The sequence below is a fragment of the Manduca sexta genome, chromosome 12 (genome assembly GCF_014839805.1).
Source record: "Manduca sexta isolate Smith_Timp_Sample1 chromosome 12, JHU_Msex_v1.0, whole genome shotgun sequence".
Classification (NCBI taxonomy): Eukaryota; Metazoa; Arthropoda; class Insecta; order Lepidoptera; family Sphingidae; genus Manduca; species Manduca sexta.
The window spans coordinates 4,889,304-4,961,392 of NC_051126.1; the positions used below are offsets into that span (position 1 = coordinate 4,889,304).

General features: G+C 34.2%; 4 protein-coding genes and 1 long non-coding RNA gene across 7 annotated transcripts in view; 1 reads left to right on the forward strand and 4 right to left on the reverse strand.

The window, feature by feature from the left end:
• Positions 1-3,237: 3,237 nt before the first annotated feature.
• On the reverse strand, positions 3,238-30,930 carry LOC115443601. 3 transcript variants are annotated; one of them, XM_030169066.2, is made up of 4 exons: positions 30,703-30,930; positions 29,848-30,038; positions 29,313-29,482; positions 3,238-3,711 (listed from the first exon to the last, which is right to left on the reverse strand). In XM_030169066.2, exons 1-4 carry the CDS (start codon positions 30,860-30,862, stop codon positions 3,516-3,518), a joined length of 717 nt encoding a protein of 238 aa, XP_030024926.2. In that variant the 5' UTR covers positions 30,863-30,930; the 3' UTR covers positions 3,238-3,515. The 3 variants fall into 3 exon arrangements, with proteins under 3 accessions (XP_030024926.2, XP_030024924.2, XP_030024925.1); XM_030169064.2 differs by lacking the exons at positions 29,313-29,482; positions 29,848-30,038; positions 30,703-30,930 and adding exons at positions 3,992-4,161; positions 4,493-4,683; positions 5,770-6,003; XM_030169065.2 differs by lacking the exon at positions 3,238-3,711 and adding an exon at positions 28,047-28,673.
• On the reverse strand, positions 15,212-17,052 carry LOC115443600. The gene is made up of 4 exons (XM_030169063.2): positions 16,829-17,052; positions 16,285-16,469; positions 15,722-15,891; positions 15,212-15,450 (listed from the first exon to the last, which is right to left on the reverse strand). The coding sequence occupies exons 1-4, from the start codon at positions 16,986-16,988 to the stop codon at positions 15,255-15,257; spliced, it is 711 nt and encodes a 236-aa protein (XP_030024923.2). The 5' UTR covers positions 16,989-17,052; the 3' UTR covers positions 15,212-15,254.
• Positions 23,246-26,287, reverse strand: LOC115443604. The gene is made up of 4 exons (XM_030169067.2): positions 26,035-26,287; positions 24,739-24,920; positions 24,191-24,360; positions 23,246-23,874 (listed from the first exon to the last, which is right to left on the reverse strand). Exons 1-4 carry the CDS (start codon positions 26,192-26,194, stop codon positions 23,679-23,681), a joined length of 708 nt encoding a protein of 235 aa, XP_030024927.1. The 5' UTR covers positions 26,195-26,287; the 3' UTR covers positions 23,246-23,678.
• Positions 30,931-43,725: 12,795 nt separating the features above from the next.
• On the reverse strand, positions 43,726-47,856 carry LOC115443599. The gene is made up of 4 exons (XM_030169062.2): positions 47,452-47,856; positions 45,230-45,417; positions 44,667-44,836; positions 43,726-44,348 (listed from the first exon to the last, which is right to left on the reverse strand). The coding sequence occupies exons 1-4, from the start codon at positions 47,651-47,653 to the stop codon at positions 44,153-44,155; spliced, it is 756 nt and encodes a 251-aa protein (XP_030024922.1). The 5' UTR covers positions 47,654-47,856; the 3' UTR covers positions 43,726-44,152.
• Positions 47,857-71,212: 23,356 nt separating this feature from the next.
• LOC119189084 overlaps positions 71,213-72,089 on the forward strand; it is an 86,556-nt gene continuing 85,679 nt past the window's right edge. Inside the window, exon 1 of the long non-coding RNA XR_005112233.1 lies at positions 71,213-71,366. This is a non-coding gene — a long non-coding RNA (uncharacterized LOC119189084). The remainder of the gene's footprint in view (positions 71,367-72,089) is intronic.

Genomic DNA, 72,089 nt, shown 5'->3' on the forward strand with positions numbered 1-72,089 from the left:
TACCGAAAGTATAATATTCCGTCCTATACATTTCGCACACCTAGATCAAAAGAGAGCTAATTAAAAATCTCCATTTTTGACTTATGCATACCATCGAATTCCATAACTCACTACCTAGCGACTAATAAAACAAATTCAATAATAGCTCTACTATTCATCAATATATGACGCCAGAAGCCTCTTGTTCCACGATCGAGCCCCGCTTTCTCTCACCATAGCAGGAATATTACTATTAGCAATCAATATTACGTAGGGAATGTACATACATACCCGCCGTAAACAAATTAGAGTTATTTTGGGTTTATTCCGTGTTTTTGAGTTCAACCCGGAATTTGTTGAACATTATTTCGAGTTGTCGCTGTTTTTGTGATTTGTGCTAAATATATTTAACTTACAATTTTGAGTTGAGCCAGTGTTGATAGTAAGGTAAGTAAAGGTTTTGTTTTTATTTAGAATTGTTACTGTGTTCTTGATTTTTTTTAATTTGTAGTTAAATCTGTTTTGCTGAGACATTTTTCAAACTCTTATATTTAACAAACAATTAAACATTAACATTAACAAACAAATTAAATTGAATTTTTCTGTTAGTGGCGATTGGAGCCTTTTCATCTTCATTTATTTTATTTTCATGCTAGTAACTAAACAGCTTGTTGTGATTTTTATGAACAGTTTTTGAGTTAGATCTGTTTTGGTCGCTTCCGGCACGCTACATCAAAGTTTACTACATCGAAGCTCATGAGATCAAACACATCGAGGCTGATTTAACTCGAGTTAGTTACTGACTCATAATCAACTTACAGTATGTCATTATCGGATCAGTACTGACTTGCCTCGTATTTGGAGTCAGTAACTGACTCAATATAAATAAGCCTGCATCGATGTCTTATAAAATCGATGTGGCATACTGCACCCGATGGCTAGATAAATTTCCATATTTTATTTTGGATACAGAATGAAAATATACTTAGCCACTGTAACTACTGGATATAATAAGACATAACAACTCATGTCTCAGGATGGCGAGCGCAGTGGAATACCAAACAATACTTTATAATTCACGGTGTTGTATGGTGTTTCTACTGCTTATGGGCAGTCGTATCGCTTACCATCAGGCGACCGGCAAGTATCCATGGCTATGAATAAATTGGACGTAAGGTATTTAATTTAAATTAGACGAGGTTCAAATCACATGTTAATATTTTTTAATTCTAATTTGTGTTTTTCAATTTGAAATAAAGCGTATTATTGAATTTTAGAATATTTTATGTTACTTAGTACATAATATACACATCCCAGATAAAATTATGTCGACATCAATTTGTGAAAGCGCCTAACTATGTGTTTTCGGAAATGTTCCTGTTACTATAAGCCGTTGTTTGACTACTCCAACATCAATTCTTTTTATAAATGTCTACGAGTTTATAAAAATAATTAAATATTTTGTTATACATAACGTTATTGTGGTCTTCCGAATCGTGGTCAATACGCGCACCAGACCGGAAAAAATTGATGCTTTTGAAATTGAATGTTGGCGGAAAATGTTACACATACCCTGGACAGCAAGATGCACCAAGTCTATCCTTGCCCAACGGAAGATCAAGATTAGGCTATCCACAATATGCTACCAACGAATCCTAAGTTAGTTTAGCCATATTGCTTGAAGACAACCAGAAAACTTTGACAAACTGCTGGTTGTAGGTAGAATAGACGGTAAAAGACCAAGCCGAGCACCTATCCGTTGGTCTGATCAAATAAAAAGTATAACAGGACTTCCTATTACTATTGCCCTGAAGAAAGCTGAAGACAGGAAGGGTTGGAAACAGCTTGTTATCGACAACGTACGTAATGTAGAATACGACCAGGAAGAAGAAAAAGAACGATATTTTAAAAAATAAGATTTGTATTGTATTGTATTGTATTGTATCAGTCTATAATATTCCAATGATGGGTAAAGGCATCCCCAAGATCCATTATTCGTCAGGCATACGACAGACGTTACCAACCCAGTTCCGTTTGAGATTAGTGGCTTCCTGAGCTACATCGGCTATTTGAGTTTTGGAGCGCAATTAGGTGTTACGAACGCGATCTGTTAATTTAACACCTTAAAAATACTTTCGACTTTTTATTAACTTTTGATATTTTTTATTTACCTACTAAAAAGTAAATAAAAAAAAAAGTTTTGAAAAATCAAAACCAATTTAACTATTTAATATTTTGGGTACATACACCATGCTAAGCATTTCTCTTCTAGAACTCAGAGACCGCATTTTTAAATAAGTAAATTTATCGTTATAAGCAATAAGCATGTATATTCTTAGGAACGATTTTTCGATAAGGTAGGTGCTACGTTAAACTAAAGTAATTTTTTTTGACACTTTCTATTTTATTGAAATGTGTCATAACTTGACGACCACATACCGCAGTAGTATTCTAGTTTACTTCTTACATAGTAGTTATACAGTAACATTGTGGTAGAGCCATTTTTAAATTGTTTTGTACTTCGAACAACAAACCCTAGAGACTTATCAGCTGCATTTAGTATATAAGGGTGTATAATGAATATGCGTAGTAAATTCTAATGTTAAGTCTTCGTATAAAGCCAAGTCACAAATACACGGAACTTCCTTCAAGATGCTACCTGACACAATATAGTTGGTGCGAGTATACGGCGTTTCAAAGTAAATTTTATCTTGTATCATTTTGAAGTATCAAAATACATATGTTTTTCTCGACAGTATTTTTCAAGTACATTTAAATCTTGTTGAAATAGGAATTATTATAATTTTTTATAACACGCATTAATTTAACATCGTCCGCAAATAGAGATCAACTGATAACGTCATTAATTTATATGTCAAAATAACTGGAACCTTGGGGTACCCTAGACGTAGCTATAAAGGGCTTAGAAGTGCATTCATCAATAACGAAACTTGAAGGTTTGCTTTTTAAGTATGAATTACACCAGTAAAGTTAAGAGGACCTTTAATACCTAATGCATGTCGTTTTCTAATTATAATTGTACGATTTACTTTGTCAAAATCTTTTGTAAAATCTGTTTAACTATATATTATAGCATCTTCTTCATGTTCACTACCAACGTCTGAAGCTTCTTCATCTATATAACAGTTATAATGTAATTTGATAGGTTAGATTGTTTGTAATAGGTCACTTATTATTGCACTTTGCTAAAAGGAGTCTTATCCTGATCATGATTTATTAGGTGGAAATAAAATACAATTGGATTATATTAATTTTTAATAGCACGATAATAATTACAAAAACCTTTAACCACTATGTGTCCATTTCTTCATTGACACTGTGACAGTAACTATCAATTGTAGTTCTTTTTTCTAAATAATTATGGGGTTTGTTTTGTGGCTACTTTTACATCTCATTTTGAAACTAGTAGGTTCATTATAGTTTTAAACGAGCATTATTTGCGTTGTAGTTATTTTTATGGTCGTTACTTAAGATGTTTCTTTTACTTTTATAATTCATTTAGAAAATTAAACCATTTATTCATTCCTAGCAATCATATACATAAAAGTAGGTGGTACATTTTCAAATTTAACTCCGACTTCCTTCCCAATATCTTCGGTATTCAACTCGTATGCGGTTTCCCAATTGTCACGGGCGGCTGCCTTCTGTGTTCCAAATGACGTCATCCATGCTCCAGTCATTGGGATATTATGTTCTTTGCACACCAGTCGTCTGGAATCAATTGTGCAGTTCTAATGAGACTTAAAAAAATATGAACTAATAGTGTTTTATTCAAACACAAATAATCAATATACAAATATCATAATACTGCTTTGAACTTTGTGAGATTACCCATGAGGGTCAATATTTTCCCTAATCCATAAACTAGTTCGTTTGCTGATCTTTGTTATAAAAAAGAATTTTTAGCTTTTGATTTCGTAAAATTTTTCCGTTAGAATTCTATTTGATTTGTAGATTATAAAAATGAAAAACAAGAGAACTATCGTGTTACCTCACTCTAAGGAACTCTTGAGCGATACCAAGACCTCTACATTTTGGATGAACCACAACTCCTCCCCCATAGTAGTATTTATCGATATCGTGTTTTTCAAAAATATTATATTTCATTGACAGATATTTGTATATTTTGATAGATTCCTTGAGTAATTCAGTGACCGGGTTCTGTAAAAAGTAGAGGATTTTATTAAGAGTTTACCCTCAAAATGTATATTTCGATTATATTAAATTAAAATAATATTTAAGATTTCACATAAATTTTGGTGGTTTGCAATCGTAATCTATTAATGAAGGGAGTCCTGGAAATAATTGAATTTAAACTTATTTGAAGAGATAGTGGTAATTGGTAAGTAATTACCCGGGTTTCCGATCTATTTTGGTCTAAGAATCAATTACTAACACAACCTGGATTTCAGTCGTCCTACAATACGTGTCTTAGTTTAATTTCAACATAAATAACAGCTTTTTTTGTAAATGAATTAAAATAGAATCTTACGTAATGTATTATTTCTTTAGATTTTCCTTCTCTCGTTTCTAAAATTATCAGCGATGCGCCAAATAATTCACTTCTGGTTTCAGTTTCATCTTCCGAGACACAAATGGTTAAATTGTGATTTGGTTTTTCACTCCAAAGATCCTTATAAATTTCTAGTACTTCTGCCATTGCTTCCGGATTCTTGGGTATACCTTAAAAACACATTATTTATTTATATTCTGTACATGCAGAGAAGTACATAGGCCGACTGATACCAAAAGCTTTTTTTACCAGTCGCAGTTAGGTAATACAGGCATGAGCATGATAGGTACATCTACAAATTTATACCATAAATCACAAAAATATTGATTGACTGGTTGACAAATGTATTCATTTCCCTTGTTCAATTACTACATATTTCCCTGGAGATATGGAGTAAACAATTGTAGATTTTATAATTATATCTAATATTTATATAATAAATTAAACTATTTTTTTATGTAAATATTTCATTACACACGTAGATACTTTATCAATTGACTGTTAACTGATAAGCGGCTGCAAACAGACCTTTGAGAGCGACTTTAATAGGCATGAAATAAAGTCTATTTTTGGTATTTTCTTTTTGTTTTTGATGGCCTGATATGCAGGATGAAATATCATTTAAATTACTAGTTAGTTGAACTTAATAAACTTTCCTACTAGTTAACACATCATGATCCATCCGATTGTCAATGCCGATACTAATAATAGGAATAATATATCCAATATATTAGTCAGCATAATTTTTAACTGCCCTGTGTTTGGTATCGTATCCCCAATATATGTAAGATGTCATTATAGTATGATAGTTAACTACTTATTTTAATACATATTTCGAATATGTTTGTCATCTTAAATATAGCGGAAAAAGAATTTTAAAAAATCCACAGTTTAATAAATAAGTTATAAAGCTTTGAAATTAAGTGGAAGGGGTGGCTGTCGAATATAATAAATAAATGGCATCTGTGACGTCACCATGCGCAACAGTCTGGGCGTGAGGAAGACATAATATAATAACCACGGACCCCCCCCCCCCCTTATTTTTTGACCATTTTTAATACTGTTTTCACAGAAGTATTTCTTTATAGTAATATTTTCAGTTACATAATATGAAATAAAGTACAAAATAAAAAATAGGAAAGAATAAGTAATTAGTAACGATAAGCAACAAAGTCATGGGTATGACAAGCGAGTAATATTAGATGCAGACGGCAACAAAATATGACCTTAGCATCAAACCGTAATATAGTACTTACCTAGACATCTGTGCATTGACTCTTCGGGTACATAATGGGTCATTAACAAATTCATCAAATCCTCTTTTCTGTCCTCCGTCATGGCTTGTATGCGAAATTTCAACACCGTTCCATCCTTGGCTTTTGCGGAAAAACGAGACCACACTTTAGGTTCGGACATGTTTACCCGAAGGAATTGCAAACAACGCGAGAAATGAGACATTGGACACCGGGGCAGTGTGTTTTTATCGTTATATGTGTACTCATACACTTCTTATCTCTTAGTCATAGATGATGAGTTTCCAAAGATAAATACGAGGAATTTGGAAATTAATTAATATTAACTCGGTATCGCTGTCCAAATAGCGATTATTTTATCTTATTTATTTTAATTTTTTTATTTGTTCAATAGTTACACCATCGGTTTACCACTATAACCTTACAACTAATACAATGAATTTTCTTATACTAGGAGATAAACCTTTACAGGTGTATACAACATTATTTGTAAAACTTTACAATCGAGATCTGACAACAAGTGAATTTGAAAACTAATTTAAAGATAGACTAACAATAAGAGAATAATTTATAACTAGCATGCGAAAATAATTTAAAGGATAAACTATGTTTTTACAATGTTACACACTAACCTACGCATTGTGGAGTGTAAAGTTTGAAGTTTACATAATTGTTATTTATTGGTTTGGTTAACGTACAAAGAACTACACTTTTTACGAAATTGGTGGACACCGTCAAATTTGTACGAAATTATTTGTACGAAGGAGTAGAAAAATAGTTTGCGTTAAAGATTAGCTACAAATTTAGGAATGTCGACATAACAGCTATTAACTACGTGAAAGAAACGTCCTCTAAAAAACATTTGAGAAATATCTTGTGAATGCTGCAACGCCGGTGTATATTTGACCTTAGGAGCTATATTAGGTCCGAAGCCACCTTTGGAATGTAGGTTATATGTAAGTATATATACAGTGTCAAAGGTTAGTTGAGGGACCTGTTTCAGGAGTTTATGCAGTTTTCCATTCTCGTCGCAAATTTATATCACACATATGACCATAATATTTGACGGGAATTTCCATTAAAAAATATATTTTGAGACGCTGTGTGCGCTTGAAAACAATAGAGCAATCCCGCGCACCCCGCAGTCAGTGCGAAAACGTCGTTACTTCCGCATGTAAAAATTATTACCGTCGCGCCAGCGCTTATAGGATTCGTATTTACTATCCTGCGAGTGACATGTACTGTGTCAATATTAGAATATGATGTTTTACCAATATTCAAACGAAGAATACTGGCATATGGTTCGTGCCTACGCGTGATCCAAAGACCATGTGAAACGAGCGACTAGGCTGTATCGGGAGATATTTCCAAACCGCCAAATTCCTTTCTACAACCTTATGTTAGGTGTGAACTAACGCCTGAGGATGTTTGGTCAATTCATCGTGCCGTTGCATGCTCAAGGATGTGGGAGGGAGCCCTAAGCACCAGTGGCAAAGGGTGAAATTTTTCAAAAGGTAAACCGAGGGAAAAAAATTACCTTAGGTAACATATTGAGGCCAATTTAACAGAAAAAAAAGACGAACATTAATAGACTTAAAGGGGAAGCCGGTAAGAATCGAGTTGTATAGATGCTTCGCCACTGATTAGGGTACCCAGACGTTTGGAGACCTTTTAGGAAAAAAAATTGAGGTTTACTCTGCCATTTTTCATTATTTTTTATTGCGAATATCTTTATTAGTTACAGGCAAGCATGAACTGCCGTGTGTTGAAATAGGCCTCTCGACTAAAAATACACACTGTATACCCAGAAATCTTGTGAGTTAGATATGATGTTGCTTTCCTGCAATTTTAAGTATTAAGGCCTCTCTGTGCTGGGAAAATAATTCATAATCTTCCTTTGATTTGCATCGCTTCCAGTTCGCATGCAATGTAAGTATGTATAAGTTTCAATTCACGTATTAATTTAGCACTAAACCAAACCCGATAAAGTCTACTGTAGTACCCTTTACTTCGTTTCTTGAGAATACAAGCATTGAAAACATCATTCGATACAAAATAATTAGTAGCAATGCACACATCATTAATTATACACAGGTCAACAAAAAAAATATTTTTTAAACAAAGTTACCTATACATTTTATTGATGCTAAAACCGTATTTTATAGCAAATTTTTTATCACCCACCATTCTTTCACAATATGATATGAATTTAATACTAGCGCACACCAACCCTCGATGCGGCCCGCGCGCCTCCGAAAATACTTAAAAAAATCAGTGAAAATTTGATCTATAAAAATGAAAGACGTCACAGTTTTTTTTAATTTGGTTACACATTCGCTTAAAATCATATTTAATTACTTAAATTCTCATATTAAATGCTAATTTATTTATATTTCCTCTCCCTTTTCTCCGTAAAATTTACTGCGTAGCTTTTTCGCCTATGTATTGCGCTTTATTGTTCTCTGTAGTGACCCACAGTAATCACCTATTATTTTGATATTCTACCGTTTCTGGTATTATTTCTCCATCTCTTTTATGTCCTGATGAAACCGTTCCACTTGCATTTCACTTCAGTTCACTCATAGTTGTGCAAAAAGAGGACTTAAACATTAGCCCAAAAACCTTCAACAGCAAGTAATTTTACATCGTTAACTTTTCGATATCTGTGTTATTTATTTGATTTTACTATACTCTGAAATAACACTATACTTTATTTTTAAATACATATCAGTTCTTGTTTCTAAATATCGTTATGTATAACAAAATATTTAATTATCTTTAAAAACGCCTATTCAAACAACGGCTTATAGCAACAGGAACATTTGCCGCAACATGCAGTCGGGCGCTTTCACCAACTAATGTCAACATCATAATATTATTATCTAGGATGTGTATATTTTAAACAATATAATTAGTTATAGACCGAAAATCAGACCTAATCTGCGTTATATTTATTTCATAAATTGGTTTCATTTTATTAGGTATTTCTTCTTAATATAACACGTTTATATTTGTGATTACTTTAAGAAAATCTTAGAAATATTCAAATTAATGTGTAATACATGTACATGTCATTGTAAAATATCATCAATTTTAAATGATTGATATCTAAAATATTTGTCATATCTATAAGATTAATGTCAATGGTAAACCCTTGATACAAACTAGTATCATCCACCGTGTGAAAGATAAAGATGGATAATAAGTATTTTGTTGTTTTTCACGGTACTGTGAGTAACCATCGCACGTACGCAAAATTAATGTATGATAATCTTTACAAAGTCCACTCTGTACAATCTTAGAATTCCTTTTGTATTACGTAACATAAAATGTTTTAAAATACTATGTACATTTTATTATAAATTGAAAATCTAATATTAAATCTATACTATTATATAAAGCTGAAGAGTTTGTTTGTTTGTTTGAACGCGCTAATCTCAGGAACTACCGATCCAAACTGAAAAATTCTTTTTGCGTTGGATAGCCCTATGTTCGTGGAGTGCTATAGGCTATATATCATCACGCTATACCCAATAGGAGCGGAGCAGTAATGCCTAATCTCAGGAACTACCGGTCCGAACTGAAAAATTCTTTTTGCGTTGGATAGTCCTATGTTCGTGGAGTGCTATAGGCTATATATCATCACGCTATACCCAATAGGAGCGGAGCAGTAATACCTAATCTCAGGAACTACCGGTCCGAACTGAAAAATTCTTTTTGCGTTGGATAGCCCTTTGTTCGTGGAGTGCTATAGGCTATATATCATCACGCTATACCCAATAGGAGCGGAGCAGTAATGCCTAATCTCAGGAACTACCGGTCCGAACTGAAAAATTATTTTTGCGTTGGATAGCCCTTTGTTCGTGGAGTGCTATAGGCTATATATCATCACGCTATACCCAATACGAGCGGAGCAGTAATGGCTAATTTCAGGAACTACCGGTCCGAACTGAAAAATTCTTTTTGCGTTGGATAGCCCTTTGTTCGTGGAGTGCTATAGGCTATATATCATCACGCTATACCCAATAGGAGCAGAGCAGTAATGGCTAATCTCAGGAACTACCGGTTCGAACTAAAAAAATAATTTTGTATTGGATAGCCCTTTATTCGTGAAGTGCTATAGGCTATATATCATCACGCTATGACCAATAGGAGCAGAGCAGTAATGGCTAATCTCAGAAACTAGGAGTTTGAACTGAATAATTCTTTTTGTGTTGGGTAGCCCTTTGTTCCTGGAATGCTATAGGCTATATATATCATCACGCTATGCCCAAAAGGAGCGGAGCAGTAATCGCTAATCTCAGGAACTACCGGTTCGAACTGAAAAAATATTTTTGTGTTGGATAGCCCTTTGTTCCTGGAGTGCTATAGGTTATATATCGTCACGCTATGACCAATAGGAGTGGAGCAGTAATGAAACATGATGCCAAAACGGGGACAATTTATTAGTTTTGAGAGCTTCTGTTGCGTGCGCTGCGTAAACGGTTAAAGTTATGCAACAATAATGTATGACGGGATTATTCCTCTTAAAAAGTTCTACAAAAATATATCATAAAACAAAATCCCCCGCTGCATCGGTCTGCCCGAACGTGTTAAACTCAAAAACTACCCAACGTATTAGGATAAAATTTGGTATGGAGACAGTTTGAGACCCTGGGAAGAACATAGGCTCCCGGGAAAATATATAGCGTGACTTTTATAACGGAAAACTTTAGCCCGAAAAACTTTGTAACGCGGGCGGAGCCGCGGGCAAAAGCTAGTTTTATTATAAATTGAAAATCTAATATTAGTATTAATAAATTTTAACATGTGATTTGAAACTCGTCTTATTTAGAACAACTACAAAATAAAAAAAAATTGGTAAGGTTAGTGGGCCCTTTTCCATCTATAGGGGTGAATCCGTCTATTTGCAATTATGGGCGTTCTTTTCGAAGGATAGCTTCGATAGCCGTATAGATAAAAGAGTCAAAAATTCTCTATTTACCGATACGGCTATCAAAACTGTCCTTCGATTAGACGAAATAGACGGAGTAGGGACTCCTAATCTGAACTACATCGATATATTATATGTACTACGGTAACTATGCATATTCTGTTACTAGATTACGGTTACTTATAGTAATATTCGGTGTTGCGATACATCTGAAAAATTGGATTTTGGGTGTGGGTGTTTATATTATAACATTATGTAATTATTTTATCACAACATTTAATATTCTGGATCCTGTAGTCATTAAACAGCGTTATATGTTAGATTTGGTAATGCTGGCCGCCATCTTGAACAGTAAGTATTATTTTATACTCAATTAGTTTCAAAGTCGATACCTGGACAAGTTTTGGACCACAAAATTAGAGTCTGGTTAACACTAGAGCCGATTTTATGATCTCGTAGTAGTATGTTGCGCAAGTACTTCCAGACGCGTTTATCCTAGAGGAAATATTTTAATAAGATTATACAAATGCGACGTGCCGCAAGCTCTGTAAACTCCAAAATTTGCAGATGATGATTTGCATTGCATAGTGTGCTTGCCACGACTGTTTACACAGTAAAATTAACTTGCGGTAGATAACTTCTGAACAATAAAAGACACATCTCTGCGATGATGATGCCAAAGTTGTCGAAATAATTTCCAAACATCTCGTGGTGTAGTTTGTTCAAACTGATTGTAATAAACTCAGTATGGTAGATAGAGAACAGCTGTTTGATACGTCCAATGCGTTACAGTTGTACTGTTTGTAACGAATATATTTATAAAAGACACGGAACCCAGCACTGGAAATTATATCAACTTTACTCTGTTGTGTTAGTGTTATAAATCAGTAGTGTATAATCAGTGGGTGGTACGTGAAGAATTTGAGTAATCAGATTAACATTATCAAAATAATGAGTCACACTGCGTAGACGCTATTAGCCAAGAAACACTGCCTAATTAGTTTCAGCAACTGACATTTTAATAGCAGAATCGTGTTATATATATACTAACATGACATTTCCGTCAGAGAAAGCCCGCGGCCGTCTCTAATGCGCCGAAGAGGGCCACCGCGGAGTTTTAGTTGGTATGTCGTGCGTTGTTAGGTTAGAGACTCGGCCCGGCGGTCGCCCGAAGGTCAACATCAAATCCGGGCGACGCAACGCCGGATCGTAAGGCACGGTGACCCCAACATAACCAGCTCAGCCCCCCACGAAGTCTAGGCGGTAGGCAAAAGGTACTTTCTCCGCGAAAACAAAAAAAATAAATAAGTGTGGTGTTTCCTGTGGGCTGTCATTTTGGTATTAATGGTAGTTTAGAACTTTTTAGGTCGGTTTATATCCAATGGATGTTCCCAAAAGAGTAAGATAAAATGGGTATAGCAAAAGTGTTAATAGCTTTAATTAAATTTCTAGAGTTTAATCGGGATCGGAAGTTTGTGTTTAATCTACGTTTATATAAGTTCTGTTTTCGTTACTTTCTGATTTATTTCAAGTGCCTGTTGAAAGCCTATAGAATTGTCTTTTATTGTTAATAAACTGTTTATTTTGCTGCTTTCTAAGAGTGCGTGTAATACATTGCCCAAATCTGCTAGAGGCTGCATTAAGTTTTTGTTTTAATGTATCTAAATACTGTTCGTTTGTTAGGTTGGTTTCTTCATATCGGGAGTGAGTTTTGTATTTATTCTTGACTCTTTCAATATGTCCAATTAATTTTGAATTTCTATTTCCGTTTATGTATTGTGTTAATCTAGCTATTGCTTTCCGAAAAGACTGTATTATATTATGTCAAAGGCATTTTTGCCATGGTGGTATGTAATTTTGTTGACAATACTATCTGCTGTACCCTTTTTCTCTAATTTTACATTCGTTACATATAATTGGTGTATATGCAGCTGTGTAAATGATTGTTTGAGTTGTGGTGAAGTCCAGCCCCGATGTCAAATATTTTGTGAGAATGTTGTTATTAATATGATCGACAGTACTTGCTAATTTACGGGAAGATTTTTACTTAGGAATATATGGTCTAAGAGTCGGGTCAGTGTCTGAATTTCCTTAAAGCGTATTCAAATTCTTTGACTATTTTGTCTTCTTCAAGTGTAAATGAATGTATGGGCTGTGTGTTATTGTTTGTTCTATTAAGTTATCTGTATATTCGTGGCATGTAGTGTTTAGTGGGTGATAGGTGTTTGACTGAGATGAATGATCTATAGTTGATGTGGTTGTATTATAGTTGAGCCGTATTATTGAGGGTTCTTGAGAGTTTGCATTATTTGATTGCGTTATCTGGGTATTTTGCGCCCAAGAGTTTTGATTCTGGTTTTCAGTGTTGTCTCTAATTTGTTTGAGTGTATCATTTCTAATTAATTTGTTTTTAATTATCGATCTCCTCTGATCCGCAACCTTTTGTTCTGTTAGGTGACTTAGATGAGGGCACGTTTCAATAAACTTAGTGTGTAGTTTTTGTCTGTATGCTATTGTGTTCTTTTCATTTTCTGTTACATCGTAATAACATCTAATCAGAATTTCATTCAAATCGTCTGACCATTGCATTCTGCTTGAATTTGAGTGTTATGTGTACATGTATCTATTGAATCTTGTGATAACTGCTCTAGATAAATCCTTACTTCCTGTTCTATTTCTTTTTGTGTGTTTATGGGGAAGAGATTGTTTTTGACTATGGCTCTACATTGGTCTCCTAAACTTTGTACTGGCATTTCAATGTTGCTGAACTTTTCATAAAACCTGTCGTGTAGTAAATTAAGGTAGCCTCTCTTCTGAGTTTCTAGTATGGGGATCATTAGATAGTTGCGCCAGATGTGAGTACTCATTTCTAACGTCCATCTGATTCTCGCGCGTTTGTTGCCGGCAGTGGGTACAGGTTTGTTGGCGCTTGCCTCCTGTACAACATCTACTGGCGTATTTAACGGCACCGTTGAGGGAGATATAGGTTGTTAAAACCATTATGAGGATGATGGAGGAGTTTGAAATAGGCTACGTGTTGAGGATGAAGATGAAGATAATGTTCTACAGCGATGCTTATCTATTGTTTCATCTATAAATGTGGGAGGCACATGCCCTCCCTGGTCTTCGGCTGTAGTATTCTTGTCGACGGGAGCCCGGCTGTTCAGCTCCACGTCGCCGATGATTCGCATGCTGTGGCACCTAGCACCGGCTTCAGGTGCGCCCCGGCGATCGCCCCCGGGCAGCGACTCTAATCGTTTTCTCATCGAACGTGTCTCCATATTTTATGGGTTGACAGAGCCATGTTAGCCATGCCAGTAAAATAAAAAAATCACGTGTCCGCCCTCTACGTGGCTGGACTTTAGCGGGCTTATTATTATAATTATGTTAATAAAAATGGATCTAAATTGGAACTTTGGGGTACTCCAGATGTAGTTATAAAGGGTTTAGAAGGGCATCCATCAATAACGAAAGTTGAAGGTCTGTTTTAAATATAAATGACACCAGTAAAGTTAAGAGGACCGTTAATACCAAATGCGTGTAGTTTTCTAATTGTAATTTTATGATTAACTGTGTCAAAAGCTTTTGTAAAATCTATATATATGGCATCTACAAAAAGTGGCGATAGCCTAGTTGAGTGTGGAACAGACTGCCAAGACGAATGTCCGCAGGTTCAAATCCCAAGGGCTAACACCTCTGACTTTTCTAAAATCAAGTGTGTATTCTTTGTGAATTTATCGTTCGCTTTAAACGGTGAAGGAAAACATCGTGAGGAAACCTGCACATCTGAGAAGTTCTCTATAGGAATTTCGAAGGTGTGTGAAGTCTACCCATCCGCACTAGGCCAGCGTGGTGGACTAAAGCCTAATCCCTCTCAGTAGTAGAGGAGGCCCGTGCTCAGCAGTGGGCAAGTATTTAATACAGGGCTGATATTATTATGGCATCTACTGTATGTTCGCTATCAACAGCTGAGGCTATGTCGTCTATGTAATCTAACAGGTTAGATTGTTTGCACTTAGTCACAATCTAATCAAGTCATAGTGCAATAATCACTTATTATTGCACTATGCTCACTGGTTTTTATGTTAATGGAGTGTAATTTCAGAGATTTTAATATAAATTAGAAATTGTCTTTTCTAATTCTTTTTCAGCGTTAAATAGGACTTTTTGCGCAATCATAAAATTATTTGATTTTAAAGTCAGGAGACACGTCTATAGCACACAGTTATTGGTTAATTAAAAGACAAAAGAAAAATACCTACATGATGAAAGCAAATAGAAGGTGTCATATCATGATAATAATTACAAAAACCTGTTTCCATTAAGGGCTAATTTCATAATTGACAGTAAGGATCGGTTTCAGTAACTTTTTTTCTAAATAAGCACGATTTTTAAATGCGCATGAATGTATAAACAGCTTACTTGGGTGTATTCGTAATTGTTACTCGTAATTCATAGTCATATATTCGTGAACGAATTATTCGATGATAGCCTCAGGTGAGGAATTATAGATTTTACTTTAGTTGTTTCTTTCTTTAGAAGAAACTAAAACCATTTATTCGACTTTAGCAATCATAAACATAAAAGTCGGTGGTACATTTTCAAATTTAACTCCTACTTCCTTCGCAAAATCTTCGGTATTCAATTCGAATACGGTTTCCCAGTTGTCACGGATGGCTGCTTTCTGTGTTCCAAATGAAGTCATCCATGCTCCAGTCATCGGGACATTATGTTCTTTGCAAACCAGTCGTCTGGAATCAATGGCACAGTTTCAAATTACATACGCTTTACTACGGTGTTTTATTCACATACAAACAATAAATATATAGTGATAATACTGCTTTGAATTTTGTAAAATTTCCCTAGAAGGTCAACCCATTCCCTGGTCCATAACCATCTAATTTGCTAGTCTATGTTATAAAAAACAAATTTTCAGCTTTTGATTACGTAAATCTCTTCCGTTAGTATTCCATTTGATTTGTAGATCATTAAAATGAAAAACAAAATGGCTGGTCGTGTTACCTCACTTTGAGGAACTCTTGAGCGATACCAAGACCTCTACATTTTGGATGAACCACAACTCCCCTCCCATCGTAAAATTCATTCAAATCATGTTTTTCAAAAACATTGTATTTCATTGACAGACATGACGCTATTTTGATAGATTCCTTGATTACTTCACTGATCGGTTCCTGTAAGAAATAGACAATTTTATTAACAGTTTACCCTCAAAATGTATATATCACTTTATTAAATTAAAATAATATTTACGACTTCACATACATTTTGGTGGTTTGGAACCGTAATCTATTTATGAAGGGAGTGTTGGAAATAATTGAATTAAAACTTATTAGAAAAGAGAGTGGTAGTTGGTAAGCATTTACATAGGTTTTTGGTTTATTTTGGTCTAACATCTGATAATTACCTTGTCCTAGAATAGACAATCTAATTAAGGCAATCGTCTATTCCTAGCACAACCTTACTTTTAGTCATCCAACAATTAGTGTCTAAGTTAAATTTGAACATAAATTACAGCTTCTTTTGAAAATTGAAAATGAAAATTAAGTAAAATATTATAATCATACGTAATGTAGTTTTTCTTTTTCTTCCCTCTTGTCCAAAATTATCAGCGATGCGCCAAATAATTCACTTCTGGTTTCAGTTTCATCGTCCGAGACACAAATGGTTAAATTTTGATTTGGTTTTACACTCCAAAGTTCTTTATAAATTTCTAGTAGTTCTGCCATTGCTTCAGGATTTTTGGGTATACCTTAAAACAATTTATGTATTTATACACTTTACATGCAGTTATATAGGCAGACTTAGTACCGAAGGGATTTTTTATCAGTCGAAGTTAGGTGATGCACACATGAGCATAACATGTACATCTACAAATTTATACCATATTTCAAATATTGTTATGAGCAAAAAATTCACGTTAGAATTATTTTCTTTATAGTATTATTTTCAGTTATATAATATGAAATTAAATACAAATAAAATATAGGAAAGTAAAAGTAATTACTCACGATTAGCAACATAGTCATCGGTAAGACAAGCGAGTAATATCAAAGGCAGACGATAACTAAATATTATGATCTTAGCATCAAATCGTAATATAGTACTAACCTAAACCTTTGTGCATCGACTCTTCGGGTACAAAATAAGTCATTAACAAATTCATCAAATCCTCTTTTCTATCCTCCGTCATGGCTTGTATGCGAAATTTCAACACTGTTCCATCCTTGGCTTTTGCGGAAAAACGAGACCACACTTTAGGCTCGGACATGTTTAGGCCGAAGGAATTGCAAACAACACGAGAAATGAAGCAGTGGATACTGGGGCAGTGTGTTTTTATCGTTATATACATGTATGGACACTTCTTATCTCTTAGTCATAGGTGATGACTACAAAGTTAAATACAACGAATTTGCAAATTAATTAATCATAGCTCGCTATCGCTGTCAAAATATCGATTATTTGTACGAGGGAGGACAGCAAAATAGATTACGTTAAAGATTAGTATATATTTAGGTATTTCGACATAACAGCTATTTATTACATGAAATAAACGTCGTTTAAAAATACTTGAGAAATATTTTGCGAATGCTGCAACGCCAGAGTATTTTTGAACTTGAAATGCTATATAAGGTTAAAAGCCATATTTGGAACGTAGGTATATATATATATATATATATATATATATATATATATATATATATATATATATATATATATGTGTGTGTGTGTGTGTCGGATATGCATTATTCCCGTTGACATCGTCATTAGTGGTTGCAGACTTAGTGGGCGTCATCAGGGTAAAATGCGAGCACAAAACACAATGATCACAGATATTTTTTTTATTTGAATTTAAATTAAACTATATTTGTGTTGAAAAGTGAAAAGTGGACAATTGAGACCAAGCAGTAGGTTCAGGAAACCGATCTTACTTTAAAGAACATATAATCTCCGTTGAGAAATCGTTAACCAACTCGATCAGTCACTATCATGAATCCTCCAACGTATATCCAAAGCAATCATGGCCTACCTGAATAGTAAAGATGGCGCCTCGACCCCGCTCGAGGTACGTGCCTTGGTCTAATTGGTCGTTTCGTAAATAATAATTTTTAAGTAAACTTTTATTACATTAAAGATTACCTGATTAAAGCCTGACAAGTTCTACATGTCTAATTCCTACTAGTTTTATACGTAATAAAATGTTTAAAAAAAGTTCCTACGCAATAAATCGACGAAAAATCTTTGTTTTATCCATGGTCGAAATTAATTTTATAGCAATTTATTTATAGCGTCCAAATTCCTCCTACAGTCCCCCGTAATAACCTGTATTAGGAGTTTGAATTAGTTTAAAGTAATAAAAAGCTCGGCGACTTGGAAAAAGTCGTCAAGCAGACACCGTGAGTTATCATCGTGGTGGTCTCTTATCCTCTCAGTTCATTATAATCGCAGGTAAAAGAGTTACACCCACATTTACAACCTTTAAACCACGAGAACGAATCATGCAAAATTAATTGAACCTAAACACAAGAATATGCCAAATGTTTAACTTATAGCTTTCGTGCAGTCATTTTCGGTTAGTTTACAAACTAATTAATCTTAGGAGTGATGAGAAGTCAAAAAAAAATAATTGTAATCTAATGGCAAATTTTAAGAATTTTCCACCTTGCCGACTTTTAAGACTGATTTTAGCCAAAATAGCCCCTATGAAGACTATGTTTTTCAATGAATATGTAAGTTGAGAGTCTGGAGAAGTTTTTGACCTACCTCAGAACACGAAGTCACCTGTTTAGGATTTTAAATTTAAAGAATAAAATTTAAGTCATAATTCATAGAACATAAGATTTTCACTTTACACCAACATTTTTATAATTTTTATATAAGTTACGAAGCTGATTGTTTTTAGCAAAAAAGTACAACTAATGTTAATTTAGATGCAATAAAAAAAATCTCGAATAAGTTTTCTACTTTTTTAAAAAGAAAACATTTAATCGTTCCAATCGATAATTCTCAAAATTCTGAATAATATTCATAACTCGAAAACTATGAAAAATCGCGGAACATATATGGGGATGATTCGGATACCCCAATGGGTACTCTATCTCTGGGCCTCCGCTTGACACTACTTTCTGGGACACCCTGTATATTACATTACTCTGTTATTAAAATGACAGTTGCTGATACTAATAAAGCAGTGCTCTTCGGCAACAATCTAATAGCGTCTACTCAGCGTGACTCATTATTTTGATAATGTTAATCTGAATACAAATTCTTCACGTACTACCCACTGATTATACACTACTGATTCATAGCATTAACGCAACAGAGTAAAGTTGATCATTCCAGTGCCGGGTTCCGTCTCTTTTATAAATATACTAGCTTTTGCCCGCGGCTCCGCCCGCGTTATAAAGTTTTTCGGGCTAAAGTTTTCCGTTATAAAAGTCACGCTATATATTTTCCCGGGAGCCTATGTTCTTCCCAAGGTCTCAAACTGTCTCCATACCAAATATTATCCTAATACATTGGGTAGTTTTTGAGTTTAACACGTTCGGGCAGACCGATGCAGCGGGGGACTTTGTTTTATGATATATTTTTGTAGAACTTTTTAAGAGGAACAATCCCGTCATACATTATTGTTGCATAACTTTAACCGTTTACGCAGCGCACGCAACAGAATCTCTCAAAACTAATAAATTGTCCCCGTTTTTGCAGCATGTTTCATTACTGCTCCGCTCCTATTGGTCATAGCGTGACGATATATAACCTATAGCACTCCAGGAACAAAGGGCTATCCAACACAAAAATATTTTTTCAGTTCGAACCGGTAGTTCCTAAGATTAGCGATTACTGCTCCGCTCCTATTGGGCATAGCGTGATGATATATATAGCCTATAGCATTCCAGGAACAAAGGGCTATCCAACACAAAAAGAATTATTCAGTTTAAACTCCTAGTTTCTGAGATTAGGCATTACTGCTCTGCTCCTATTGGTCATAGCGTGATGATATATAGCCTATAGCACTTCACGAACAAAAGGCTATCCAATACAAAATGAATTTTTAGTTCGAACCGGTAGTTCCTGAGATTAGCCATTACTGCTCTGCTCCTATTGGGTATAGCGTGATGATATATAGCCTATAGCACTCCACGAACAAAAGGCTATCCAACGCAAAAATAATTTTTCAGTTCGGACCGGTAGTTCCTGAGATTAGCCATTACTGCTCCGCTCCTATTGAATATAGCGTGATGATATATAGCCTATAGCACTCCACGCACAAAAGGCTATCCAACGCAAAAATAATTTTTCAGTTTGGACCAGTAGTTCCTGAGATTAGCGCGTTCAAACAAACAAACAAACAAACAAACTCTTCAGCTTTATATAATAGTATAGATTCGTTACAAACAGTACAACCCAACGCATTGGGCGTATCAAATAGCTGTTCTCTATCTACCACAATTAGTTTGAACAAACTACACCACGAGATATTATATCTTTGGAAATTATTTCGAAAACTTTGGCATCATTATCGCGGAGATGTATCTTTTATGGTTCAGAAGTTATCCAACGCAAGTTACTTTTACTGTGTAAACAGTCATGGCAAGCCGACTTCTGCAAATTTAAGAGCTTGCAAAGATTGCGGCAAGTCGCATTTATATACACTTATTAAAATATTTCTACTAGGATAAACGCGTCTGGAAGTTCTTGCGGAATATACTATAGCGAGAACTTGTTAGTCTCAAATTGGCTCCAGTGTTAATTAGACTCTTGTATTGTAGTCCAAAACTTGTCTAAGCCGATCTACTTAGAAACTAATTGAGCCTAAGATAATAATATTAAAGATGGCGGCCAGCATTTTCAAATCTAACATATTACTCTGGCTAGTGACTACTGATGCATAATATTAAATTTTTATAAAGTCAGGGAGCCCTATTCCGTCTACGGAACATATCCGTCTACGGGGGCATATCCGTCTTTTTATAATTATGGGCGACTTAAGCGACAATTATTTGCAAAATTGACTTTTATTCATATTTGAAATCAATTTATTTTTCATTTTTTGAACCTAATCTCAATTTTTCGACAAAATGTCGCTTAAGTCAGTTAGTCTGCCAATCGATCGTCGAAATGTTCTACATTATTAAACATCTGTCATTTCCAAAATGCGACACTGAATTCTAGTTATATTACGTGGAGATTTATCCTTAAGAACATCGCCATAACTTCTATTTCGTCATAAGAGCCATTCCATCTTAATATGATATGAAAGTCGATCAAAATTTAATGACAACTATTTTTCTTTCCTCCGTCAGTTATTTTAATTAAACTCAATTTGGGTTTTTCTACTCAGTATCAGCCCAGAATTTGGAATTTGTGCCCGATATGGCGATAAGATCGCTCCCTATTACGTCACAGGATGAGACACACTTGGTAAAAGTGGGTGCCCTAGTTGCGCCTCTGCATACCCCATCGGGAATATTCGTAGTATCTAACTTTGTTAAGTTATCACCTCTGATTAGATGATAAGAACTCTATAAGCCAATACATATAATATGACGATAATAACACACTGCCCCAGTGTCCACTGCCTCATTGTTCGCGTTGTTTGCAATTCATTCGGTTAAACATGTCCGGGCCTAAAGTGTGGTCTCGTTTTTCTGGAAAAGCCAAGGAAGGAACAGTGTTGAAATTACGTATAGAAACTATGACGAAGGACAGAAAAGAGGATTTGATGAATTTGTTAATAAACTATTTTATACCCGAAGAGTCGCTGCATAAAAGTTTAGGTAATTACTATATTGGGATTTGATGCTCAGGTCATATTTCGTTGCCGTCTGCATCTGATATTAATTGCTTTTCTTAACGGTGACTGTTGCTAATGGTGATTTATCACTTATACTTTCCTATTTTTTTTTTACTTTATTTTATTCTTCTGTAAAATTAGCAACAAAATTGGTTGAAATATAAAGATTTTATTCATATTTTGTTGTGGCGGGGTTACGACGCTTTGCCTTCTTCACGCAGATACTGTTACGGCCGACTTTATTTGATGCCTATTAAATTCGCTCTGAAAGGGCTGTATGCATCCGCATATCAGTTGAAGCTTATTATCTATCCAAGGTATTTTAGGAGAGTGTGGTTGGACTGTCTTATACCAAATGTCTTATACCTCCTCAAAATAACAATGAGAGGGGATCTACTGCAGTACTATGGATTTAAATTGATGTTTCAAATCCTGAACTAGTTCAAGGATGGAGTAGGCAATCGGTGTGCCTCGGATAGCCGAGGTACAATTGAGCCAGGTATTGTAAAGCGCATTTGGAGTCAGTAAAAATAACGAAATCTCGTTTATTGTCCAAAGATTTTGTATAATACAAAGCCTCACAAATCGCAATATGTTACTTTCGTTTTGCTTCAGGCTTTCTCTTTTTTTCTCTACTTCTTTCTTGTAGTAGATGTTTCTTCTACTCTTGTGTGTATTGTACTTTTACTCTGTGCTAATAAACTTTCTTTACGTGTGGACTTCATTTATATTACTTCAACCCACTACATTCGAGTCTGACAATACCTACATTCAAAATCGCAGCTCAGAAATTTCCATCAATTTAAATTGATTTGCAAGTTTAGAAAACATCAAATTTCTGAGAGTGGTTAGTTCGACTGAGATGTCTAACGCTGGATGGTATGCATCAGGTTGTACAATTCCCTCTGTCACTTAAAACGAGGAAGCAATTATATTATGTTCAATTTCACAGACAAGAATCACATCTACCACTCCTCCATACGAATTTAGTACATCATTCTTCTCACCCAAATTATAAAATGAACAATAATACTTTTTAATATTTTCGCACGCACTACGTATGTTTAGGTCACCCAAAATAATTCTTGACTTTTAGACATTGCAAAAAACCATCGATCTGGCAAAACCAGTGCATGTAAAAATCATCACTGGCAATAGGTCTAATATAAATGACGCAAACATAAAGAATGCGTTCACTGAGCATTAGGCTAACCCAGAGGTCTTCTCCCTGCGCTGTCCCAAATTATTTGCAGCGCTTTAGAGTGATTGGAAAGCGCGCGGAAAGTAGTACTCTACCGCACGGCGTATTTCTATCCCTACGTAGTATAATCTACTCCTATTGGATCACACGTGTCTTGGAGAGCGCTACGTCGCTGATTGCGCCAGTGGATCTCTTGTTATTTTTGTTGACGTTAAAGCAATCGGTTGTGAATTACCCTCTACAGCAAATTTTAGCAAGTATATTGTTTGCACTTGGTCACTTATTATTGCACTTTGCTCACTGATTTTACACTCCATCTCAGATATTTAAATTGTCTTTTCTAATTCTTGTTTAGCATTAAGTACGGCTTTTTGACCCATTATAAAATTATTTGGAATAAGAGTCCAAAGACCCGTCTATACACAGAGAGGAACCCCCTGTCATATTTATATTATTATATTATTGGTTAGTTAAAAGACAAAAGAAAAATACACACATTCCATGACGGAACCAAATAAAAGTTCTCATATCCTGCCCATGATTTATTTAATGCAAATAAAATATAATTTAATTAAATTTTATTTTTGATAGCATGATAATAATTACAAAAATCTTTTACCATTAAGGGCTAATTTCATCTTTGACAGTAACGATTATAATCTTTTTTTATAAATAATTATGAGGTTTGGTTTCTGGATTTTTTTTCTTTTACATCTGATAAAGATACTTGTCGAGTACAGTCGAATATACACGAGCACGAATGTCTAAACAGCTTAGTTGGGTATATTCATTACTCATAATTCATAGTCATATATTCGTGAACTGAACGAATTATTCGACGATAGTCTCAATGAGGCGTTTATAGCATTAACTATTCGTCATTTGTGTTGTAGTTACTTTTAAGACATTATTTACTTAAGTTGTTTCTTTTACTTTACAATTTATGAAGAAACTAAAACTATTCATTCGCATCTACCGATCATATACAGAAAAGTCGGTGGTACATTTTCAAATTTAACTCCTACTTCCTTCCCGAAATCTTCGGTATTTATCTCGAATACGGTTTCCCAGTTATCTCGGATGGCTGCCTTCTGTGTTCCAAATGATGTCATCCATGCTCCAGTCATTGGGATACTATGTTCTTTGCACACTAGTCGTCTGGAATAAATGGCATATTTTCAAATAGCATACGCTTTATTAGTTAGACTTTAAAAAAATTAGAAATGTTAACATAACGAACTAATGGTGTTTTATTCACATACAAATAATCAATATGTAATGATAATACTGCTTTGAACTTTGTGAGATTATCCGTAAGGATTCATCCTTTCCGTGATCCATAAATTAGCTCGTTTGCTGGTCTATGTTTGAAAAAAGAATTTTCAGCTCTTGATTACGTAAAACTTGATCGTTGGAATTACATTTGATTTGTAGTTTAAATAATGAAAAACAAGAAAATTGTAAGCCTTGTTACCTCACTCTAAGGAACTCTTGAGCGATACCAAGACCTCTACATTTTGGATGAACCACAACTCCTCTCCCATTATAAAATTCATCCAAATCGTGTTTTTCAAAAACATTGTATTTCGTTGCCAGACATGTGTATACTTTGATAGATTTTTTGATGACTTCGGTGATCGGGTTCTGTAAGAATTAGACGGTTTTGTTAAGAGTTTACCATCAAAAGGTATATTCTTATTATATTAAATTAAAATAATATTTACGACTTCACATACATTTTGGTGGTTTGCAACCGTAATCTATTTATGAAGGGAGTGTTGGAAATAATTGAATTAAAACTTATTAGAAGAGAGAGTGGTAGTTGGTAAGCATTTACATAGGTTTTTGGTTTATTTTGGTCCAACAACTGATAATTATCTTGTCCTAGAATCGATAATCTAATTAAGGCAATCATCCACTACTAACACTACCTGACTTTTAGTGGTCCAACAATACGTGTCTTAGTTTAATTTGAACATAAATTACAGCTTCTTTTGTAAATTAAGTAAAATATAATCATACGTAATGTGTTTTTTCTTCTTCTCTCGTTTCCAAAGCTATCAACGATGCGCCAAGTAATTCACTTCTAGATTCAGTTTCATCGTCGGACACACAAATAGTTAAATTTTGATTTGATTTTACACTCCAAAGATCCTTATAAACTTCTAGTATTTCTGCCATTGCTTCGGGACTTTTGGGTATACCTAAAAATCATTTTTTTTAATTATACAATATACATGCAGATAAGTAAAAAATCCTTTGGTACTAATTCCACCTATAGACTTAGTACCAAAGGATTTTTTACCAGTCAAAATTAAGGGATATAGACATGAGCATGTACATCTACAAATGTATTCCATATATCACAAAAATACTGATTGGCTGCTAACAAGTGAATTCATTTCCCCTGTTCAATTTCTGCATAATATTTCTCCCGAGATATGGAGTAAAAAATTGTACATTTTATAATTATATCTATTATTTATATAGGTAATAAAGATAACTTATTTATTAATGTAAATGATTACTGATTATAATTACAAACGTACTTTATCAATTGACTGTTAACTGATAATTGATAAGCGGCTGCAAACAAACCTTTGAGAGCGACTTTAATGGGCATGAAATAAAGTCTATTTTTGTCTTTTTTTTTTTTTTGATCGCCCGATATTCATGATGGAATGTCATTTAAATTATTAGTGACTTGAACTTAATAAACTTTTCTACTAGTTAACACGTCATGATCCATTAGATTGTTAATGCCGATATACATAATGTTATGATGAATAATATATCCAATACGTTAGTCAGCATTATTTTAAACTGCATTGTGTTTAGTATCGTATCCCTATATAAGATGTAATTATAGTATGATAGTTATCTATTTTTTAAATACATATTTCAAAAATGTTTGAGAAAGGAATTTTAAAAATCCACAGTTTAATAAATAAGTCATAAGCTTAAAAATTTAGTGGAAGGGGTAGCTCTCAGATAACATAAATGGAAACTGTGACGTCACCGTGTGTAACCGGGCGTAACAATGTGTGCGTGAGGAAGACATAGTGTAATAACTCCACCACACCTCCACTTTATTATTCAACCAATTTGCATGCTGTTTTCACAGAAGTATTTCTTTAGAGTATTTTAGTTATAGGTATAATAATAAGAAACAAACTAAAAATACAAAACAAAATAAAAAATAGATAAGTAATAAGTCAATAAGCAACAAAGTCATCGGTAAGACAAGGGAGTGATATCAGATACAGACTGCAACTAAATACGATCTTAGCAACAAACCGTAATATAGTAAGTACTAACCTGGACCTCTGTGCATCGACTCTTCGGGTACAAAATAAGTCATTAACAAATTCATCAAATCCTCTTTTCTGTCATCCGTCATGGCTTCTATGCGAAATTTTAACACTTTTCCATCCTTAGATTTTGCAGAAAAACGAGACCACACTTTAGGCTCGGACATGTTTAACCGAATGAATTGGAAACAACGCGAGATATGAGGCAGTGGACACTGGGGCAGTGTATTTTTATCGTTACATTATATTTATTGATTCATTCGCTTCTTATCTCTTGGTTATAGGTGATAACTTTATAAATTTAAATACTACGAATTTGGAAATTAATTAATAATAACTCGCTATCGCTATCAAAACAGTGATTATTTGTACGACGGAAGAAAGACAAATAGTTTTCGTTAAATATTAGCTACAAATTTAGGTATGTCGACATAACAGCTGTTACTACATGAAAGGAACGTCGTCTAAAAAACACTTTAGAAATATTTCACGAGTGCTGCAACGCCAGTGTATATTTGATCTTGAAATGTTATATTAGCGTACAAGCCATCTTTGGAACGGAGGTTATATATACAGTATGTAGTTAATCGCGGAACCTGTTCCAGGAGGTTATTCAGTGTTCGATTTTGATCACAAATATATCCCACACACATGACCTTAATATTTGACGGACTCTCACATAATATGAGATACCCACCACCAGTGGTAGGTCAATTCACTATACCGTCGCATGCTCAAGGACATGGGAGGCAGGGCCGTGGCTAGGGGGGGTGCATTTTGGGGCAATGCCCTACCTTAAAATACTAATGCCCTACCTTAAAATACTAATGCCTTACCTTAATAATTAACAAAATTGTACATTACTACTCAATGAAAAGATATGGAGCGGCGGGTTTTTTATTTTACGATTTGGAAGTTGGTCCCATAGTAAGAATTATTCGTATTCATAGGTGAAATAACTCTCTTTCGAGATTTATAGGAATTTTGTTACAATCTGTATATTACCTTAACAATTACTTAAGTATGAAACTTTTTTTTTTTGCTCGCGTTCACGAGTCAAGGAAACCAAAAATCGATTGAGCAGATCAGATTTAGTAACATTTTTATTTCCGCCCTGCTTGTAATAACAGCTGCCCTACCTTAAATTCAAGTCTAGCTACGACCCTGATGAGAGGGAGTCCTAAGCACCAGTGGCGAAGAGTGAAAATTTTCAAAAGGTAATCCGAGGCAAAAAAAATGCCTTAGGTAACATATCGCGGCCAATTTAACAGAAACAAAAAACAAACTATAATAAACCTAAAAGGGGAGCCGGTAGGAATCGAGTTATATAGACGCTTCGCCACTGGAGGTGAGCAGGTACGCACGGACGCACACGTTTGAAGACTTTTTACGAAATCAATTGAGGTTTACTCTGTCATTATTCACAATTTTTATTTGGTATATTTTTATTAGTTACAGGCAAGCATGAACTGCCGTATGTTGAAATAGGTCTCTCGACTAAAAATAGTCACAGTGTACCCAAAAATCTTTTGAGTTAGAAACGATGTTGCTTTCGATATGTTTTATGTTTGACCGGTATTCTGATGCAATTTTAAGCATTAAAGCCTCTCTGTGCTTGGAATATAATTAATAATCTCCCTGTGATTTACATCGCTTCCAGTTTCCATGTAATGTAAGTATTAGTTTCAATTCACGTATTAATTCAGCAGTAAACCAAACCGGATATAGTCTACTGTAGTACCTTTTACGTCATTTTTTGGGAATACAAGTATCGAAAACATCATTTGATAGAAATATTTAGTAGCAATGCTTTGTAATGACTTTTCTAAGTCTTGTTCAGCATGAAGTCGGGCATTTTGCGCCATTATACAATTATTTGGAATTAGAGACCGAAGACCCGTCTATACACATTAGGCACAAAGGAACCCTCTGTCATATTTATATTATTATATAATTAGATAGTTAAAAGACAAAGGAAAAATACCCACATTCCATGACGGAGGCAAATAAAAGGTGTGATATTCTGCTCAGGATTTATTTAATGGTAATAAAATATAATCTTATTAAATTTTATTTTGATGCATGATAATAATTACAAAAAACTTTTACCATAAGGAGCTAATATCATCATTGCCAGTAAGGAATAGTTATAATCCTTTTTTGTAAATAATTATGAGGTTTGGTTTGTGGATTTTTTTTCTTTTACGTCTGGTATAGATACTTCTCGATTAGTCGAATAGATACGAGCATTAATGTTTAAACAGCTTAGTTGTGTATATTAATTACTCATAATTCATAGTCATATATTCGTGAACTGAATGAATTATTCGACGATAGTCTCAAAGAGGCATTATAGCTTTAACTGTACGTCATTTGTGTTGTAGTTATTTTTATGGCATTTACTTAAGTTGTTTCTTTTACTTTACAATTTATGAAGAAACTAAAACGATTTATTCGCTTCTACCAATCATATACATAAAAGTAGGTGGTACATTTTCAAATTTAATTCCTACTTCCTTCGCATAATCTTCGGTATTCATCTCGAATACGGTTTCCCAGTTGTCACGCGCGGCTGCCTTCTGTGTTCCGTATGCTGTCATCCATGCTCCAGTCATTGGGATATTATTTTCTTTGCACACCAGTCGTCTGGAATCAATAGCACAGTTTTAAACGCATATCTACTTTATTACTTAGACTTAAAAAAATGGGAAATATTAATGAGCTATGGTGTTTCATTACCATACAAATAATCAATATTTATAGTGATAATACTGCTTTGAACTTTGTGAGATTACCCGTTAGGATTCATCCTTTCGCTGATCCATAAACTAGCTCATAACTCAGCTATGTTATAATAAAAAAAAAAATGTTTTTGATTTCCTAATTTTTTCTGTTAGAATTCCATTTGATTTGTAGATTATAATATGGCAGTACAATTAGTGCATACACCGACATCTCGTCAACATCACCGGAACTGCACGATGATTGATGTATTGACACAACCGTAGTGATATTGCACAGTAATTACACTAGATGGCGATATACGATACTGGATTGCGATGGTAATATTTGCGCGACGCGCAGCGTATATACCACTTCCACATAGGAACCGTCGTAGAGGCCGCGGCCGGTCAAGCGTAAAATCTGCCTCAATGGAAATCTTTCTTTACATAGAAGAATCCAACCATCTGTTCCTCTATAACGGTGTCTACCTTTACGCCGCTAAAGTGGTGACAACCTTGAAACCGCTTAAATAAAAATCAATAGAACTGTAAGTCATGTTACCTCACTCTGAGGAACTCTTGAGCGATACCAAGACCTCTGCATTTTGGATGAACAACAAGTCCTCTACCATTGTAGAACTTATCAAAATCGTATTTGTCAAAAGCATTGTATTTCGCTGCCATAACGTAGTATATTTCGATAAATTTCTTCATTTCTTCAGTGTTCGGTTCCTGTAAGAATTAGACGGTTTTGTTAAGAGTTTACCTTCAAAATGTATATTTCCACTATATTTAAAATAATATTTCACATACATTTTGGTGGCTTGCAACCGTAATCTATTAATGAGTGATGGAAGTAATTGAATTGAAACTTATTAGAAGAGAGACTGGTAATTGGTAAGCAATTACATTTAGGTTTTCGGTATATTTTGATCTAACAACTGATAATTACTTTGTCCTAGAATAGACAATCTAATTAAGGCAATCGTCCATTACTAACACAACTTGACTTTTAGTCGTCCAACAATAAATGTCTAAGTTTAATTTGAACATAAATTACAACTTCTTTTTGTAAATTAAATAAAAAATAATCATACGTAATGTGGTTTTTCTTTAGACGCATCCTCTCTGGCTTCCAAAGCTATCAGCGATGCGCCAAGTAATTCACCTCTGGTTTCAGTTTCATCGTCGGACACACAAATGGTTAAATTTTGATTTGGTTTTTCACTCCAAAATTCCTTATAAGTTTCTATTAGTTCTGCCAATGCGTCGGGTTTTTGGGGTATACCTTAAAAACATTTTATTATTTATACACTTTACATGCAGCGAAGTATATAGGCAGACTTAATACCAAAAGGGTTTTTTACCAGCTGATGTAAGTAATACAGACGTGAGCATGATAGGTACATCTACAAATTTATGCCATATACATATCACAAAAATAATTATTGACAGGCTGACAAATGAATTCATTTCACTTGTCCAATTTCTGCGTATCTCTCCGGAGATATTGTGCTCTATACAGCAATAGAAATGTTAAATTTTATAATTATATCTATTAATTATTTATATAATAAAATTAAACTATTTATTAATGTAAATGATATTACATTACAAACGTACTTTTTCAATGGACTGTCAACTGATAAGCGGTTGCAAAAAGCCCTTTCAGAGGGAATTTAATAGGTATGAGAAAAAGGCTGTAACAGCGTGTGTGTGAGGAAGACAAACCGTCGTAATCCCACCACACCCCCACGTATGCTCATATCTATTTGGTAAATATGATTAAAATCTTTATATATAATTTTGATGCTGATTTTACAGAATAATAAAATAAAGTCAAAAATAAAAAAAAAGTATAAGTGATAAGTCACCGTTAAGAAAAACAGTTGATATCAGATGCAGACGGCAACTAAATATGACCTGAGCATCAAATCCTAAGTAGTACTAACCTAAACTTTTGTGCAGCGACTCTTCCGGTATAAAATAGTTTATTAACAAATTCATCAACTCCTCTCTTCTGTCCTCCGTCATGGCTTCAATGCGTAATTTCAACACTTTTCCATCCTTGGCTTTAACGGAAAAACGAGACCACACTTTAGGCTCGGACATGTTTACCCAAATGAACTGCAAACAACACGAGTAATGAGGCAGTGGACACTGGGGCAGTGTGTTATTATCGTCATATTATATGTATTGGCTTATATAGTTCTTATCATCTAGTCAGAGGTGATAACTTAACAAAGTTAGATACTACGAATATTCCCGATGGGGTATGCAGAGGCGCAACTAGGGCATCCACTTTTACCAAGTGTGTCCCATCCTGTGATGTAATATGGAGCGACCTTATCGCCATATCAGGCACAAATTCCAGATTCTGGGCTGATACTGAGTAGAAAAACCCAATTGAAATTAATTAAAATAATTGACGGAGGAAAGAAAAATAGTTGTCATTAAATATTGATCGACTTTCACATCACATTAAGATGGAATAGCTCTTATGACGAAACAGAAGTTATGGCTGTGTTCTTTAGGATAAATTTTTACGTAATATATTTAGAATTCAGTGTCGCATTTTGGAAATCACAGATGTTTAATAATGTAGAACATTTCAGCGGTTGGCAGACTAACTGACTTAATCGTAATTTTTTCGAAAAATTGAGATTAGGTTCAAAAAATGGAAAAAAAATGATTCCAAATACGAATAAAAGTCAATTTTGCAACTAATTGGCGCTTAAGTCGCCCATTATTACAAAAAGACGGATATACCCCCCTAGATGGATATGGCCTGTAGACGGAATAGGGCTCCCTGAATTTATAAAAATTTTATATTATGCATCAGTAGTCACTAACCAGAGTAATATGTTAGATTTGGAAATGCTGGCCGCCATCTTTAATATTATTATTTTAGGCTCAATTAGTTTCAACGTCGATCGTCCTGGACAAGTTTTGGACTACAAAACGAGAGTCTAATTAATACTGGAGCCAATTTGAGTCTAGCAAGTTCTCGCAATATAAGTATATTCCGCAAGAATTTTCAGACGCGTTTATCGCGTATATATTTTAATAAGTGTATACAAATGCGACTTGCGGCAATATTTGCAAGCTCTTAAATTTGCAGAAGTCGGCTTGCCTTGCTTTACACGGTAAATGTCACTTGCGTTAGATAACTTTTGAACCATAAAATATTCATCTTTGCGATGATGATGCCAAAGTTTTCGAAATAATTTCCAAACATATCACATCTCGTGGTGTAGTTTGTTCAAACTAATTGTGGTAAACACATTGTGGTAGACAGAGAACTGCTGTTTGATACTCCCAATGCATAGTGGTTGTATTGTTTGCAACGAATATATGTATAAAAGACACGGAACCCGCCACTGGAAATGATCAACTTTACTCTGTCGTGTTAGTGTTATGAATCAGTAGTGTATAATCAGTGGGTAGTACGTAAACAATTTGCGTACTCAGATTAACATTATCAAAATAATGCTATTAGATTGATGCTGAAGAACACTGCATTTTAATAGCAGAGTAATGTACTGGTAATGTAATATAAATATATACTACATTACTCGAATATTATTATAGTGTCGGACACATTACTAATAATTGATGTCGCTGTCAACTTGACACGGAGACATATCTTGATGATAAACTCACTGTGTCTGCTTGATGTCTTTTTCCAAATCTTCTTCTTTTTAGTATTACTTAATATTTTAAACAAATTCAAGCTCCTAATAAAGGTTATTGCTGAGGATTGTAGGGGGAATTTGGACACTATAAATAAATTGCTAAAAAACTTAGTTCAACCATAGATAAAACAAAGCTGTTTCGTCGATTTATTGCCTAGGAACTTATTTTAAAAATTTTATTAGTAGAAATCTAGTAGGAAAATATAGAACTTGTCATGCTTTAATCTTCATTAATTAGTTTCGTCCTCTGTGCTTTATCTTACTCCAAAGTGGAATCATTGCAGTTTTCTATCACATTGCATATAAATATTTTTAAAGCAATCTATCTGATGTCCATTTCCTCTTTAGGATCTAAAATTAAAACCTCTCAAAGTATTGCTCGACTTTTGTTTCAGTCAGGACTTCTTGGTCTAAAACTGGTATGTGCCACAACTTGCCCAAGAAAGCGAAACAGTTGGTTAGATACAAGACAAAAGAAAAATACCTACATTCCGTGACGAAAGCAAAAAAAGCGTTTTTATCCTGCTCGTGATTTATTTTAATGGAAATAAAACATGATCTGATTAAATTTTATTCTTGATAAGCGTGATAATTACAAAAACCTTGATGACTAACACCTCAGTGTGCCCCGTTACAGGAGAAAATTATAATATTAAAACCGCGATAAACTCTGCAAATTAGTTTTATTTTAAAAATGCCACGCTAAATTTGTATTCATATTTTTACCTACAACCAGTTTCGTAATGGACCATCTGAATGATTTAATCTATAATCGATAATTGTAAATCGCGTTGCATTTAAATATAAAAATATTTGTTCTATTGTCATATTACAATGTTATTATTACCTGTTTATTCAGCTCAGAAGGGACTGTTTCGATGGTGTGGGTACATTGTTAGAATGAACAATGATCGTTTGCCGAAAACCGTCTTCTACTTTGAGATCTCGACAGGGAAACGGAAAGCTGGCGGTCAGTGGGTACTTAAGGTAAAAGGATGTCTTGAAGCCACACCTAACCTAGCAAGCAGGATAGATGCGAGCAGTTAGAAAGTGTGGTAAGTGTGAGGCTTGAATTGCGGAGTACTGCCCCGTTGGCAGAACTCGACTACAAGCGTGAACATTGCAAAACCTGCCCTAAGTTCTTCTACAACTACACTTATAACCTCACAGGACAATTGTATTGCACCACATGTGACTGAACTTATAAGTGAAAACTTCTCCAGCCACATCCGACCTAAGACAGTAAAAGTCGCCGTCGCCGGATACGTCATGGAGGACATTATCATCATCACCTACTTAGTCACTTGAACAACAAAGAATTTTACTTACTTGACTAACATTTTTTATTCACATCCAAGTTTTATTAACACTTAGACTCGAGTTCTTGAATTATGAGCGCTGCTCCGTACATAAACACAGTCTGTCAATGTTGAAACCATACATTAGGTCAAATGGACGGATTGCAGTACAGATTAGTCGAAGACAGTGAAAGTTTGGAAAGCCAAATCGTACGTATCACATATTTGTAGATCATTTATGAAAAACAAAAGCAGTAAATAGCACAAAATTTCTAGGACTGAAAATTGTTAATAACCATGCTGGAAGCCAAATATAAATAATCTCGGTAAAAAAAAAGTAAGCCTGCATATTATACTTTATATATTGTCATCAACAGTTAGTACAGATGCTATTCTCAGTACTTACTAAGGGCCAGTCGAATCCCACTAACGATATTGCATTATATTTTAGGGTAACTTATCCAACAAAGAAATAGCACTTAAAGTCCAAAATGCATAAGATCTATGTTCCGATTAAAATTAAATGACAGTTGCAAGCCATATTTTAAACAATACAAAATATTAACACTGCCTAGTATTTATAGATTAGAAATTGCTGTAGTTATGAAGTCCAAACCCCAGTCGTTTCAAGCGTCTTGTTGATAATGTTCCTAAGAACAGATGTGACAATAGCAGGTCACGTTAAAAAAGTGCTAAGACTGCTTTGACGAGTATTAGTGTCTTCTCAAGGCTCCAATCGTTTATAATAAGCTGTCTAAGGCGTTAAAGGATTTGAACAAATCAATATTAAAAAAAAAAAAAGATTTTTTTTATTGCATAATAATAATATCAAACCTGTATTATATACTGTCCCACTGTTGGGCACGGGCCTCCTCTACTACTGAGAGGGATAAGGCCTTAGTCCACCACGCTGGCCTAGTGCGGATTGGTAGACTTCACACACCCTCGAAGATTCCTATAGAGAATTTCTCAGGTATGCAGGTTTCCTCACGATCTTTTCCTTCACCATTAAAGCAAGCGATAATTTACAAAGAATACACACATAAATTTTTAGAAAAGTCAGAGGTGTGTGCCCTTGGAATTTGAACCTGGAGACATTCGTCTCGGCAGTCCATTCCACAACCAACTAGGCTATCACCGCTTTTTAGTGCATAATTTGTATTATAATTTAACAGAGTTTTTAATTGAACATTATTTATAATACTATGATGATGAACCCTAAGTGACATTTATTCTCTTTCTTTTATAATCCTAATTTACAAACTGTGACTGACATATATTTAATTTTTTTTTATTTTCTTATGTAACAATCGTGACGTACGTATTTAAGATTTGATATTTAACATAACATGTTGTAATATATGCTTAAAAAATAATTGTATTTTTGCATACCATCCTCTGGTTAAATATGGTTGTTCTAAAGAATCACATGTATTGGTCATCTATTTTACCCATATTTGTAAAATAAATATATCTTTACCTTTATCTTTATAATATTATAAGTACTGACTCATTCTTATCTATCAATCATTGCCTATGACTCATACGTGATGACTTTCAAAGTTCGATACCAGGAATTTTGAGATTAATTCATAATAACTCGCTATCGTTGTCAAAATAGCGATACTTTTTGTGATGGTGGAAAGAAGTACTTATAGTTTTCGTTAAATATTGATCGACTTTCATATCAAATCAAGATAGAACGGCTCTTTCGACGAAATAGGAGTTACGGAGATGTGATTAAGGATATATCTTTACGTAAACTACTCAGCAATGACTAGGGAACAAGGGAAAGATAGTGTTTATTTTAAATTCAATATATTTTTGTCTAAGATGTTACGTCAATAGAAGCGTAATTTAATATTAATTTTGTAACTTAATGTACACTATAAAGAGTAAATTCGTGATAGAGGGTAATATAAAAAAAAAACTCAGGTGCAATCGACTAAGATACTGGGTAAGATCGCATTATCATCATCGTATCGTATTATAAATATTTAATGACGATAAAATAACATTTTATCTAAAACTTGAAATTTTTCCTGTAGATACAGTTTTATCAGTATTTAAAGCAATTTAATTACTTATCACGCAAATAGTGTATGATTCACCAAAGAACTGAACATTATCTAACGTAGTGTTATGCCTACCATAACATCTACGTACATAAGTACGAAGAAACCGTAAAACACAAGGGCACACACCTCTGACTTTTCTAAAAAAAATATGTGTATTCTTTCTAAAATTATCGGTTGCTTAACGGCGAAGGACAACATCGTGGGGAAACCTGCATATCTGAGAAGTTCTGTATACAAATTTTGAGGGTATGTTAAGTCTGCCACTTGTTCAGCGTGGTGCATTAAAGCCTCATACGTTTCAGCAGTAGGGCCGTGCCCAGTAGTGGGACAGTATATAATACAGGGCTGATATTATTATATAAAAGTTATATGTTTACACAATCATGAAATGTTAAAGTTTGTTTTACAAAGCCTTCCTTCGATATAGAATTTACAGAAAAAGGAATGTACAAACACTTTTTATAATAAATAGTAGATATTATTGCGAGCGAATAAAAATTATTTAAAATTATTCAAGAATACAGTTTCAAGTTGAATTCGTATTTAAACGGGGAAAGTGGGGACGTTTCAAAAGATTTTTATTGCTTAAAACGTTTTCGCTATTTATGAATAAAACTCCTATCACAGAATCTTGATTTACGCCCTCTTTCTCACAATTAACCTGGTGATTCTATCTTAATAGCAATATTATTCGGGCGATAATCGTCTGACTTGTCACTTTTATCGGAGTCTGTTTTTCGTACACTGCTTTTTCGCACAAAACAAGAATTTTATTCGAAATTAAGGGTCGTGTCTTATTTCTGTTTCATGTTGTTCATATTTGATTGAATACACTTTAACACTTTTAATTTATAAAGAAGTTGCTATGAATATATATAGTAATGTTGAAGTATGCTAATATCGATAGGGGCACAACTGTCTTGTGTCTTTAAAATAATTATTTATTGTGTAATGACTTCTTAGCGGCCTCAAAATTGTACTAAACTAAAGCTCTATATACGATTAATCCAAAAATGTTTTGGCATCCAAATTAGTGCCTGAATGCAATAAGCGAAAAATTCTCCTTTTAGAAGAAAGGGGAATCATCAGATTAAGTTGCAATTGTTACCATTATTATTTTAATACAATAGACATTTAATATACATACATAACATCACGCATTTATCCCCGAAAGGGTATGCAGAGGCGCAACTAGGGCACCCACTTATCGCCAAGTATGTTCCGTCCCATGATGTGATAGGGGGCGAGCCTATCGCTATATCGGGCACAAATTCCAGACTCCGGGCTGATACTGAGCAGAAAAACCCAAATATCACTTTGCCCGACCCGGGATTCGAACACAGGACCTCAGAGCGCTATTGTACCGGTCATGCAATACAACTACGCCACCGAGGCAGGCACATTTAATATACGCATGAAATATAAAGAATCAGTGGCGTAAGGCCCTTATAACCCGATTCCTATCAGCTGCCCTTTATGTGGAACTAATGTAGAACCTAATTATCATTAGAAAGATTTGGAGACCGCATTCGTGCGTATAAGTATCTACATGTTGTGTCGGGTTCCTTCTGGTTAAATTTCTCCTTTCGCCACAATAAGGAAGTAATTATTAGTGGATAATTTATATGCTATATTTAGCAATTAATTCGTTCTAAAGGCATTAAATTGAGTAAAACACAACTGATCAGTGTTTTAATGAATATTTAACAATTAGAAAATGTGAATATTCATATGAAGGCATTAAATGAAGTACAATGCAACTGTTCAGTGTTTTAGTGAATATTTAACAATTATAAAATGTTACTGCTCATATTTGGAAACACATAAATATATATGGCACAATTAACGGAAAAATTTCGACTAAAACAAGTGCGGTCATGCGCGACATTCGGGCATAATGGATGACAAAGTAACTTTTCTCGCAAACAGAATTTTTAACGTCGCTCCGCCATTCATAGCGATCCGCTTAATTTCAAGAACTTAATGGCAGTTGACATAATATTTTGTTTATTTATGACTAAATAACTGAACATTGATAATTCCGACTGTCTCGGAGGAATAGTGTTATTGTGTACTTGGTAACCCTTGCAGAAGTCACGGGTTCGACCCCAGGTCGGGCATTAATATTATTTTTTCTTAGCGATATACGTTCGGACCATGGAATTGTATAGTATCAATAGGCCTCCCTAGGCCTATAGCCATTGTCCAATGTTAGGGAACATAGCTAGCTAAATATGTAGAGTGACACGTCTGCAATCCTCTGAAAAGAAAAAAGCGTAATGTTTTGTACGTTATGTACGAAATTTTGGAAAACTTTACAACTTTAAAATCTGTAACGTGGCACGCCGTAATGCTAATTGGAGTAATCTATCTAGTTTTTAACGAACTAAATCACAAAATGTTTGCTTTTAGGGTATTTTTTTATTGCTTTGTATGACGAGACGAGCTTGCCGTTCGCCTCATGGTAAACGATACGACCATAAACAGAAACAACATCAATACTATAGATTTACAAAGTATTGTTCGGTATTCCACTGCGCTCGCCATCCTGAGACAAGAGATGTCTTATTATGTCCTGTAGTTACACTGGCTGCAATGTCCTTCAAACCGGAATACAACAATGACCACTCAGTCTACTACTACTACTACTACTACTGTATCTCTGAATAATATAGATTAATTAGACCATAAAATACCTACTAATTGGAAATTATCTATAATTTAATAACTTACTATAAACACGTATTTTTCAATCATTATTGTTGTTTTTCTTATAATTGGCAGTGTGTAACAAAGGAACTATATCTTTGAAATACTCTTCTTTTCCATTACCCCTGTTTATTTAATACCTGTATAATTTATAAGAATATTTAAAGAGGCGGTGGAGGTCTTTTAACGTTCCTTTATAATATGGCAGTGCTAAAGAATAAATAATTCACCCCCTTGCATATTTAATACTTTATACAAAAAATGTAGATAAGGCATACATTACTACTAAAATTTCAGTTTTATTCTTTCTCTGAACATAGTGTAGTATAAATATATACTCGTGATAAATATTCATACTAATGATCGAGTATTAGCCTCAACCTTTGATCTTATGCATGAAAGGTCACACGTCGAAATGTCGAGCTAAACACTATCGGAAATGAGTAACCGAACGGGTCATATAATTTGATTTGGCTAGGATTGATTAAATTTTACCTGGTGTATAAAATATTTCAGTATTCATATTTTAATTATATTAATATAGTATTATATTATTTCGCAGAACTGATGGCCGATGGGGCAAGAAGGTTCTGGAGTGCAGGCCACGAACTGGCAAGCGCAGCGTCGGACGTCCACCCACGATAGATGTATAGATGTAACAATATTAACTGTGCATTATTAAATAGTGTTTTAACGAATTAAAATATGATAAGCGACGACAGCCTAGTTGGGAGTGGAATGGATTGTGGAGAAGAATGTCAGCAGGTTCAAAACCAAGAGCACACATCTCTGACTTTTCTAAAATGATGTGTGTTTTCTTTGTGAATTGTCACCTTATTTAAAGGTGAAGGAAAACATCGTGAGGAAACCTGCACACCTGAGAAATTCTCTATTGGAATTTTGAGAGTGCGTGAAGTCTACCAATCCGCACTAGGCCAGCGTGGTGGACCAAGGCCTAACGTCTCCCAGTTGTAGAGGAGGCCCGTGCCCAACAGTTGGAAAGTACAAATACAGGGCTGATATTTTTATTGTTATATATGGTAAATAATTTACAAACCCGAGGGTCATATTGATAAATCATTAATAGTTAGGATTAGATAATTTTACCTTTTTTTTCTCGTTAATACTTATTATTAATTCCGGAACACAAGATTTGGGTTATAATTACGGTAAAAAACTTTAGGCAATTTTGTATACAATGTGTACCCGATTTTAACCTGCTTGGTGTGTATTAAATAAATAATAAAAAATAGTTTCCTTCTGAAGTGCGAGACCAGCTGAGACGCTGTCAAACTAAAGTCAGCTCTTAAGTGAGCCATCTTAAGATGCACATTATTGAATAAACAAATATAAACAACATCTCAAACGAAATCTTTAGCTGTGATATAATGGATTTTAATCATGTTTTATTGTACAATTCCCCATACAGTAACGACAAAGCGACATCTAATTAAAAATTACCTTTGTAATGCATTATATTAATAAAATTAATAAGGCTTCATTACAAAATTCCCGTGCGGCGGAACCGAAAATAGTTGCAAACAAAATGATTGATGATTTGTTGCCACAATTAAATCGTATTGGCAAAGTTTTAATAATTTATCATTGAAACCTGTGGCACATTGATTAAATGTAATTAATTATTCAGTTCATTTGGTGAGCGTAATCAAATTTCCTAGTATTGGCCGTTTGGAACAAAATGAATAATTGCTGGTTCAATTAATACATTTCCATTGCATTACATTTTTCAACTATAAAGTTGGAATTAAATAAAAATAAATGGTAGTCAGTTTTAAAAGTAACTGAACAGATAAATAATTTCAAATCGCCTTTTTTACTTTTTTACCCTTATCAACAATCGTTTTTATTCACTAAAATAAACTTGAAAGGTAAAGCCGTTATTTTAGATATTAAAAAAAAGAAATATGGCTGATTGTACATATCAGAATTCATGAACGAGCGAGAGAAATCATCTAGATAATCGTATACGTAAGTAGAAAGTGATCACATGTTATGGCCAGCAGGCTTAAATAACTACTAGATGAAATCCCCTCTAGTATAGATAATATATAGTTTTACAAGTAAATAAAAAAGTCCCAATATAATATTTTACGCTACATGATTCTGTTTTACTTGATGTTCAACTAAAATCAATCAATATTTTGTAATAATCAACTACTGGTAATTCTACACTTATCTTGAAAATTGATTTTAAATAATGTTTAATGATAACATTATGATAATATAGTAGTTCATATATATCTTGTTATTAATATTGTTGACCGTCTCGGCGGCGTAGTTGTACTGCATGCACGGTACGACAGCGTTCTGAGTTCCTGGGTTCGAATCCCGGGTCGGGCAAAGTGATATTTAGGTTTTTCTGCTCAGTATCAGCCCGGAGTCTGGAATTTGTGCCCGATTTGGCGAAAGGCTCGCCCCCTATCACATCATGGGACGGAACTTGGCAAAAGTGCGTGCCCTGGTTGCGCCCCCACATAGCCCTTCGGGGATAAATGCGTAGTGTGTGCGTGTGTGTGTGCGTGTGTGTGTGTGACTTGACTCAGTAATTATTAGCTTTGTTACTTATTTAAGTATTATAATTGGGGTACAGCGTTGTTTATCTTTGTTAAAGTTAAACTCAAATGAACGCTCATGTATGCCATGTGTGCTTACGCTAGCAAAATATTATATAGAACAGACAGAATATGAAACATTTAAAAGTAAAATTTGAAGAGTAATACTTAAGTAGAACGTACTATGTAAAAATACCAGTAGAACAAGGTTTATTAATTTATTTTATTAATTATTAATTCATCAAATATAAATAAAAATTGCATGGTGTTTTTGAGTAATTTGGTGATTTTTTTATAATAACTTGTTTTAACCCGGGAGCAATGCTTATTACGGTTCTAAATTGAGTTAGGACTTTTCTAGGCTGTTTTATAGACAACTTATTAAATTTTCGCTATAAATTGCCCCGCTCCCCTTCCTCTACAACTGACTAACCACATATAATAAAATTTCTAGCGATAACTGTATTAATAACACAATATCATATCTACATAAAAATCCGGGAGGGAATTTTTAAAATAGTTTGGCAACTATTATGCTCGGGAAATGGTTAAAAGTTAACAATACATACCCTACCACTTCTAACAAAACTAAACCAAAAAAAGCGGCCAAACTTCTAACTTAACTAAAAAAATCGCACAAAACGACATCTAAATTCAAAAACTCGCTCAAAACTTCTAACTTAACTAAAAATCCCTTAAAACTTCTAACTAAACTAAAAAAAACTCGCTCAGAATTTAAGTTCTTGACCTAATCATCAAAGAGAGCCTAGAGACAAAGGTTATTAAAAAAATATAGATAGCTTTACCATTATATTTTTCTTTTTCAAATTATCAAGGACAAAATGCGATTTTAACTTCGAGTAAATTAGGCCAGGCATGCGTTACGAGGCAAGAACTCCAATCGAAATATTTAAACAGAGGAATCTCATTATTTGTTTTACGATTCTTGAAATGCCGTTACCACCATTCGATGTGAGGCTGCGGTCTGCTTTGCATTCTACATCTTACTGATTTTCTTACGTCCATTTTATATTTACTGGAGCTTTATTCATTATTTTTGAGATACGATATTTATATAGCTCACCCGCAATGGAATATGGGTTATATGATGCCAAGACCTTTTATCCATTAAGATTATTTCACTCCCATAAAATGCACTCTAACTTGTATGAGCCATGAAAAATCGTTTAAAGGATTTTGAAGCTACTAAGCATAGAAATCTAAGTTTTAATTAGCAAGATAATTATTCAAATGAAAAGATAAAGAATATTGGATGTATAAACCATCATTCATGAACACTGCAAATACCGAAAAAGTCATAAAGACTTTACCAAATAAAAAAAAAGAACAAAGTTGAAGAGGAAGAGTATTTGACTCGGAAACATATAGGTATTTGTTATGAGAAATGCACCTAACAACTGCCAATTCAAAGCATATCGGGAACATTTTGAATATTCGCTGTTATTTTTTCAATGAAATAAATCAAACTAAAAGAAAACCTGTTGAGTCGTTTTGACTGTTCGCGAATTTCAGTGGAATGTTTTATCGATACTAAACGTAGGTGTTTAAAGTATTATCCGAAGCTACTTGTTGTTAGGTATGCAAAATTGCATTCGATACATAGTGGTCGCCATATTACCGCTTATCATGAACTTGCAGTCCGATTTTACGACGGCATAACTACTCTGCACATCGTAGAGGTAGAATTCAGAATTTCATTTACTTGAACATTTAGGGGGAGGCGATTGATAGGTATGGCGAGGCTATAGCTGAGAGCCTCGACATAGCCAAGGTTTTTGATAAGGTCAGGCACCGTGGTCTCCTTTCCAAGCATCCTACATATGGTTTGCCCGATAACTTGTGTGAGTGGATTTCTAGCTTTCTGCATGGGCATAGAATGCGTGTCGTCGTGGGCATGCTTCGAAGCTCATGATGGTAAATGCCGGAGTTCCACAGGGCTCGGTACTGTCGCTCTCCTTGTTTCTTATGTATATCAATGATGTTAGCACTTGGCAACATTTATTATTATGCAGATGACAGCACGGTTCATGAGCGATATTGCTATGAGACCCCTGGTTCCCGGGTGGACACTGTGAGGAGACGCGAGGATCTTGTCATTGAGTGCAACTGGACTCTGATCCTCAATTCTATCGGTAATCTCATATTTTCGGTGTATAAACATGAGACATAACATTTGATTATTAAACATTAGATAATAGAAACCACAAAGCTATTTCATCGATTTGTTGCATAGGAACTCATTTTTTAAATTTTAGCAGGTAGAAAATCTAGTAGGGTTTAAAAATGTGGAACGCATCGTGCTTTAATCTTTATTCGTTAGTTCCTTCTTCTGCCCCTTATCAATTAATTTCACATTGCATATTTGGCATATAAATAGTTTTTAAGGCCCTCTATCTGACGTCAATCGATTCAAGAATCAAATCGTCCTAGAAAAATCCACACAAAGTATTGCAAGATTTTGGTTCAAAGTCAGGACCTCTTGGTCTACAACCGGCATGTGTTGCCACTTGTCCAAGAAAGCGAAAATGTAATTATTTATTAGTTAACAGACAAAAGAAAAATAACTACATTTCATGACCGAAGCAAATAAAAGGTGTCTTATCCTGCTCATGATTTATTTAGTGGAAACAAAATATTATGATCTGATTAAATTTTATTTTTGATAGCACGATAATAATTACAAATACCTTTTAGCATTAAGATCTAATTTCGTTAGTGACAGTAACGATCAGTTATAGTTCTTTTTTTCTAATTAATTATGAGGTTTGTTTTGTGGCAACTTTTACATCTGATTTAGATACTTGTCGAGTACAGTCGATTAGACTCAAACACGAATGGGTAAACAGCTTAGTTAGGTGTATTCGTTGCTCATAATTCATAGTCATATATTCGTGCACAATTTATTCGACGATAGTCTCAGTGAGGCATTATAGCTTTAACTATTCGTCATTTGTGTTGTAGTAACTTTTATCGCTTTTCCTTAAGTTGTTTCTTTTACTTTTACAATTCATGAAAAAATTAAAACCATTTATTCGCCTCTAGCAATCATAAATATACAAGTTGGAGGGACTTTTTCAAATTTAACTCCTACTTCCTTCTCAAAATCTTCGGTATTCATTTCGCATACGGTTTCCCAGTTATCACGGATGGCTGCCTTCTGTGTTCCAAATGACGTCATCCATGCTCCAGTCATTGGGATATTATGTTCTTTGCACATCAGGCGTCTGGAATCAATGGCACATTTTCAAATAGCAGACGCTTTATTACTTAGACTTTAAAAAAATGAGAAATATTAACATAATGAACTAATGGTGTTTTATTCACATACAAATAAACAATATGTAATGATAATACTCTTTTGAACTTTATGAGATTACCTATGAGTGTAACAATCCCTTCCGTGATACATTAACTAGCTCGTTTTCTGGTCTATTCTATAAAAATAATTTTTAGCATTTGATTTCGTAAAATTTTCCCTTTAGAATTCAATTTGATTTGTAGTTTATAAAAATGAAAAACAAGAAAACTGTACGCCGTGTTACCTCACCCTGAAGAACTCTTGAGCGATACCAAGACCTCTACATTTTGGTAGAACCACAACTCCTCTACCATCGTAGAATTCATCCAAATCGTATTTTTCAAAAACGTTGTATTTCGCTGATAGACATTTCATTATTTCGAGGAATTTCTTGATTTCTTCAGTGTTCGCGTCCTGTAAGAATTAGACGATTTTGTTAAGAGTTTACCTTCAAAATATATATTCCGATTATATTAAATTAAAATTATATTTACGACTTCACATACATTATGGTTGTTTGCAATAGTAATCTATTGAAGGGAGTGCTGGAAATAATTGATATAAAACTTATTTAAAGAGACAGTGGTAATTGGTAACCAATTACCTAGGCTTTCGGTCTATTTTGGTCTTACCGATGATAATTTGATTGCCCTAATTAGATTGTTCTAGAATAGACAATCTAATTAGGGCAATCGTTCATTTCCGACACAACCTAGCTTTTAATCGTCCTACAATACGTGTCTAAGTTAAATATGTATATAAATGTTAGCTTCTTTTGTAAATTAAGTAAAGTAGAATCTTACATACGTCATATGTTATTTCTTTAAACGCTTCTTCCTTTGTTTCCAAAACCATCAGCGATGCGCCAAGTAATTCACTATTAGTGTCAGTTTCGTCATCCGAGACACAAATTGTTATTTGATGTGGCTTTTCATTCCAAGATTCCTTATAAAGTTTTAGTAGTTCTGCCATTGCTTCGGGATTTTTGGGTACACCTTAAAAACACTTTATTTATTTATACATTTTACATGCAGAGAAGTACATAGGCAGACTTAATACTAAAGGGATTTTTTATCAGTCGAAGTTAGGTGATACAGACATAAGCATGATAGATACATTTACAAATTCATACCATATATCAGGAAAATATTGATTGACAGGCTGACAAGTGAATTCATTTCACTTGTTCAATTTCTGCATATCTCTACGGAGATATAGAGTAAGCATTTTATAATTATTATATCTAATATTTAAATAAAGTTAAACTAATTATTAATGTAAATGATATTTCATTATAAATGTACCTTATCAATTGACTGTCAATTGAAATTAAACTAATTTTCGGATTCTATCGCGATGTTAGTATTTTATTTTCTCCCGACGTTTCGAAGACTTTGCAGCCTTCATGGTCACGGGGGGGACTGAGGTGTTGTTCATCCGTAAAGTTAAAGTTACAATATCTACCTACATTTTACAATATACAACTTTTTTTAAATTTTTTAAAAATTTTAGCTGTTCTTGGTCCGATCTACGCAGAATGAGCTCACAGTGTCTTGAAGTCTGGCAGCCGGTCTTTTGGGTTCCGATTTAATTAAATGTAGAACTGGATCCCAGGCTTGTGCAAGCTTCCAACCATCTTCCCTATTGAAATTAGGATGTTTTTAATTTCAATAGCCTCGCGAATCATCCTAGGCAGGAATCGGTGTTCTTTGGCGAGGATTTGTGGCTTGTCTAGTCGCAGATAATGATTGGCGCCTCCCTCAGAGTGTTCAGCGACTGCAGACTTCGTCGAGCGTCGGTGTTTCACGTCAGCTATATGTTCTTTTACGCGGGTCCCTATATTTCTTTTTGTTTGCCCGATATAAGAGAGGCCACAGTTGCAATCTATTTTGTATACTCCCGGTTCTGTAGTATTCGGTTATTCTGCGTAGATCGGACCACCAACAGATAAAATTGTTAAAAAATTAAAAAAAAGTTGTATAATTGTAAAATGTAGGTAGATATTGTAACATTGACTTACGGATGAACAACACCTCAGTCCCCCCCGTGACCATGAAGGCTGCAAAGTCTTCGAAACGTCGGGAGAAAATAAAATACTAACATCGCGATAGAATCCGAAAATTAGTTTAATTTCAATGTCTAACATTCGCGTAAACATAAGAAATCATTATAATTGACTGTCAACTAATAAGCGGCTGCTAGCAGCCGCTTATTAGAGAGCGACTTTAATGGACATGAAATAACATATATTTTTATTAATATATATTTTCTGATAGCCCGATATTCATGATGAAATATCATTTAAATCATTAGTTAGTTGAACTTAATAAACTTTCCTACTTGTTAACACACCATGATCCGTTGGATTGTTGATACCGATATACATAATATTATAATGTATAGGTAATATATTATACCATATATTATGTTAATCAACATTTTTTTATCTGCGCTATCTATAGTATCGTATCCGATGTATATAGGATATGATGTTAGTTATATGTTGTTAGTTATACAATCTACAATTGGATAGTTAACAACCTCTTTTTTTAGGTAATAGGTACAGATTTCAAAAATGTTTGTCATCTAAAATCTAGCAGGAAAAGAATTATTAATTCTACCCAGTGACAAATAAGTTATAACTTATAAAGCTTTGGATATTTAGTGTAACGGGTAGCTGTCAAATAACATAAATGGCAATTATGACGTCACGGAGTGTAACCGGCCGTATCAGTGTGTGCGTTAGTAAGAGACAGCGTAATAACCCCACCATACCCCCACTTTTGCTCATAACAATATTTCAGATATGAATAACAACTTTATTTTTCAATCAATTTGATGCTGATTTCACGGAAGAATTTCTTTATCGTATTTTTTTCTGTTACATAATAGGAAATAATGTACAAAATTAAAAATTGGAAAGTATAATTAATTAGTCACGACTGGCAACAATATGACCGTTAAGACAAGTGAGTGATATCAGATGCAGACGGCAACGAGATATGACCTGAGCGTAATATAGTACTAACCTGAACCTTTGTGCAACGACTCTTCCGGTGCATAATGGGTCATTAACAACTTCGTGACATCTTCTATTCTGTCTTCTGGCATGTCTTCTATGCGAAGCTTCAATACTGTTCCATCCCTTGATTTTGCAGAAAAACGAGACCACACTTTAAGCCCGGACATGTTGACACGCGAGAAATGATGCAGTAGACACTGGGACAGCATGTTCTTGTCGGTATATTATATGTTTTGACATATATACTTCTTATCTCTGAGTGATGATAACTTTGCAATGTTAGATACTATGAATTTTGGGTATCATCAATGATAACTCGCTATCTATGTCAATATAGCGATAGTTTGTACGACAAGGAAAGAAAAAAAGTTTTCGTTATTGTTGGCGACACGACGAGCCGACGGCCGCCGGAGGACTGAGGCCCACCTTTTTTTTTAACCTGGCTTACCTTTATTAGCCTGATAAGGTTCGGCTTTTACAAACACACCGGACTTTCGGGTGAGCGCTTTAGGCACTCGAAACCGTTTGAAATTAAGTGACCATGCTGAGGGTAACCCACTAACGTATTACGAACCTCGGCTCGGGACGGCCACTGGGAGAGGATGGAGACATCAGCGATTTTGGGATGAGTGTACTATCAACTATCCGATAACATTATTCGTCGGCACGCGGGTCGGTACTTAATAGTACCAACCTATAGTACTTCTAATGAAGGGTCAGGGGGACGGAGAACGCGGCCAGGTCCTTGGCGGCAAGGACGGAACTGGATATACACGTGGTAAAATCCTAATCTTGTTGCGGATGGACATTTCACTATTTTTATTTATAAGCCATGTAATTGACCCATCGCGAATGCGGCTCGCGCGCGTACCGCGTTTACGTGTGGGACGAAGAACAACTCCTGATCAAGGGTCACTCCTAAATATTTGACCCTATTGGTCCAAGGTATGATCTGACCAGACATACGAATTGATGCGTAAGGCGCTTGGACTTTTCTTTTCTTAGTAAAAAAGATTGCCTGGCTTTTAGTGGGGTTTATCGTGATATGCCATTTGGGAAACCAAGTACCGACTTTGTGCGCGGCGGCCTGCAAAATGTGTACCACATGAACAAGGTCTATCTACATATTATAGTATGTATGGTCGAAAATAGTTGAATAAATATACGAAGATTACAAATAGACGTACCTGGAATCGATACTACTAAATCATCCTCCATGTCATATTTATAATTTTCGGATTTTACCGGCATATATCTGTCGTTACAACCATATATTTTAGTCTTAGTAAAGTTACGAACGAATTATTTTTATTCACAAGATTCTATCAGATTCTAGAAAAAAGTGTATCTTCAAAAATTATATTTTTAATCCCTAGCCTCGGGCGATTCCGCTAAAGTCTCCACAACATTTTATTATGTGACCAAAGCTTATCTTCGTTTATTTGAAAAGACGTCCCATTCCAATCCGTCATGATACAAATAAATTTAATTGCCCCCTAAAATAAATCTCGACCACGATTTTATATCATCTTTATACAGGTTAATGACTGTTTTGCGCCGAACAAAAACAATCTATGCCAACCAACCGACAACGGATAAAGGTTTAAGATGAACATTTTAAAGGCGTTTAACAAGATATTTGCTTTTAATTACGGCCGACGTAAAGCTATCAAAGAAAAACAACCAAAGGTATACCTCGATGTTGTTAATTAAGCGATTTTTTCCCTTTGTTGCCATCTTACAAGGCTTTAGGCTGAAATGAAGGTAATTGATAGCTATGATTTTACCGAGTAATCTGATCTTTATTTTAAGTGCTTAGTGAGGGTTCTGGGAGGAAAAATGTAAAGTTTTACAATCCAATTATTTTCTTTAAAATATACGTTAGAAACAATAGTGTATTAACTCCGAAAATAGTATTTTGAGATTTTGAATAGTATGTTTAGGGTTCTTATTTGTAAAGGAATTGGGGGCGACATTATCCTTGATTATATTTTGTAACTATATCGTATTCGTTCTAGGCTTATAAAGTATTATAAGCATTTATAGAGACAAATAAAGATAATACTGTACTATATACAAGCAGGTCGAATGGCGAACTGTCTGTAACTGTATAGTCTAAATAAAATTGTCCGTAATTATACCAACAGGTATTAATGATTTCTTATGTTTACGCGAATGTTAGAAATAAACTTGCTTTTCGGATTTTATTGCCTTTATTTCTCCCTTTTTTCTGCCAAATTAAAATATAAAAAAACGTGATGAAATCCGAAAACTAGTATTATTTCGATAAATAGGTATTAACTATTAAGTCCAAAGTATTGTTATATTACCGAAACCATTTCAGGTAAATGTATCATTGTTTTAACAGTTTGTGGAAAAAATTGGCTTTATAAATATATAAATAAATACCCAATAAAACATTTTTAGATTTGATACCCTTTTGTTGAGACGAGTTATGTGATAGAATTTTAGTTTTATAAATAGTGAAGCTATTGCTAATGTATTTAGCTCGAATGTTAGTTGTTTGTTGCTTACATTTAATTACATTAGCTAACCCCCAGCTTTTGTTAGCTAATGCATCACTATGAGCAGTTGTAGATAAACAATTAGCCTTTGTAACAACTGACACAAAGGTCTATAGCTAATACAATAGAGTTAAGAGTAATTAAACTAATTGAGGATTTAATAAGCCTTTAAACGTACATATTTGTTTTAATACGTTATTATTATGGAATTATATTACATATAATTAATTAATACAGCTTTTTATAATACACGTTTTTATTAAATGTCCAAGACTGACAGACGCCAGTGACAACATATAAAACTACCAAGGAGTAATTATAGATATCGTATGTTCTAATGTATAAAATAGATATAATTTTAATTTTACACATCGCTGATTCCCTAATAATATCAGCCCTGTATTATATACTGTCCCACTGTTGGGCACGGGCCTCCTCTACTACTGAGAGGGAATGGGCCTTAGTCCACCACGCTGGCCTAGTGCGGGTTGGTAGACTTAATACACCCTCGAAAAGTCCTAAAGAGAATTTCTCAGGTATGCAGGTTTCCTCTCGTTGTTTTCCTTCACCGTTAAAGCAAGCGATGATTCACAAAGAATAAACACATATTTTTTTAGAAAAGTCAGAGGTGCCCTTGAGATTTGAACTTGCGGACATTCATCTCGGCAGTCCGTTCCACAACCAACTAGGCTATCGCGCACTTGCGCACTTCACTATTACGAGGTTCTGTGATAATTTGTATTTATGTTGTAAAATTGAGATTTAAATTTTTCATGTTGGTAAATACTGGAAAATACGATAATCCAATGTTCTCCATTGTTTATTTTTCAGGATTATAAGTTTTTTTTATTGAATTGATTATAGAATTGTATATAAAACAATTTATGTGAAAAATAAAACTTGTCACAAGCTGTTACAAGGTTTGTTGTAGTGGACCAGCGAAATGTATGTTAGATCAAAATGGTGTGTGATAATAGAAAAGATTTATATTTATCATGTTATATAATGATTTCTTATGTTTACGCGAATGTTAGACACGAATGTAGGTAGATATTGTAACTTTGACTTTACGGATGAACAACACCTCAGTCCCCCCCGTGACCATGAAGGCTGCAAAGTCTTCGAAACGTCGGGAGAAAACTTAAATATAAAAAATAGAACCCGAAAATTAGTTTAATTTCAATATCATATTACAGTTATGTTTTTATGTTAAAAGATTTTAAGAGTCTATATTATTTAAAGAATTTGAAGATATCTTGGTCTTTGGATTACCTTGAAACAGTCAAGAAGACCTACATTATTTTAGCAACTGTCGTCATAAAACTCGGCTGTTTATATAATGGTTCTAAAATAGGAGTACAAAGATTTAATATGATTGCAATCGTTGAGAGTTCCTTAAAGCGTTGAAAAGTATAAACATCACAATTTCTCAGGTGGATTACTTTATCTATATAATATGTGATATAGTCAAACGGGGCTGGCCGATCGCTGTGATACACTGTCTCATTAAACTTCCCTATTCCTCTTCATTACCCTCATACAATTCTTCGCCTATGGTTCCTGTCTAGAATTATTAATAGATGATAACTTATTAATAATTATAAGGCGACACAAAATATTCTTTTTCCATCGCACACGTGCATGCTTTGAAATTAAATCAATGTCGATACATTGATTTAATTTCAAAGCATGCACGTGTGCGATGTGTTTCGTGAGCTTTGTGACCTCTCCTTTGTTACAAGACTTTTTTTTTATTGCTTTAAATAACAAGATGAACTTGCCGTTTGCCTGTTGGTAAGCAATACGACCACCTATAACAAAAGAAACACCAATCAACACATTGAATTACAAAGTATTGTTTGATATTTAAAAAATATTTGGTATCAAGGAGGCTCAAAAAGAGGGCTCACCTCCTGATAAGCAACGGCTTGGCTATACCTCTAACATTACTAAGTCCATGATTTGCAGATGATGTACCATCAGGCGGACTGCTTCTTCGTTTGCCTACTTAACAAATATAAAACCTGCTATATGAATAACTTGAGTTAGTAATACACAGATAATAAATTGCTAACAAGACCTGAAGAAGCATGAAATAATTAACTCAAATAAGATGATGGATAAATAGAATTGTAGCCATTGTGATCAAATATTCTTCGTCCGTGCGACGACCTGGCTTGTCATTATTACTGAGAACATCAGTGTACTATGTTACGTGACTTGTGTGTGTAATTATTAATGAATTTGGAAGGTATTGCTAAATAACAAATATAGAGCTTGTTATTGTGGGATGAGAACTCTAACGTAAGGATTCTCGATTTAAATTAAACTCTAAATATTTATTTTATTTTATTTGGGAACATACAGTGTTACAAAATACAATTCAGATAAATAACAAAACACTAATTACATATTTCCACAGTTGAATATAAAATATGTGTATAGTAATGCCTTAGTTCTAACATACAATATATATAATAATGACACTTACAGTCTTGTTAAATAAATTATCCTCATCTCAATCTTAACGTGCAGTTACGCACTCGTGCAAGTGTGTGTATACCTACACATATTGTAAAGGCAATATTAAAAAAATACCAATATACACTAATACAAGGTGCCATGTTATATTTAATGAGCAAATTGAATTACATGCAACACATAATTCTACGTTTTCACTGTATCAGTAAAAATTTCCTATAATTCCGAGTGACAAATAAAGGGGAAACCATGAATTTTTGTCTTAAAATTTTTAACAACATAAAACTTTAATCAAATATTCACAACATAAGTAAAATTAACATGGGACCTTAAACTTACCATAAAGCTGTAGTAGTGAGCCAGCGGTATATATTTATGGCATGGCCCTATAACTTTTAAATATCATTTCGTTATATTTTACTGTAATATGGATACCAAATAATTAATATCCACTCACGTCTTTACAGCAAATAAATTAATAATTAGGCATTACGTAGTGATGAATGACCGCAATATTGCGTTATTAATCTCTTTGCGGGATTATACGTAAGTACCGCAATATTTGGAGGATTATCTAATTAAATTGAATTACCAATATTGCCGGCAATTACAAAATTACTGCCTTTGCTTTGAAATGAAAATATAATACAGAATTTGAAAATCTAATTTTAATTTTAATATTAAACCTGACCTAAACATATATTTGAAAAAAAAAACCATTCCGTAAAACAATAAATAAAACACAATAGTTAAACTTTCCATCTATAAATACGAGGCGAGAGCATTCATTATGGAGTGTCAGACAAAGTTTGTTTGTTAATAGATTCGTTAGACACAGCCAAAAGTTAGAGGGACAATGCACCGTACTCTTGACTCGGTAACTTCACACTCCTGCGACAAAACATTGGTGGTTAGCTGAAACTACATTTAACTAATTTTGTATTGACGCCACTACGAGACTGTACAATGTTCCTACAAAACTTTTATTCAACAAACGCTACTTAATTATCTCACGTGTATTATAATAAATTATAATTATACCACCTCTGTATTCTATTATACTAGCTTTTGCTCGCGGCTTCGCCCGCGTGAAGGAGTTTTCCGGGATACCTTTTTTCCGACTTACTTGATATGTATCGTTATATTAGGACCAAATTACACAAAATCATTATAAACTGTAGCTTATGTTTTATTCTGATGTATAACCAACATTAATGTAAAGTTTCATCCAAATCTGTTCAGTAGTTTTTTTGTGAAAGAGGAACGACCATACATACATTCATCCTCACAAACTTTCGCATTTATAATATTAGTAAGATATGTTATTAAACGTTTTCACGCGGGCGAAGCTGTAAACAACACTTACCATACTATAAAAGTTAGGATCATTTTATTCACCAAGGCTGATGAAAAATGATGACCATCACACTTGTTCACTTACAGTGTTTACGAAATTGATAACTTCTAGTTATATTTTTCCTTTACTTCCTAAATGTTCCTAAATTACTTCCTGGGCAAAAGTGCAATGATAGACATATTTATTCGATTCCATAAAACAAATCTATATTATATTATGTTCATACCTTCGTCTACAATAGATTAGGTAGAAACGCAACTAATGCGACATTTCGAACATTTCGAACTTACATCCATTTCATAACGTGTTAGAAATTGTTGTAGTTCGCAGCCGGAGCATGCTGCCACAAACTCAGTTTTCTTACGCAAAAGCAATTGCTTTCAATGAATGTAGCTTTGCTCAACTTCCCAATTCCGAAGCAATAGGATTTCACAATTAATTATCAAGATATTATCGTGATATGCTCAAAATAGAAGCGGCGATAGCATATTTGGGTGTAGAACGGACTGCCCAGACGAATGTTCGCAGGTTCAAATCCCAAGGGCACACACCTCTGACTTTTCTAAAAATCATGTGTGTATTCTTTGTGAATTTATCGTTAGGTTTAGGAATTTCGATTTCTTTTCTCTATAGAAATTTCGAAAGTGTGTGAAGTCTACCAATCCGCACTAGGCCAGCGTGGTGGACTAATGCCTAATCCCTCTCAGTAGTAGAGGATGCCCGTGCTCAGCAGTGGGCAAGTATATAATACAGGGCTGATATTATTATTATTATGCTCAAAATGTCTTGTAAGAGCGCTCGTGACTTCTTATAACGTCAAGAACGGACGTCACTGAATAAAATATTACGCTTGACGCCACCGAGTGAAAGAATATGTAAATGGGGCAGCGACAATAACTACCCTGTCTTTACTCGTGCCTGTTAACATTAAATATAAGAGTGATGGTGGTAGTGGTGTCTTGTTTATATAGATATGCGAAATACTATGTAAGTAAAAGTTTGCACTTTCATGTAAATTACATTCGATATGATTTTTAGTTCATTTATTGTAAGTCAGTAAATATAGATAGATCATTATAACATATTTTCCGGTAGACAACGGCTTGGTAGTGCTTCTAGTAAAAAGTCCATGGGCAAATGCTGCTTACCATCAGACGGACTGCTTGCTCGTTTGCCTACTAAGGCAAAAAAAAACATTGCACTAGTTTCACAAATAGTTACTCGCCTTTAAGGAAAAGGAACCATCCTCTTACAAAGCTTACTACCAAGTAAGCTATAAAATGTCACAGTGGTCACAAAGTCATTATCCCTTTAATTTCAAATACAATCTATAAAATTTTAAATAGTTGTGAACAATACATATACTCAGATTACTTAATCACATCAATCATTTATTCACTATATAGACATTTGCAGGCACTTATAGGTACACTTCATCTCTACATTTATATTGATAACTAGTTGTGTCCGCGGCTTCGCCCGCGTGGAAATCAGTGTGTCACAAAAATTTTCATGTCGCGCATGTCCCGATCCACGGGATTTTTTATAACCACGTGACCTCTTCAACAGTAAGCGTTATATTTCAATTTACATAAAATGGTAATGAACTATTAACCTAAACCTTCCTCAAGAATTGCACTATCTTTTAGTAAAACCGTAAAAAAATCCGTCCAGTAGATTTTGAGCTATCAATCGATTGAGAATCGATCACATACAGACAGACCGCTTTTAGGGACTTTGTTTTATAATATGTATATGTCGGAGTGAAAACTCTTTACTTGGTTATTTTTTTCATGACCGGCAAAGTATTACCGGTCTATATTTATTTTTCAGACAGTTATTCAATTATTGAAACACTTCTTTACTTCACTAACAATTTACTGCATAGTAACACTAGCGGAATACACAATGTGCTCGGTTCGAGCGTCCAAATAAGACTCGTACAAAAACTTCTGCAAGATTGAGCTCTCGTCGTTCGGCCGGTCCTTATATTGACAGCAGTCGACCTCCCTCCTCTTCTAATACTTCCTCGATGTAATGATAGATGGCGCCACTATCGCTCCGGAAATTCACCAATTCAACGAATAACGAGGTGCTTCGGCGACATATAGATTAACAAAATCTCAGCAATATAATATTTATATGTCTAACATATATCTATTACAATAGATTTCCTTTTTGTGTACCGACCACATATTCCAACGGATTCTGGTCACTAAAGAAAGCTTATAGTAAGTCTTTTTTACTACATTGTTTTTATAAATTGCTTAAATTAAATCGAAGGTAGTTCTACTTTTAAACTTATAAGGATTTACTATCTACTTATGGTCTTGCTGAGGTTTCGATTTTTTTTAAACTTTCTTAATTTCGAAATTAGGTAGAATATTTGTTATAAAAATAAAGGTACAAATTATGACCGATGCATCGTTTGCTTTACCGTCTTGCTTGTTTGGCTGACGAGATAACGTCCAGTACAAAGATTTTCACGAGACGTACAAATGTGTTCTTCTTTGAACAAATATGTAGAGTTGGAATTTAGCAAAACTTGAAAATAAAATAAGGTAGCTTTTTCATTGTAATCTTTTTGGAATACAGTAAGTTAACATCAGAAAAGAAAAAAATATAAGTATCTATGTACAATGTACATTGTATTAATATTTGTATTTAAGTATGCGTGTAAATTTTAGTTGTGTAAAATAAGAGGTGATATTAAACGTTATTACTGTTGATTTACTTACAAAAAATATTAAACCCTTAATTTCATTTACAATTATCGCAATTTCCATTAACTTATTTGCGCAGTTAATGCCATCTGTAATGTGTTATTCGATTAGAATTTAAAACCAACCATAGAATAAAACTTCTTAAAAAACAATTTAAGTTAATAATGTAAAAAATATTATCCAACGGTTAGTGGTTAAACGTAAAAAATCAATGTAATAAAGATAACATGAAATACGTTTACTCTTGCTACATTATAACTCCTTAAAAGTTATATATCTAACTTTTAATGTAACGTGTTATTTTTGTATGTTTTTACCTTATAACCATTATAATTTTTTAAACAATAATCTCATCACTAGTTCAAATAGTATATGTATACTTGTATTTGTGTATATGCTAATTTTATTTGATTAACCAATCTCCCAAAATATTTTCCGTAGACAACATAGAAGAGTATTATTTAGGAAATCGTATTTCTAAATAATACTCTAAGAAACCTCTTTGTAATAAGTTTTAAAATTTATCTTTGGAAAACTGCATAGCCATTACAAATATATTTAAATTTACAGCCTCAGGAATTGCTATAGAAACTGTTCTTCCTTCATCGTTAACATCATATTATGTATAAACATTATTCTCCTAATTGATACAAACTCCGCCAAGTCTCCCCATTGAGTATATTTTTAACATGCCCGTACAAGTCGGCCTGTACACATTGTGGAAGTTTCACGATTACTGCCGGAACTGCGAAACTTTCTCGGCGACAAGCAAACGACGAGATTCGAGCAACCTTTGGAACGAGCACTCTTTTAATGATATGTTGGAAGTCACATGCACGTAATTTCAGAAGAATGTGTTGTTATTGTTTTTTTTCTGAACATCATGCGATAATGATAATTGTGTCTTAATGATTTCTTATGTTGACGCGAATTTTAGACATTAAAATTGGATTATTTTTTTGGATTTTATCACGGTTTAAATGTTTTTAGTATCAAGACACTGTGCGCTTATTTTGCGTTGATCGGACTACTAATAGCTAAAATTTAAAAGAGTTGTTTAAGTGTAAAACGTAGGTAGATATTGTAACTTTGACTTTGCGGATGAATAACAGCTGAGTCCCACCCACCCCCTCCCTCCATGAAAAATTTGGGAAAAAAATAACCTCATCCATTGGACTCCGACGACCTGGTGAAGGTCGTCGGAGTCCAAGGGATGAGGGCGGCCCAGAACCGGTCCCTATGGCCCTCAATGGGAGTGGCCTATGTCCAGCAGTGGACGATTTCCGGCTGAAATGATGATGGGGTGCAGTGAAGTCACATTGTACCATTGGATATAAAAAAATAGAAGTTAAGGATATCTGAACTTAATTTGCTTAGACTTATCTCAAACCTATCTTGACATCATGCACCAATGTTTAAAAGCCAAACTAAATTAGTCATCCTTTCAACCCATACACTTTACCCAAAATAACGCAAACAAAATCCATTTAATAAATTATAATTAGGACTTGTGACTAATAAGTTACGAACCTCTTTGGAAGAACTTGGCGTTGTTTTGTCAAGAAACATTTGTGTTAACTTCGAACAAACATTATTAGCAGTCGAGAAGCATAATGATACCCACACAGGCGTTACATTTACTAAACGTAAACCAAACGTAACGCAAATAATGCGAGGAGTTGTGGACGCAAGATAAATTAAGAAACACATTGTTACAATATGTTTGGAATAAGTTTTAGAATATGTACACAACGGTCCATTCATTTTACTTTATTTTGACTTGTGGTCTTTCATATGTGAGAGTCCATCTGGGTAGATACTACTGCTATGTCTATTTCTGCCGCCAAGCAGTAGTGTGTAGTCACTGTTGTGTTCCAGTTTGAAGGACATTGTAGCCAGTGTAACTACTGGTCATAATGAGACATCTTATGACTCAAGATGGCGAGCACAGTGGAATACCAAACAATACTTTATAATGTGTTGCCACTGTTTATGGGCGGTCGTATCGCTTACCATCAGGTGAACGGCAAGCTCGTCTCGTCATTCCAAGCAATAAAAAAATATATACATAATATACATGTCATATATTTATAATTGCGAAAGTTTAAAAAATTAAAAGTGGATGTAAATAGTGTCCAAGATTAACACATCGCGGGCTTAATATTACAAGGTCATATGTTAATTTTGACTTATGATGCCAAAATATATTTTTTTTTTATATTTAAAAAATTAGATAACACAATAATTCATGGTGCACCCTTTATCTTTCGGGATTATTGAAAATTTTCACTTAAAAATACTTGAATCATATGACATTTGTATACCAAATATAATACAGAACCTCGTAATAGTGAGTCAGTGATATATGTACATACATATAAGCTATATTCTAGGTAATGTCTTTCATTATCATTACGAGCGACGTTGAGAGCAAAACCTAGTAATAAGTTTGTGATTAAATAATAATGGTGTATCTAAACATACCTACAATTCGAAGAAATGAACTTATAAATCAAATAATGCTTTGAAAATAAGAGTCGTGCAATGTGGATCGTAAACTGTTTGTCAGCCTCTTAAACCTTTGGCAAATAAAATAATAAACACCTATTTCTCTTAAGAAGTATAAAAGCAACATGTTGCCGCCAAGTTTAAGTTGTAGCTTTACAACCGGCGAATTGTGACGTCATCCTTCCTTGGAAACAACGGTGAACGTTGAATAATTAAAAAAATAAGAAACGCTTTTTTTAACTAAAATATTACTAATTGCTGTTTATGTCTGCATTTTCCAAAAACCAGTATTCTAGTGGATACAGTCAAAAACAGACCCGTATGAAATGAATGAGAGCTTTGTTTAAAACAGCTTTTCTGTTTAAATATTTGTTTTTCAGAACAATGGAATATAAAATATTCACGCTGGCTTGTACTACATTACATCGGGTATTGTGTGTATTTTCGTTTGGAAATTGTTCACTGTTGTTTATAAATAGAAGGTTCTGTTTTGGAAACTTGATACGATTCGTTCTGTTTAATATTTTAAGTGCTTTATTTTCAATTAATTCTGGATTATGCTTTGTCTGTAATGTTTAGAATTTTAACGAGATAAGTTTATGGTTAGTATCGATAATAAATAATGGCCATTATTTTGTTAAATGCCTCAAAATTTTTCCGGAATTTAGGATAGCAGGAACTGCAATTAATGGGTGATGTAATTAGTAAGTTTCAGTTGCTATTATTATGACGATAAATTAACTTGTTATTGTTTGATTTTAATATGTGTATTAAAGAAAAGACAAATTATAAAAAAAATTGGTAGGATTCTAAAAAGAATTAATAATAACTAAGAACTTGATCCAAAAAGCATTAATGACTAAGAACTTGATTCATTATCCTCATCAAATTATTTATTTATTCAGAGTTGATGTAAAATATCTTGCTCTTTTATTTGATTGAAGTGTCATTGCTATTACACCTTTTTTATTTTTATTCCTACAACATTTATACATGTTTTTCAAAATCATCAACTCTTTTCATTCATGGTAGAGAATTGATATTAATATATTCATTATAATGAATTAATATCATCAGACGATATTAACTTCTTATACGAATTTATTGTAAATAGCAGTTATTTCCATCACATTGTAAAGATGATTGTTGACAGAAAAATATAAAACGATTACATCCAGACTTCTGGAGACGCGGTAACCATTTTATTGGAAAACCTCAAATTTCCTGACATTGGAAGCCGCAAAATTCCGTCTTATTACGAATAGGAAACGATAAAAATGTTACGATCCTTGGTTAAAGGGTTTCATACATAACTCAGTTTTATATATAGACATTAATGTGAAATAACATTACAAAACTTTACTAGAAATTACTACTCTTCAATCTTAGATGAACTGAATGAGAACCAGAGACATTAAATTGTTAAATACAAACCAATAAATTAATTTGATTCAAATACTAATATAAAATGACAAAGAAACATAACAGTTTCTTCATTACCCTAAATAATGTAACCAGCAGGTTTTACACAAAACATGATCACATTAAGTTACTATAATAGGCAAGCATTGTGAGCCTAGAATATGTCTTTTGTGTGCACAACAAAGCCACTACAATTAAATGATAATCCTTCTTCATATTACGTTCGGTGATGTAATGTAGACACTTTGTATACGACATGGAAATTTCAATTAGTTTGAAAGATTTTTAATCTTTGTCAGTCCTTTATAATATAAAACAGCCATCTGTTAATTAAAGATTGAAATATTACTTTTGAAATGTAAAATATACTTGCCATTGTTTAATAAGTCTTCAAAAAAATTGCTCATGACGTTTGCATGTAAGAATAAACATTTTAATTCACAGAAGTCATATTTGTTTGCAAAATAACACATAGTGGACCCCCTGAAGTCGATTCGTTGAACATGGATTCTCTCTGTGGTTGTACCTGCTTTCACGTTCATTATATGAGTCTTAAAAGTAACAAATTTAACAGCAATGTTTTCTTGTTGAAATCAATTTTGTTACCGACAAACCAAAACATATTACGAGCACACAGCGAACAAGATTTTAATATTCTATAGGCAGATGTAATTAATATAAGGCGAACGATTGTCTCTTCTGAACTGACTTCAAATCCTCATCAAATTACGTTCTCCTATTACGTATTATCAGGCAAAAACGAGTTATCGCTACCATCACTTGGGGGTAAGTGGAATGGTTATATTTTTTTCATCGGTCTTACGACCCAATGTCGACGCTCGGGAGTATAGCAGAGCACCATCCGAGCGAGTATTGGACCGGGAGCACCATCCGAGCGAGCATTGGACCGGGTCCTTAACCCCTGTATATTCCACACCGGCATAACAACCAAACACGGTGGCTTTCTTCAGCGTATACGGGCCAGTCCCGGGGTATCTTGTTATACTAAGATAGCTGCTCAGATTCGTCCCTGACGTAAGGTCTTCTTAAAAATTTGATTTTCAAATTGTACGACTTAGGACTACAAATTGCGAAATTATATATTTGTGATATTTTAGGGGCAATAATATGCAGATCTCTAGACAACTGGGATTTAGTGCCATGGTTTTGAATGATAAGGCTTGTAAACTCTCAAGAGCCTTCGTGTCTCGGATGTCAATTTCAGACTTAAATATATGAGTTAAAATGTTTGTATTACGAGACGAGACATTCATTTTAAGGTTTCTTTAAATTTTAGCTCCGAGACGTTAATAAAACCTAGCAGCCGAGTTAGGTGGTTATTTGCCATTACATAATCTACATCACCCGTAAACACGTAATACTTGAAGAATATATCGGTCCTGTTAATATCCTACTAAACGTATGAATTTCTATGGCTGTTTCTTAAAGGTAGCGTACGTGTATTACGGTTCGACTACAGACACAGTGCTTAGGTCTCGGGTTCGATCCCCGGGTCGGGCAAAGTGATATTGAGTTTTTCCGCTCTGTACCAGCCAAGAATCTGGATTTTGTGCCCGGTTTGGCAATATCCTCGCCCCCTATCATATCATGGGACGGAATATGCACGGCGGAAAGGGGGTGCGCAAGCGCCTCTGCTTATCCCTTCGGGGATAAAAGGGGAGTGTGTGTGTTTAATCATTGACCAGTAAATGGATTTGGATAACATTTACCATATTAGAATAACACGTGAACAAACAATACATACTCTATTATGTAAAATGAAGCCGTAAGGAACACCTAGTAAAATATAAACAATATAATGCATAGTGTAACGCGTGCGTGTTCAACATTTCCACTTAGTACGGACATATATGTTTTGTACTTGCAAAGTCCGTGTTTTTCCTTGAACTAGATGCTCAGAGCTTCCTTTATACTCTGTCTTAGCGTTTAGTTAGGTCATTGCTTTGCTGTAGTGTTTTGTAAGTTCAGTAAGATAGCTAGAAGTCAAACGGACCTTCCCCTTGCCACCCATTTCCATTTTGTACTGTACAAACCTAAACAGATTAAGATTCCGGTACAAAGGCATCAGTATCAACCAACCTATCGTAACGCGGCGATAGCCTAGTTGGTGGAACAGACTGTCGAGACGAATGTCCGCAGGTTCAAATCCCAAGGGCACACACCTCTGACTTTTCTAAAAAAATATGTATGTATTCATGTCAATTATCGCTTGCTTTAACGGTGAAGGAAAAACATCGTGAGGAAACCTGCATACCTGAGAAGTTCTCTATAGGAATTTCGAGGGTGTATGAAGTCTACCAATCCGCACTAGGCCAGCATAGTGGACTAAGGCCTAATCCCTCTCAGTAGTAGAGGAGACCCGTGCCCAACAGTGGGACAGTATATAATACAGGGCTGATGATGATATCGTAACGCATAATCTTTAAAACATTAAACAATAAAATCAGAAAACCCAGAGCGCTAACGTACATTGTTGAACAATGCACGGGGCTATCTAAACCTGGCTAACAATTATCTATACTTAAAATCGTTTAAAGTTGCACGTACCGCATGCAACAGCTGAAGCCGTCTCCCCTGCCTCCCCGTTTTACTGACGTGAGGTTTTCATAGAACTTATGTTACTGGAAGAGCCGAAAATAATACAGAACTTAGTTATGCCTCAGGTTTTACTAAAGATAAGGAATGGATTAACATGTTAAAAATATTCACCAGAAATGTAGAGGTTGTTAATGGGTTTAAACGTACATAAGATAAGTTGTAAACAATTAATTTAAAAATATTAAATTAAAAAAAGATATAAAATATGTGCTATAGTTTCTAATTGTATTTTCTTTTAATTTGAAAAGTTTTGAGCATTCCTATAATATACCCTTTCCTACATCTCGTTATAGCTAGTCCCTGCCTCTAAGTGTAGATTGTCTGGAATAGGTCGCTATTTAGCGATAAGACCGCCTTTTGTTGCACTATTTTTTTTAAATATAATTGTATTAATTTTGCTGTTTGTGTGTGTGTGAGTGTGTTGTATTCAATAAAATGTTTTCATTCATTCATTAATTTACTTATTAACCATTCAATAATGGCCTAATGGAATTAACAAAAAAAAAAACGAAAAAAAAAAAATATGTTTTACGTTTCTTAGTAATATTTTTATCATTCTTGAGCTTGTGATATTTAACTTTCCCTTCATCTGTAAGCGGTGCTAATTTATACAATAATATTTTATTACCTACAGAATAAAAGCACGCTCAAAACCGTTCCATTATCTCAACATCCTGGCAAGTGGCCACGGTCGCGTTACATACCACCGCGCTGTACGTAATGTATTCGTGTGACTGGATAACACAAGTGTAAACAATATGCGATATACATGTATAACAATAAAGCCTCGCACATACAATATATATGATGATGATATTATACGTTACTAAGTACATTATTGATCTGTTTAATATTTTACCATAGTTGCATTTTGTTAATATTAACATAATTAGTGTAATTGTTTTATTTTTATTATTGTTTTAAAAAAAGGCATAATACAGAGCACAATCATTATAAAGAATACTTAAGCACTAAATTACATTAAGACTAGATTGTATTCCTTGAACCTATGCCCTAGTTTATCCTTTTTAATTGAAATAAATAAATAATAATTATAATGATACAAGAGAGATAGTAGACGAAAATTGTATTTTAAGATTTATTTATACTATAGTAATAAGGTGTACTATGTACTGAATATGGGCTTTGTATCATTAGGGGTAAAGTTTAATAAAAATGAAAACGAATGGTTGGATCCTTTGTGTCCTGAATATTTTTTTCTTGTTCCAAGATGGTACCCTTTGAAATAAGAATTCTATCTACACACATACTTACCTTGAATACTCCTACAAGTATAAAATTAATGTAACATAATTATTATGCTTTTATTTTCGAAGGTGTAGAAAGAGGCTCAACTGGTGTTCATAGTTTAAGTCGTTTATTCAAGCCAAAATAAATAAAAAGACAATAAAAGCAAGCTAAATTTAATTAGATACGGTCGGAAGTAGAAACACAAAGTGGGACGCGTTAAATGATCACTTAAAACCAACCCGCAACAAACTTGCTTATCCATTAGTCTTACGAAGTTTTTCGGACGTTTCACACTATTTATCTTGGACTCCCCATTCATCACCTTAACATGTGCTGTTTTCCGCAACACGGTTTTAAAACGGCTAGTGTTTTACATAACAATAAGGTTTACGTCGGCAGGTTCAGCGTCACTTGCATGACGTTAAACTTTTATGTTTCTGCGTAAAATAGAGCGCACACTTGCCACACTGTTAATTTGAATTTGGAATGCTTTCGACTGGAATGGAATGGAGATATCGTTTTTATTCTTAATATTTCGTAATTGGAAACACCGGTAAAAATGTTATTGGAATGAGTTTTCGTTTTCAATCGGAATTAATTCGCGAACATCTTACAAAGAACTGATTTTAATTAAAAGCGTGCACAATTCCTTTGCCTTTTAAATTTTAACATCGTATCAAAGATTAATTATCACGAGTTTTTGGCCTTAATTAATTGAAATACCACTGAAATTTGGGCCGGGTGGACGTAAGGACCTAAATCTAGAGTAATTGTTAACTGAAACTCTACTGATTGTTTTTTTATAGCGTAACCCATAAGGAGCGAGTTAGTCGCCTGATAATTACTGATACCTACTTTCCATAAACACATAGCGAATAATCAATACGTTATAGGCAGGAATCGTAATGCGAAGCTGATATTATAAGTGTGTTGGGTGTTTAGGCCTCAAGAAGGCCTCCTTTCTTTAATTTGTTCATGAAAAGATTTTATAAAGATTTTAAAATTAAGTATGCTATCCATATTTTCGTTCCCTTATAGTATTCAGTCAAACGGCCATAAACAAATCAATACCGTGGCTCGACATTTCAAAGCTTGGCGCCGAGTGTACCTCGAGTGAAAAGGAAAACACCTACCTATATTGTTTTCATCCCTGCATTACCCAAAGGTTCACTGGTAGAGAATGCCCTCGGCATTAAGTTCATCTTTATACATTTATGTACAAAAAGTTTAAATATATAAAACAATTCTTACAAAGTTACTATAGGAGTATTAGAAATTCACTCAAATACAATTGTATTCTTGCTCTACGCACCACAGTACAAGAATATGTAAATTGCAACTTGTTATACAACTGCAAATATCCAATAAGCAACTTCCTAAGCTATACGTGAGTCTATTTGCTGCTTTACAAAATAATACAGAACATGTTTTTATGTATGTCATTTCGATATAATATATGTAAAAATGTGTTTACACCTTTATGAAATGCAGCGTGTTGAATTTATCAGCATCTACCTGGGTGCGGTTTATAGTTTGTCGTAGGTACTATACACATGTATACGTAAAACAAGTTTTATTAAAGGCTTTTTGTCGAAAATTACATGCATATTATCATGAGCTTCCAAAACTTTTGGTAATTTTTCTATAGTTTGAATCAAATTGGTAGTTTTATATAAACAAAAATAAATTGCTTGTGTTCGTAATAAATTTCAAATTAAATTAAATACCATAGAACTAATTATGAACGTTCGTAAATCTAAACATATTTAAATGTATTTCACGAATCACAAACCATATCAACGGTTATGACAGCTTTATTCACTTTTACCGTATAAAAATTAAAAGCAGTTATTGCCTTATTATCAAATTACATTCATTATTATTAAACATAGCAACATTATAAAATTATAAAGGCAAAAGGATGTGGCTAAGCTCATGCTGGCCAGGACATTAGTTCCGAGCAGCGCTATTTCAAACACATTTTTCATAAAAAACATAATCAGACGAATCAAAACAACTTCAACACAAAATCAAAAACAGATTACAAAACAATAAAAATATAATTGCACCTCAATTGCGCTCAATGACACCTCTAGTATAACTTTAATGACAAAAAGTTCCAAGCCCATTGAAATTAATTATTTCACCGTCCCCAAAATGCGTTTCATAACTCAATCGTAATTTAAACAAAGACATAACAATTTTGTTCGCGTCGACATCAGCCAAATTACTCCCCGCAGTGACAGACAAAAGTAAAAATTGTCGAGTACCTCAAGTACCGTGTAGGTGCGTTGTGTTCCGTAGAAAATTAAAAAAAGTTTTTGTTACCTAATTGTTACCGGCCTAAAATAGTTAAGCATTGTCTGCTTATGTGCTGACTGACAGACTGCCTTGGTGGCGTAGTTGTACTGCATGCGCGGTACGACAGCGCTCTGGTCCTGGGTTCGAATCCTGGGTCGGGCAAAGTGATATTTGGGTTTTTCTGCTCAGTATCAGCCCGGAGTCTGGAATTTGTGCTCGATATGGCGATAGGCTCGCTCCCTATCACATCATGCGACGGAACACACTTGGCGAAAAGTGGGTGCCTTGGTTGCACCTCTGCATACCCCTTCGGGGATAAATGTGTGATGTTATGTGTGTGTATGTGTGCTTATGTGCTGATGTTAACGAAAAAAAAGAGGTAAGTTATAAATAATGATATAAGTTTTTTGACCCTTGAAACAATTATTATTCGAGTATTAACCCTAAAGACCTGGCTGATTTTCAGGACGAACAATTATCTGTAAGATTTTTTGTGTTGTCCGAACTTAGATTTGTACCCGTTATGATAAATTCTCGACGTCTCTCACATCTTTGTGAGATGGATTAACCTCACCGATATCTAGGCATACTAGTGGCCACTCAGCCAAGGCCTTCGGCGATAAAATTGCGATATGTTATATTTTTTAACTTCAAGGGTTCAGAAACGGCCATAAAAGTGTGAATTTTTATATGTAATATGTTTTTTCACTTCAAGAATTTAGAAATAAGGACAGAGGTTGAATTAATTTGGACTATAAGTTAGAATAGTCACAAATAATATTATATAATGGTTAAGTTTCGCTTGAGGACTGTTTTGTCTAGCATTTCGTATGCCAAAGCCGATACGGGCCAGTAAGTTAAGCCAGAGTAAATTTGCATAATATATTTAACTATCGCTTTGTGGGTTTAAAATATATTTACTCAAGGATTCAGGATTAATTTAATTCTGGCTTTATAAACATATCAGTGTTTTAAAGTTATATTTATATTCTTCGTGAACTATCACTTACTTTAACGGTAGAGAAAAACATCATTTGCATACCTGACAACATCTCCATAAGTATTTTGAAGGTATGTAATCTGCCTACACCCACTAGGCCAGTGTGGTGAACTAAACCCTCTTAGTAAAGGAGGCCCATGCCCATCACTGGGACAGTAAATAATACACGGCTGATATAAGTTATTTCATATTCTCTTGAATGTAGAAGCATACTGGCAGATATTACATAAAATCACGCATTTATCCCCGAAGGGGTATGCAGAGGCGCAACTAGGGCACCCACTTTTCGCCAAGTATGTTCCGTCCCATGATGTGATAGGGGGCGAGCCTATCGCCATATCGGGCACAAATTCCAGACTCCGGGCTGATAATGAGCAGAAAAACCCAAATATCACTTTGCCCGACCCGGGATTCGAACCCAGGACCTCAGAGCGCTATTGTACCGGATATGCAATACAACTACGCCACCGAGGCAGTCAGATATTACATTTCTACCATAATTGATAAATTCGTGCATGGTAGCATTGCTAACCCTGATCTTGATGTTTTGAAAAAGAATTAATTCCTGCCTAAGTACCTCTTCATGGTGAAACTACTAAACATAAACATTAACAGACAGGAAGAATTAAGGACCAAAGACTCATTATGAAAAATATAAATTTCCTTAAATTAATCAAACACAATTCCTCCTAAACGTCCAACAAATCAATTCAAGATGATCAAATTAAAATGATCAACAGGGAACCCTAAAACCAGGACTCAACTGCAAATTCCAAATTGCGCACAATATTTCACGTGGCGGCAGCATCTGGCCACAGCAAATGAAACACATTAGACACTCAGGGAGATATTAAAATGCCAACATTGCTCTTGTGATTTTGCGCGTTAAAAATATGTGCCTGTAACTCTTTAGAGCCGGACTCCCATAAAGGATATTAATGTTACGAACTTTCCTTTACAATTTGCCTGTTACTTGTTGAATGGGTATGTTTTATGTTCAGTGGTTTTTGAATGTGAAAATATTTGGGCTGTTAAATATTCGTTATTAAATAAATATTTGATCTAAAAATCGAGATTTTCATTTTCGTTTAGATTTTTAGTTGAATACTGGAACATTGAAAAATAGATTTCGTGATTATAAAATGCTTTTATTGCACATATACAAAAATACAATAACAGTAATATACTCACGTAAATGCGCTATATATCTTTAAAGAAGAGAATTAGGAGGATTATGACCTCTGGCAATATCAATAACCGCACAGAAACATGTTAACTTAAAATTCAATCATTCAAATTGGATCTGAGGTATTGAAATGCGAACACATCTTAACAAGATATATTTGTATATATCTGATTGCCAAAACGAAACAAATGAAGATACATACATATCTGTTTGTACAACAGACTGATCCTCCGTGATATACGCCTTAACTGAATGCCACACAATCTTACATTTAATAACATTGGCAAATCAAGTTACTTCCCTGGGTTTTCACCGTTTATCATTCATTGTTTTGCTGTTATTTTCCTTGTTACCGATTTAACTTGGTGAAGTAATTAAATATTTTCATATTTTATTCAGAGATATCCTTCATCGTTGGTTAAAGTACGTAAAATCATTAGTAAAAGAACCAGATTATTAAAATATATATTTATGCATGAATATAACTATGAGAAAGTGTCATAAATCTTCGCTGTTAATATCATAAATATGCTAGTTTGGATGTTTGTTTGCTAATCGCCTATAAACTGAAGAATACGTTTATTTACAACCGACATGACAGTCTGGAACCATATTGTCATGTTTCTGTTCTAGATGTAAAACAAAAGCTACTTGATCACATTTTGGAACTTTTTCGGTTTCGATGAGAGTCTTATTCTAAGAAAGAAGAATGTGGAGTCGCGCGCAAAAACTACCAAGATACAATGAAATAAATTTATTTGATTTATCAACCCTTATTATATTCTATGGGCAATGGCAAATATAGAGCAGAATGGAGATTATTTTTACAAAATATGCACTTAAATACATTATTCCCATCGAATCAACATATTTTAATACTTAGAATCGAAGAAATAACTCGAATATGCTCCTGTATACCTAAGGAATCACATTCGAGTAAATAACCCGTGCAATCTTTAGTCGTTCCGATAACCCAAGAACCTTTATAACATACGTGTACTATATTTTAAGACAACAAAAGTATTATGGTCTGACTCGGTGGCATAATTGTATTGCATACGTGGTTCGACATCGTTTTAGGGTCCTGAGTTCGATTTCCAAGTCGGGTATAGTGATGTTGGGCTTTTCTGATCAGCATTAGTCCGAAGTCTGTAATTTATGCCCTATATAATAAGCTCGCCTCCTATACATCATGATATGGAACACACATGGCGAAAACTGGATGCCCTTGTACACGTCTGCCTACCACTTCATGGGTGACGGCATGAAGTGTGTTTGTTTATTTTACATATGTCTTTATCGGCATATTTGTATCAATAGTCGAGCGACATTCATGTCGCGTCAGTCGACACTATATTCGAACATATTTCGATGTACCAGTATTCCTCTATAAAAAAGGTTCTAAAACAAAAAGTATGTATATTAACGATTATACATCCATCATGAATATGCAAGCTTCCAGCGCTTCCATAAAAGAAATGCGAACGATTTTCGATTCGTACTAGTCGAAAAATGCAGTGAATAGTGATTTTTCCGCGAATGACACTCTCAGCGCAAGAACGTGTGATAGCGCTCTCTGAAGGCACAATTGAGCATTTAACTTGCGCTACTTCACCTGAATTTTTCCCTGGAGTACTGGAAATATTCGAGTCTACATTCTTGAAGCTAACAGGTGTTGAAGAAAATCGCATTTTTATAATATTCTAAGTTTATATGATAAATTTAACTTGGAAATGATATGTATATTACAATTCGACACTGAAAACAGTGGTATAATATCCTGAAGAATATTTATTAGATGTTAATATATTGGATCTTGTAAGACTCTGATCAGAAAATGTAAAGCATAAAGTAATAAAGACTGCACCGAAACCCACTATTAATACAGAATTAAAATAAGTATCGACGAAGCTGCCGGCCAGACAACAAAACCGGAGCATCACTGTTTTATATGTCGTTTTTCGCAGGAAAGTTGGCCGACGTAATGAATATTTCAGTACAGAACAGACGTCACAACAGCCCGCGGACCGTGATGTACTTACCGTTACGCAATTATTCAAAATATATCAAGTTTTTTTTTCTTAATATCTCATTTTTTCCACAATTTTTATTAAACTATGCAGCTTTAAATACAAATTCTTATTTCAAACGAGTTCATAATTACCGCCATAAAGTAATACCAAAAGGCCTACAATTATCTCATTTGCAAATCTACATTCCATTTTTAAAAATCCGCGTACCCGACAGCCAGGGAAATGTTAATGATAAATTGTCCTGGTAATCAGGCACCAGGCGAAAATCAATTCGATTTGTCCATCAATAGGCAGTACTTAGTTCTGGATGTTGAGCGTACCTGTAACAGGTGAGGGGCTGGGGGGCGGGACCAGCGGGAGATGGGAGTCAGTGCAAGTGTAGCCACCGACCGTGGAGCACGCCACCGCTCCCGCCCAAACGCGCGAACCACGAACCTACAGTGGACCAGTGAACTGTTTTAGTGACGTGTGTATACAAATCGAGCTTCAAAAGTTATGGACGAACATTTTAATTAGGTAAGTATTTTTTTTTATGCAATGTAATATTTAAATCGACTTTGAACTTTGGTTACTGTGGGATTTCATCTCGATTGATGACTGACAGAAGGTGTCACTGAAAATGGTAAAAATAAACTGGATTTTGAATTAAGAATTACGTTTGTAATCAAATTAATTGTCTCGTAGTTATTTCTGTAATTAAATAAGGACTGCGAATTAATAAAAGCTTAAAGAGCCAACGCGGGCTTTACTTGTTGCACCTTGGTTATAAAACGCTACGGAAGCCTCATTACTTATCTTAAATGATACGTTTTTTACGTGTAAGATAGACGACATTCGTGCCGAATCATAATTGACGGCTTCGTTCATGACGTTAATATTTTTTTTCGTATTTTTTATTGATTCTACAAAGCTTTCGTTCAGGAATTTTATCGTATAGTTTTATTAATTTATAAAGTCTACTTCTTGGATTGTGAAATAATTAAGAAAATGATATTTTTCGTATTTTAATATTTAACGTATCCTACACATTAAATTAATATTTTTACGCACAACGCGCTGAATAAAACTAAACCCTATTATTACGAAATCGACGAAACAATTTATACCTTTTATATTTTTAACGAAATTTTACATCCAAGTACAGTAGCACAAACCACGCTAAATAAAACCTGTAAATAGCAAATTCGCAATAAAAACGATCCAAAACTTTCCACCTGATCATCTTACTAAAATGTATAC

Bases quoted from the DNA above. Each gene is read 5' to 3' on its own strand.
- LOC115443600 (XM_030169063.2), bottom strand. From the start codon at position 16,988: ATGTCCGAGCCTAAAGTGTGGTCTCGTTTTTCCGCAAAAGCCAAGGAT. The intron at 16,470-16,828 runs GTTAGTACTATA...AATTGTTTTAAG, and splicing joins GTCGATGCACAAAGGTTTAG to GTATACCCAAAAATCCTGAA. The intron at 15,451-15,721 runs GTAACACGACCA...CATTGATTCCAG, and splicing joins CAAGAGTTCCTCAAAGTGAG to ACGACTGGTTTGCAAAGAAC.
- LOC115443599 (XM_030169062.2), bottom strand. From the start codon at position 47,653: ATGCTGTCCCAGTGTCTACTGCATCATTTCTCGCGTGTCAACATGTCC. The intron at 45,418-47,451 runs GTTAGTACTATA...AGTGTTTTTAAG, and splicing joins GTCGTTGCACAAAGGTTCAG to GTGTACCCAAAAATCCCGAA. The intron at 44,837-45,229 runs GTATGTAAGATT...TAATTCTTACAG, and splicing joins TTAAAGAAATAACATATGAC to GACGCGAACACTGAAGAAAT.
- LOC115443601 (XM_030169064.2), bottom strand. From the start codon at position 5,971: ATGTCTCATTTCTCGCGTTGTTTGCAATTCCTTCGGGTAAACATGTCC. The intron at 4,162-4,492 runs GTAAGATTCTAT...TACTTTTTACAG, and splicing joins CTAAAGAAATAATACATTAC to AACCCGGTCACTGAATTACT. The intron at 3,712-3,991 runs GTAACACGATAG...AATTGATTCCAG, and splicing joins CAAGAGTTCCTTAGAGTGAG to ACGACTGGTGTGCAAAGAAC.
- LOC115443604 (XM_030169067.2), bottom strand. From the start codon at position 26,194: ATGTCCGAGCCTAAAGTGTGGTCTCGTTTTTCTGCAAAATCTAAGGAT. The intron at 24,361-24,738 runs GTATGATTATAT...TAATTCTTACAG, and splicing joins AAGAAGAAAAAACACATTAC to AACCCGATCACCGAAGTCAT. The intron at 23,875-24,190 runs GTAACAAGGCTT...CATTTATTCCAG, and splicing joins CAAGAGTTCCTTAGAGTGAG to ACGACTAGTGTGCAAAGAAC.